Source organism: Juglans microcarpa x Juglans regia, chromosome 7D (assembly GCF_004785595.1).
Source record: "Juglans microcarpa x Juglans regia isolate MS1-56 chromosome 7D, Jm3101_v1.0, whole genome shotgun sequence".
Lineage (NCBI taxonomy): Eukaryota > Viridiplantae > Streptophyta > Magnoliopsida > Fagales > Juglandaceae > Juglans > Juglans microcarpa x Juglans regia.
In genome coordinates, this window is record NC_054606.1 from 4,610,189 (window position 1) to 4,676,466 (window position 66,278).

The window sequence follows — 66,278 nt, forward strand, 5'->3', positions numbered from 1 at the left end:
TTATTATTTTTTATTTTATCTGCACTGTTAACTTTGATCTTGGACTGTCAATTTTCTTGAAGATTTTATCAAAATTCATGCGATAAAAGGACAGAGGATTTTTTTTTTCTTGCTGATGAAAAAAACAGATAAAAAAACAACCTCTCCTTTTCATAAAAATAAAGATCTCTCAATATCAACTCAAGTGGTAGTGAGAGATTTGACACCCATTCGAAAACGTGTTTTGGAAGTTGACAGTTCTCGCGTCCCAAAAATAGCGAAATTAATTCTAGGCCAACCATGACCTGACTATCTTCAGACGTTTCGAAATTGGAAAGAAAGAGCTCTGCCGCCGAGTAGCCCGCTCGGTGTTACCGATAATTGTAAAATTATTTTTTTTTTTTCACATTTTTTAGTATATTTAAATATTTTTAAAAAATAAAAAAATATATTAATACATTTAAAATTATTTTCTTCATCATTCCGTAAAAAAAAAACCCTCACGATTAAACCGAGCGATAAGATTTGGAAGGCATAGTAAAAAAATGGTATATTTTTTAGATGAGTAATGATATATACATAATATATTATATAACACATTACATAACAATATTATAAAATAAAAATATTTTTATAAAATGACGCTATTTTTATAAAATATTTTACAAAAATATCTATCATTTAAAACATAATTAGATAAAATATTGTAAAAACTATTATGCGTAAATCATTTTCTTTTTTAAATTATTAAATTTGAAGACTCCATTTTTTGCATATCATGAATTTCCAGAAATTTGACCTGACTATTTTGTGATCATTTAAATAATAGAACCAAATATTTTGATATTGGTATATTCCGATGTATCATTTTAAAATTAATTATATATTATATGTAAATATTTATATGTATATATAAACTAACAATTAATAGAATAAATACATATGTATATTATATGAGAAAATGATAGTTGCAATTGCAGTTACATAAGTAACGTGCAATCATTTAAAAAAAATGAATAAATATGGGATTCATATAAAAAAATTAATTTTTTAATAGTGAACTCTATTCTTTTTCAATGCGACTGTACGACGCTTATGTATTTTACGACTATATATAGAATTATTTAAAAATAAATTTTTTTTATATGATCGGAGTTGGAGATTTTGAATCCAAAATTTTCATTTAGAAAACTTGGTTGTTCAAGCCATCAGGTTTTGGGGGTAGAAATTGGCTTGTACCATGGTCGAGATAGAATTGGAGCAGCACCATACTCACCCAAAAAAATATTGGTATGGAGAAAAATAAAAATAAAAAAATAAAAAAATTGAATAATATTAAATACAATTCTACAATATATGTGTAAGTTTTACACATTTTTTTTTAAATATAGTTATTATTAAAAATAATAATTTATATGTAAATCAGCTACGTTTGGATATTGAACTGAGTTGAGTTCAAATGATAAAATATTGTTAGAATATTATTTTTTAATATTATTATTATTTTAAGATTTGAAAAAATTGAATTGTTTATTATATTTTGTATTGAAATTTGAAAAAATTGTAATGATGAGTTGAGATGAGTTGATATAGATTTGAGATCCAAACATACCTTAGAACTCTCAATGGCTCTTGTAAAATACAATTTTCTTTAAAATATAAAGAAAGATGATCAAAAGTCTCTTCTATTGGATCATCTATTCTATTTTTATATTACATTTAACTATAGTAAATCATTTACATGTAGAGATTACTGTTCATTCCTCTAGATAATTTTTTATTAATTCTCTCTCATTTCATCCTCTTTATTTATTTTTTATCTTATTTTCATTTTAACCCTTTATCAATTTTGCACAGACCTCACTCTTTTATCTCTTATCTACTCTCTAGCACTCCGTTTATAATTCATTTAACTTTTATGTATACAAAAGTTTTGATGTTGTTAATAATAAAGGTATGTATTTTTTTATCGTTTTACTCTTTTTTTTAAGTAATTTAAAAATTACATTATACATAAAGAAATATTATAAATATTAAAATATATGATATATAAAGAAATATTTGAAATATATGATGTGTAGAGAATATAATATTTGAAATAAATAAAAAAATTAAAAAGTATAATATTTAAATGATATAAAAAAATAGATAAATTGATATATGTGTAATATATAAAATAGAAAAAATATATTTTGATAATATATTTTAAAGATATGATAAAGAAGTAATTGTGCATGCTTTAATATTTATTTTTTTAATTTTTAAAGAAGATGCGTGTAACTTCGGCAGATATAATTCAATGTTTCTTGATCATTGGGCACGTTCCCATCGCAGTACAGCAACCAGGGCTCCCGTCCAAGATTGAAAAGCCTGGGCTGACTCTGACTTTAAAGCCTCCACACGAGCAATTCTGTTCAGTCTGCACTCTGCAGCGCAGCGGCCACGTACCCATCACGTAAAATTGACATCATCCTGACCTCATACTATTTGCATGGTAATTACCAATCACCCTTTAATTCGAATTAAATCTATAGTTTAAACCAAAAACAAATTTAGGTAGGTTTTGACAAAGAGACTATATTGGCTATCAATTTAAGGATTCAATCTGAAATTTTTGAATAAATTGATTTAGGGGATTACCCCTAAATTAAAATATTAAATCAATTTATTTATGAGTTTTGAACTGAACCTCTAAATCAATTTAGGGATTCAATCTGTGTTGACTTTGCACTTTGTCTTTTTCTTCATGTGTGGTGTATTATTATAATTTTTTTATGTTTTGTGTTGATTGATTTTATAATTTTTTACTGTATTGTGGAATCAGGAATATCTTGTTAAAGAGATTTCAGTGATAACTCTCCTACTCATACCAGTACCCCTACCTTAGAACATAACCCTACTCCAACCCCTACGAGTGAGAGTACACCTTGCCTCCGCCCCTAAGCCCACACAAGGTAAAAAATATGTTTTTGTAGTTTGGTCTCACTTTATCAAACTAGAGGGTGGTGACACCAATAACCTTGAAACTAAATGTAATTATTGTGAGAAAATATATGGATGTCACTATAGGAAACATGATACATCCCAATTAAAGGTCCATTTAGAGGAACAATATAAGAGGAGTCCAATATTAAGATCTTTACTGAGAAGAATTAATCTAGATTAGATATTGGACTAAAAAAATGGTGGATGAGAGTAGTGAGGGTCCAACGTTGAAAGGGTATATGAAATATAATGTTAATGAGTGTAGAAGAAAGTTAGCTTGTATGATTATCATATACAAGCTACTTTTTCAGTTTGTGGAAGGGAGAAGGTTCCAAGAATTTGTCTAAAAATTGAAACCTAGATTTACGTTTCCTTCTCACCACACTGTGGTAAAAGATATTAAAAAGATGTACATGAAATATAAAGATGTTTTGAGGGACCAATTGGCGAGTTTAGTAGTTTGCCTCACTATTGATACTTGGGCTTTTATCAAAAATTCCAATTATATGTCTTTGATTTTTCATTTTATTGATTCTGATTAGATTCTTCATAAAAAAAATTATTAAGTTTTGTCAAATAACTGATCACAAGGGTGAGACGATTGGGAAGTCCTCGGAGGCCTCAATAAAGGAGTGGGAGTTGGGACGGATTCTGACAGTTTCAGTTGATAATGTCTTGTCTAATGATGTCGCCTTGAGATATCTGAAGATTTATCTTAGAGAGACAAATAAGACATTTTTGGTTGGTGAATATTTGCATGTTAGATGTTCTACACATATCTTGAATATAATTGTGACTGAGGGGTTGAAAGATGTTGATGACTCAGTTGCACGAGTTAGAATGGCTGTGAAATTTGTGAGGTCTTCTCCTTCTAGATTGGAGAAATTCAAAATTGTTGCGAACATTGTGGGCATAACATCGAAGAAGAGTATTTGTACTGATGTTCCTACCAGATGGAACTTAACCTTCTTGATGTTGGAGGCAGCCCAAGAATATAAGACAACCTTTCAATTATTGAGTGATGAAGATATTCAATATGCCAAATACTTTGATGAGCACGGAGAGTAAGAAAGCCTAATAATGATGATTGGGAGGTAGTTTCTACTTTTGTTGATTTTCTTGGGCTTTTTTGCAATGTCACATTGAAGTTATCTGGTTCTTTGTACCTTACATCCCATGAATTTTGTCAACAAATATGTAGGGTGAAAAAAGAATTAAACGACATGTGTATATGTTCCAATCTAAAGATAAGGGGATGACATTGACCATGAGGGTAAGATATGACAAGTACTAGGGAGATTTGAGTAGACTAAATATTTTGTTATATGTGATTGTTATTCTTGATCCCCGTATGAAAATTTCAGGCATGTTATATGGTTTGAGATTTGTGCACGATCAGACATGGATTAATCTTATTGGTGAGATGGCCCGAGATACCCTAGCTAAATTATATGATGAATTTAATGCAATTAAGGGTGGTACTGCACATACTACACCTACACCTACACCTACTCCAACACCTCATCCTGACACCGAGCCAACAAAGAAGTATAGATTGGCATGGACTAAGGCCCTCGCACATAATCCCACACTAGTTCGTCAATATACGGAGGTGGTTTTAGAGTTAGACAACTATTTGTTAGGAAATCTTATTCAAGATGATGATGGTTTTGACATATTAGAATGGTGGAAGGCGGCAGTAAAGAAATATTCATTTCTTTCTGAGATGGTCCGCTTTATTTTGGTCATTCTTATTAGCACCGTTGCCTCGGAGTCGGCCTTTAGTACCGGAGAGCGCATATTAGATCATTTCCGTAATTCATTGTCTCCTACAACTATGGAGGAATTGATATGCACATAGAGTTGGACGATGAGAAATGATATTTATGTTTCGGATGTTTTAGATTTTAATGAGACCGACGAAGAGGGTGGTGATCAGTCTGGATCTAGACCATCTGATAATTATTATTTTTATTTTATTGTTTTGATTTATTTATATTCATTTCGATTTCATCGGTATTAATTTTAGTATTCATTGTTATAGCAACACATAAGACGACTCAGACAACGTCTACCTCCACTGCAATATGAATATGAGCTCAAACCTCAAAAGACTACCCATTTGGGCCGCCCCAAACGTCACAGTCAAAGACTCAAACGGCTCTATGCCTCCATCTTTAGATTCTTAATTTCTTAGAATATTGAAATTTGAATCATCTGTACGTATTATATATTTGATTTGTAATGTTGATACAATATCTCTTGGATATTTTTATGTTTGTAATTTTGTAATTGTTTAGACTTTCAATTTATTTTTGTAATAGCTTAGTTATTATTATTATTTATTAGTTTATTAGGTAGTAGACTTGTAATCTGTAGTAATATTTCATTAGTCTAAATTAATAAATTTGTATCATGTATATATTATTTTTATTCATGTAATTTTTTTTAATCAGATTTTTTAACTCTTTTTTTTTTACTTCTAATTTTATGGGCCCAAAAATGACCCATTGCAGCGATTTCTGGGCCATTTTTGGCCCAATAAGGGGGTAGACGGATTGACCCCCCACCCGCACCCTGTTATCTGGGACGGGGTGCTCCACCCTCTCACGCCGGTGGCAGGGGATGGGAAGAAAAACTATGACCCCACCCATGCGCTGGCGGGGGGTGGATTGCACCCTTAATTTCAATGGCACATTCATCGTGACATCGAATACGAGCTATGAATGCATCACAAGTCGTGTCTATGTTTCTTTAGATCTCATTTGCCAACTCCGTGTAGTTGTAAAGATACCTTTGAATGAAATTTTGTATTTGAATTTAGAATTTAATAACATGTCAGAAAACTTGAGATGGAAATAGCTAGGATTGGGGCATCCTGCCAACTTGCTTGGTTTGATAGAGTTGCAAATTTGAGTGTATCTTGCTGTCTAGTCTGTCTACAACCAGATGAGCTATAGATTATTTAAAGCTGAAATTATTCTACTGCTGGAAATATTAGCAGGCTTACTATATTGAATAATATATTGTCCAAAATAATTGTAATTCGTAGTTCTGTATTAGTAGAAATGATAAAGCTATACGAGATTCAAGGTCAATACTCTTTATCTAATCATGATTATTTCAAGAGAAATTATTTGTATAAGTTTCAAATAGATAAATTTTGCATATTCTCTTTATAAAATAGTGGATTATGTTGGATTATAGAGACGATTGGTTTTGTGAGCTGGAATAGTGCATACAGATTGTTCGCTCGACTATCGCTTGACCTGGTGCTTCAACGAAGCTCAAGTAATGAGTTTACTTGAGGTGCGCTTGACACTTGGCTCAAGTGAAACTTAGACATAAAGCTCGCTCGAGACTCACTCGACATTCTGCTCAAGCTAATGTTGGATTTTTTGTTCGCTCGCAGAGTGTTTGACACCTACTAGAGTGAAGAACTATATTTTTCCAAATTAGTGAAGAACTAGATTGAAGAACATTGATAGGCAAATGGTGTAAACCACTTTTGCAAGAGAAAAAAATGCCTGAAAAGAGAGTTAAGATTATGTGAGTAGAGGGAAACTCTTGTTATTCATTGTGTGTGATTATAATCTCCTTTAGAATAAAATCCCTTCTAGCTCTGTGGACGTAAGCATATTGCCAAACCACATTAAATATTGTGTGCCTTGTATGTGCTTAATTCATGTATTTTTACATTTATTTCATTGTTTGTTTTGTTATCAATGTGTGTCTGGTGTTTTATACAATAGATCTCACATTGAAAAGGTATAAAAAAAACATATTAAATAGAATCTACTTTGCAAAACTTGTCATTACTCTTATTTATAGTACTGTTCATTCGGATTTCGGCCTAGAAATCGAGGTATATCTGGATTGGAACCCGAATTTCAAATCCAGGTCGGAATCCCGATGAAACTAATTTTAATTGACGACAATTTTGGTTAATTGACGGCATGCAAAACAATTAAAAAAATGTCAAATTGGGCTATGTGTTAGGAGCCGAAAGAACACAAATGGCCCTAAATTATTAGTCCCTTACATCATTTGGTTCAAAACAAAGACAATCATCACTCATAAGTCATAAATCATAATGGTTATGGCACCACTCTCCTTGCCAACTCCATGCCAACTTTTAACATCAGATGGAGCTTTTTGATTGCTTAAAACACAGATGGTGAGGTTTTTGATGTTGCTAAGAATTAATTTATATGTTGAGAAGAAGCTAATGAATATGTGGGAAATTGAACCTAAAGTTGCATGTCCTTTTGGTCAAGTACTCCATGACACACTGGCACTGTCATTATCAGTTTGGTGTTTGTAGTACTAGACCTTCTCGTGCAACTTTTAAAATAAAGTTCAGCCATCAATAATATTGGTTTTGATGAGTTGTAATGCTAAACCCACGGGTATACTGCATTAAACAAAAAACAAAGGTTATTGTTGATGGAATATTGGTTTGAGTTTCTATCCATTTAATTGCTAAAAAAAAAATTCATTTAGTTGCTGAAAAAAAAGGATAACAAATGTACTCGAATTTTTCTATGGGAGTCCCGATCCGAATTTGTTCCGGACCCAAAAAAATACTGACAGATGAACAGGCCTAACTTATTTCAATCCTCTTTTGAGTAGTGTGGAGTTCCTATAAAATTCAGTGTACATAAGCCTGAGGAGTGAGGAGAGCTCGAAAAATAAGGTTGATTACATTACAAAAAATCACGAGCCATCTTTCAAAACCCGCTTATAAAGTCATTAGGCAAAAACGATGGTTTTGAAACTTGAGCCATACTTCTAACTTCAAATAAAAATAAAGAAAAAATTTTACTTTTCATAAGCTACACACTATTTTTTATTTTATTTTTATTTATTTAATACGTGATATATAAATGGTGAATAGAAAAATTTAATTAATTTAGCATAAATAAAATTAAGAAAAAAGGTATACTATGTGGTGTGTAGGATAATTAGTAGTAAAGTTAAAAAAATAATATAGTATCAAGCCACTAGGCAAGTCTAATGGGCATATATTCATCCGAGAAATGTTACAATTATATAAAAAAAAAATTACAAAAATAAACTTATAAATTAATATGATTTTATGTAATATATTAGTTAAATCAATTTTACAATAAAAAATAATTTTATAATATGATGTACGATATCAAATTACTTCAATTTATGAGTTCAGTTTTATAAAAAAGTTTGTGACTAAAACATTTATCTATTGTCTCTTCATATATAGATGTTCACAAAAAGACTTTCGTCTATTGATTCATTAATCTACTATGTGAATAAGATGTGTTCCAAACGCAAGGATGAGACATCTTAACTCAGCATAATCAAACTCATTATATTTGGCAATCAGGACACGACAAAGCCTAAAAATTTGTAATAAGATGACACATAATAACCATAATGAAAAATGTTAAATGTACTTTGCTTAGGAAATCAACATTGACATTATATATAAACTTTCCTCAATTTCCGTAGTATTCTATTTTAAACATGTTTCAAGTTTCTGCATATTTTTCTCTGATAATCAAACATGTGATCTAAAATATTACGTCATTACCATAAAATACGCAGGAAAAAATATATATATATATATCACATAACATTAACAACTGTTATTGGCATAATAATTATGGAAATAAATTCTTAATAATGTATTTTTGGAAAATTCGTAAATACAGCCGAAAACGAGTTGAGATCTTGGCAGTTATGGACCATCATAGTCGCGAGAAAAAAGCTAAGACACGTGTCGCTCAATAATTTGTTAAGGAAAAATAAATCTGCAAATTCTGCGCAATAGAGCCTCTCCCTTATAATTATCAATAATTCTATCACCTTGGGCTCTCACTTTACTCTCTCCTCTCTCACGCGCAAAAGCATCAATGGCGTCTCCTCCATCCTCTGCTTCGGATTTTCTCGTTCTTACTCTCTGGGCTCTGCTAGTAATCTCTCCTGTTCACTCTCTTACTTGTAATTCCCAGACTTTCACCAACAATGGACTCTACAAGCAGTGCTTGGACCTCCCCACACTTTCTTCCTACCTCCACTGGACCTACAACCAGTCCAACTCCACTCTCTCCATAGCCTTCATCGCCCCTCCTTCCAAATCTGACGGATGGATCGCTTGGGCCATCAACCCAACTGGGACGGGCATGAAGGGCTCACAGACCCTCCTTGCTTTCAAATCCGACAACGGCGCCATGACCGTCAAGACCTACAACATAAGCGAGATCGGACCCGTCACGGAGTCCAAGATCTCCTTTGATGTTTGGGACCGGAGTGCCGAGTCCTCCGGCAGCGTCATGAGGCTCTTCGCCAAAGTGAAGGTTCCCAGTAACCCCCAGACCATTAACCAGGTCTGGCAGGTGGGGTCATCTGTCACCGGTGGTCTTCCGGACCCGCATGGCATGCTGCCAGCGAACTTGAACGCCAAGTCCACCCTTAGTTTGGTGGGGGAACAGACTGCCACTCCCTCCGGAACAGACTCTAGGACCAAGAAGAAAAATGTGGGTTTGTTTTTCCTCTGGTTTATTTTCTCTGCTAGTTTTAATAATTTTGGTCGTTATGGAAACCGATTTTTGTTCGTTTGGAAACTGTGAATTCTGTGTGAGTGGGTTCTGGGTGCGAAAAGCTGCAAAATTATCAGGATAGGTTGTCGGAGTAGATTTTTTCGGAAGTCCAAAAGCTGTTATTTTCTCTTTTTTTTTGGTCCTTTAAGGACAAACCTTAAGGATAACAGTAAAGTATCTTTAATTTGCAGAAATTCTTTCTATAGAGAAAATTCAGGTTCAAGTATTCTTTTTTTTTATCAGATCATAAAATCTTGGGGAAGTCTTACCATAACATTTGCTGTATTTCGGTTCCTACAAAACTCTTGTTTTGGTCTCGTATAATTTTCTACGGGAAATCTGAGCAAATTAGCTTACCATAACATTTGCTGTATTTCGGTTAATATATTCTGTGGGTTTTTGACAAATTGTTGAATTTGATTTGTATTTTCTTGGGTGTCAGATTCATGGAGTACTGAATGTCGTGAGTTGGGGCATTCTGTTTCCAACTGGAGCTATCATTGCGAGGTACCTGAGGACTTTTGAGTCTGCGGAACCCGCATGGTTTTATCTTCATGTTTCCTGCCAAATATCTGCTTATGCAATTGGGGTGGCTGGCTGGGGGACCGGTCTTAAGCTTGGAAGTGAGTCGCAGGGGATCCAACACTCCCGTCACCGCAATATCGGAATCGCCGTCTTTTGCCTCGCGACGGTGCAGGTATGTCATTTCACAACAAGTGCAAACGTGGTATCTTTTGCATTCTGTTAATAGCTGATTTTGATCAAACAACGTTGCGCGCATCGATTTTTGTTTCTTTATGTATTAAACTGAAGCTCTTATTTGAGAGATTAGCACAAAAGGTCTCAGTTGAGCTTTCGGATACTGAAGATTCGAAATGCTCAAATTAACGCTGAGAAATTAGGTAAACTCCATAGCATGGAACTTAAACTCATGGCCATTCCCCACTTATTCTCTGTTTCAGCTCAAAGAGTTATCATCGAATATGGTTGTTTTTTGTTTGGTACAAATATATTTGTAATTGAATGGAAGTTTGGAATGTTAGTACTCGATGTTTGGAATTTTGTCGTGCACTGAGCAGGGTTGTTTAATTTTGTCTTTGTTTGTTTATTCATCTTGCGGGCTTCAAATAGTGGAATTGTATAATTTGGCAACCTGCTCTGATAACTAGTTTTCTTCTGATGGAACCTCCTTGTTGGGCCTTCTACAGATTTTTGCTCTATTTTTAAGGCCGAAGAAGGACCACAAGTACCGGTTATATTGGAATATCTACCACCATGGTATTGGATACGCTATACTCATCCTTGGCATCATCAATATTTTCAAAGGTTATGACATCTTGCAACCTGCAAAGAAATGGAAATCAGCTTACATAATTGTGATCATTGTATTGGGCGCGATTGCCTTGTTGTTGGAAGCAATTACTTGGATTGTAGTTTTGAGGAGGAAGTCCAGTAAGTCCACCAAGCCCTATGACGGATTCAACAATGGACAAGGCAGACAATAGTTGCTTGACTTTTAGGGTCAAAATGCATCTGGTGCCGATCTCTCGTGCCAGATACTGATTTTGTAATATCCTTGTCTTCTTGCTCAAGACATCACGAGGTTTATCTATGTCATCCCTTCTATTTCTCTTCCAAACTTTTGTTTGGCTTGTGTATAATGGCTTGTTCGGTAGGATGATTATCTATTATTACACACACAGATTGTTCAATCTTTCGCAATTATATATGTCCGCTGTGTTTCAGTGGTTAGGTTGATGAAACTTTCTAGGATGTGTGCCTATTGACAAAAAAATATTTGAAGAGAATCATTAGTTCACGATTTTCTATTTAAATATTTTTTGTTCAGTTCTCTAGAATTTCTACATCGAACGTATCTTTATCAGGTTACTGAAAAAGGGTTTTGCTTGCTGTCTTTTACAATAAGAACCAATCCCTGGTCGTGTTGTATAATCAACATAACTTCGGTTGGCAAGTGATGATTTCAGGCAACCATATGTACTGTTTCTTAAGCTCATATGGCAGATGATGTAGTTTCTGGTCAATTTCATCCAGAGTTATTCATCTGTAACCACACCACAAAACCTGTAATTAAGATTTGGTTCTCTGTCCTAGTCCTTACCGCCTGCTTCTCCACTCCCGATAGAATGACTGGTCGTTTTTGCTCCTAAAAGCACTGGCATATTTTTTCAGCTAAAGCTCTACAAGTAATTGACAACTATATCATAAGGAGCTTTCACCCATTTTTGTTTGCCGGACTATTGATGGTCCTCTTCACTCCTAATGCGTTGTGTCAAAAACAGTAGAGCTAGACATCTTATTGTGATAAAGACTTCCACAATGAGACATCTCATGTTGATTTACATGTCTAATCACTCATTTTACATATTCTACCTACTTTATTATATAAACCATGATGAGGACAGCCTACAGGAGCAGATACTTGGACAACATGTCAACTTGTTGGTGGGAAATTTCTTGAGTCTTGTCCGAGCCAATGAAGCGTCCAAAGGGGATTGGCTAGAGGAGCTTTGTCTAGGAATCCTTGAGAAAAAAGCAAAAAGGCTATTCATTTTTATTTTATTGTGGTGTCCTAAACAGAGGTCTCCTCCGGGCCCTCCCTGTGCATTGTTCTTTGTCCCCCACAGTCCTTGCTTTCACTTTTATTATTCTACATACTTCTGTTGTTTTCTATAGCCCATTGCTTTCTTTATGGGATTCCGGGAGTTGAGATACACAGGCTTCTCCCCCAATACTGGGAAGGAGATGCCCTCCCCCCTTTGAAGAATACTTGTTAGCTTGTCTTCCCACAAACAAAACGTTACTATGATTAGGGGTGAAGAAATGGTAGATATTTTATTTTATTTTCGAATGTTTAAATAGAATGGTAAAAATGATAAATCATATATTGGTGTACGACGTAAGAGATGATAAGTAGCATTTCTTGTTACTTTTTATCAGTAGGTTAATGGTACTCGTAACTCTATGGGAATCAATCAAAAAACCTTCATCAATGCTCTAAGAGGAGTTTCAAACTCCCACCCTCAAATTGCTGCATTTTAGAAACTCTATTGAAGAGCTTATTATTACACGTTCTTGGCCAGAACTTTCTTCAAAGAAGAAAAATCAAATAAGTTAGAACCACAAAAAGAAGTCAAGTTTAGTCTGCAGAATGGTGTTATTGTTATGTGACTGACACTGGACAGGTGAAAAGTTGGTGGGATTCCTTAAGTTGGTGTGGCATAACCAACTATGTGGAAGATTAGATTTTTTTTTTTCTTCTTTTGAAAAATAGAAAAAGATTAAGAGAGAGAGAGAGATTACTTAAAAGCAATTCGATTTTGCTTTTGTTAAAGGGATATTTTGATGATGACTTCTGACCCAACACGTAGCCCACGGGACACGGCCCCTTGCCTCTGCAATGAGTGCATTTTAAAAAGATCAGCATGTGACCTCATTCCTATTTGCTATTTGGAAAGAAAGTTCAGAATAGGCAACAACTTCACTAGGTTGGCACAAAGCATTAGTCAAAAGACTGGGGACTAGACTCGTAATTTTATTTTATTTTTATAAATTAAATTTTATTATATCACCAATTTATATAATATTTCCTTCTTGAAAATATAATTTTTTTTGTCACTTGAAATTGATAGGGTATAATAGATATAAATTTATTATATGTTATCATATGTTTTGGTCCATACCCATTTCCATAAAAGCAAAACAAATGCTTTTTTGGTCGACGCTGACCTCTGCATTCGAAAGCTAATAAACATGGAAAATTGAAAGGTGGGGTCTATTATGGACCATGTCACCGTGATGCTGTGATGATTACATAAAACTGGACCCCATGAGAAACGGTTCGATCCTCAGCTCTGGTTGAGCTCTTTTTGGTATTTTTTTCCCCAATACCTTCGTCGAAGGGTGATGATTCAAGTAGTTCAAATTCAAATGGAAGCATCAACAGCTCGGGTTTTTTTCAAGTACAAAATACAAATCATTTGGTAAACTCAGAAGCCTTAGGTTTAACCCTAATCCGGATAGATTGGAAAGAGTAGTACAATCATTAGAGAAAAAATATATATATAAGAAAATTTTTTAGAAAAAGTGATGACATTGTGAACACAAGTCTTGTATTTATTTTTTCCTAGAAAGAGTGGGAGGGGTAGTTAGTGTAGCTTCCCCTGCTGGCATGACAATAAGGGCCCCACTCACTGCAGCATATTCGGTTTGAGCCATGGCTACCCCCGGATGGAACAGCCCATCACCGCAACCCCACCAAGATGCCAGCATGCAATGACCTCCAATACTTTTATTCATAAGTTTTATTAAGGCAAGTCTTTTCCAACCTATGACGTTGGGCAAGGGAGGGAAGAACAATCCCCTAGCCTTGCAACTGGGCTACCACCTTGGTGGTACACCAAGTCTTTTATTTGTTTTCGGATGATAACACTTGTAGCCCTTTTCAATTACCTTATATACAGTTTGTGAAAAGTGGAGTCATGTATTGAAGATTCGCTCTCCAGAAAATAGATCCAAATGATGTACCAGGATGAGGTTCCACACCATTAAAAAAAATACAAATATTTTCTTTGCAAATTTTCATTATCTCAGGTTCTCAACACTCTAGGAGTGGTTTGGATTTAGAGATGAGTTGATATAGTTTATGAATAGTAAAATAAAAGTTGAATTGTTTATTATATTTTGTGTGAAAATTTAAAAAAGTTATTTTGAAATTTGAAAAAGTTGAATTGTTTATATTTTGTATGAAAATTTGATAAAGTTGTAACGATGAGATGAGATAAGATGAATTGAGATGAGTTAAGATGAATTTTGAATTCAAACGAGACCATTCTCCTCGCGTCTGGCTTTATGTTAGATGTTGATTAATTGTTTGTGTGAAACCACCTTAGCATTTCAAAATCTTAGATTATAAATATCTTATATTCTACCACCTTTGCATTTCAAAACCTGAGCCCTTTAATTTTTTTTTTTAAAAAAAAAGGGTTAGATTTTGAAATATTCTAATTAACTCTGGAGATACAAATCCTTGAATATTTCTTTGATCAGCTTTCCTTGATAAAGATGCCGTGTGCAGTAATAAAAACAAGTGCAGAATTAGGACCACAAGAATTATTTAATTTAATTGCTACTTGCTCTTCTGAAATTATTTATGGCGCCACAGTGTTAAAAGGAAAGTCTGCAGTTTCTTTAACAAATACTGGGTCTGGGCTTGCTTTTACTTGGAAATGAAACCCCTTGCACTAAAAATGCATCAACCACTCATGAACTCAGTGATCAACTAAAAGTTCGAGACAGTTATGGTATGGCCTTTGATAGATCTCAAAATAAAAGAACTTTGTCTCTATATGCAGATGGATCTTTTTAGCTGCAATCATTTAGATTTGTAATGTCATCTTCACCATTTAAACCATGTATATTGTACTAAGAGAAATGATGCTACTTATTCCGAATTTATCATACTCGATTACACCGACAAATGTGATTTTCTAGTTAAATGGTTGATATAAGAGGTTACTTTCAATTGATAACACTAGGCTGACAAATCCAGGATGGAAAAAAAAAACTCCCTGCAAGAGATCATGGAAGTCTACTTCAAAGGCCCTTCATTACCACCGAAAGTGGTTCCAAGACAAGCATGACTCCTCAAAACAGAGGGTAGATGGGGGGAAAAAGCTGAAGCATATGGTTACTTGACCACACTAAAAGCCCATGCCTTCTTTTCCTTCAATGAACATGAAACCCTGATAATGAAGCTATATAAAATAGCTTTGCTTTTTCAAATGCTATATGATATAGGTAATGCGTGAATGAACAGGATAAGAAAAAATAAAAAAGGCAAACCTCAGTGACACAAAGTATGTGTACGGATATGTGTGTACACACGCACACAAAGATCTGAGCATTCAGCTTAACATAGTAATATTCTTCACACCAGAGACAATATCAGCTACAAACCTCATCATCTGCAACTAACACATCACCTTTCATCATTGGTTCCCCAAAGTAAAGGTGATTGTGATTCAGCTCTTGGCTTGCCTTGCTCCACTAGAAAAAGAGTTTCAGCTCCTTCCAACAATTCATTCTCAGAACTGAGTGAACGGAACATAATGTCAGCAAAAAATAAGTTTGAAACGAAAGCAATTTAACATTCTAGCTATCAATGGATTCAAAAATTTCTATGAGAAACTGCTCAAAGGCTATGAATTCCAGCCACAGCACTACTTGTTTTAGCTAGTTATCTTCTTCTTCTCTTTTTTCCTTTTTTTTTTTATAGTCTCTCTTTCACTGCATAATATACCACCAGAATGCCACCAAAACTGTTTGCTTCATCAACATCAGTCATAGTGGGGGAATATACTGCAAGATGATGCAGTGAGGTCAAGTTTCTTTCATTTCAATTCTTTACCCTGATAATAAATCATTGTAACAATAGAACATAAGGAAAAGCATTATAGAAATTGTTTTACATCATACAGCTTTCTTTGGGTTTAGTTATATTATTATTTTTAACTGGCACCAGGTGTTCAGGCCAGTCCCAACTAACCTCCGGGGTGCACAGGCCCTCGACAAAGAGTTTCCCACAAGTGCACCTCGGATTTATTTATATTATTGGAGCTTTGCATGTAGTTTTTAGTAGTTTGAAGCTTAGTCAGCTGGCCACACTTTCTAAATTTCAACCATTTCTTAAGTGAGAGTCCTAGTCCTTGTAGAATCACAATAACTTATGCAAGCTAAGCCATGTGATGCCTAATGCCAGCTTCTTCGCTTCTTGTTAAATTTAAATGGACTCATAGAAGCCCCAGTTACTCTATTTATCGGATTTCAACCCCAGTTTCTTACAGGTAGTGGGAGAAGTCTGGATGGAAGAATCTGCACTATATCATTTCCATAACTTTATCGCTCTTCTGCTACAGTACTTAGTCCAATCTATAATGACATCTCTCTGAAAACATGGAAGATGCTAAGAGACTCCCAAACAAACCAATAGGTTGGAACTAAATGAAATTTGAATGACAAGTGGTTAGAAGATTCCTCACTAGTCTTGCTGAACAAACAGTAATTGGGAAAGGCCCAGCTTGTATGTATGAGATGCTAAGACCATGTATAATGAAGGCCGCACATGATAAAGAAACCAAAACAAGATCAATCCTGTCCCTCCACCAACTACAAGTTTACATCAACAACTCCAAGTAAAATATGAAAAAATTTGACCAAAAGCCCAATACTGCTAAAATTCCTAGCCTCCCTTGCAGTATTCCCACTTTGCATCAGTACCCAAATTTGAAGATTTCAGTGAATTTTCGGAGAACAAATCATTCATTGAATCAGAAAAAACTTTGTCACTCCATGTATTACACTTCATGAGTTATAGTTACCAAACCAAACACATGAAAAAGATAGCTAAACAAGAAAAGCTCAATGAAGCCAATCAAGAAAAGGTCATACGACATATAACTTGCAATTTAAGCATATGGAAGATTTATTTTTTTAAAAAGGTCTAAACATGGATAATATAACAGAATGACAAATTGTTTTGCTGTTTAATCATCACAATTCAACAATCTCACAGAAAAAGAATTTCCAACAGCATAGCAAGTTGAATCCTCTTTTGGGAAATAGATTCAAAGCATTCCATGAACTAACTAACAGCAAAAGTTTATCACACATCAATTATATGACATTAATCCAAGGCACTGGCAGCATGCTCAAGCAACAGTATTAAAATAAAATCAGAGTTATCACAGAAAAGCTATTCGAATCCCAAACCCTTAAAAGTCTATGGTTGTACCAAACTAAGTGCATAGCAGTGATAGAACGATCCAAGAAAATAATATTTTTGTTAACTTAGATTTAAACCCAAACTTGTAGTACCTCGTTTTTATGTTTTCCACATTCAGATTATCTCCAACAACGGCATCCATAAGTGGGAGGAAACTTGGTACGTGAATAAGTGCTTCAAACACTGACAGAACCCCATGAATCCTTAGATATCTAAAACATCTTTCCACAGGATTATATAATACCAATTCCCTCTTATCCCATATCATCAATATATCTTCATTCTCCAGGACCTTCAACGGCCGGTGGAGGTGACCAGAGTGTGTCTGTATAACATACTCTTTAGTCCAAGACGTTGGGTCGCCATACTCTTTCATCACCCATATATCAAAATGATCCACAAAAGTGACATCACATGCAGAAAGACAACCTCCTAACACTCCCATATTCATATGGTGCAAATTTTCTCTTACTTTGTGTGTCTCTCCGAAGTGAGGAGGCAACGGAACCACACTGAATTGTTCCACCTCAAAGTCAAAAGCCACGATAAAAACCGGACCCTTCTCATCATCACTTACCCAATGAATGACACCATTCAGATACGTCGCAAACAAAGATACACCAAGATCAAATGGAGCATATCCGATGCTCCTCCAGGACGCTGTTCCAACCGTATACACCTCAGCCATACTCTGAAACATATTCTCAAGCCGAAATCCCAATCTCACAACCTTGTACTTGTTACTTCGCGGACAATAACCAAAACCCGGAACAACAGGACCCCAAAACCTGTCATCCCCTTGAGAATTGGGAATACTTACATACTCACCCGTGAACGGATTGCATATAATATGAGGATTGTTATATATGGATTTGCTCAAACAGAGCAACCCATTACAAGAATTAACAATACCATAATCACGGTCCAAGAAACTATTACTGCTGCTACTATCATTTTGATCAACACCCCTGCTCTCAATGCTATATTCGGGAATCGGGAGCAACATTTTGGTATTAAGCCTCGTCTCCTGCCTCTCGTTTAGATCAAGAGGTGGAGCGGTTTTGACAATGCAATCAACATCGACCAAGTGAAGGGCTGTGGAAACACAGCCGAGGCCATTGGCGCGGAGCAAGAGCTCGAGGGGTTGAACTCTTGCGATGTGCAGGGAAGTGAAAAGAGGGTCTGAGACTAAAGTGCTCCAAGCTGTACATACGCACCTGGAGGACAAGACTGAGCCGAGAGGTAGCCTTGAGAGTATGTCGATGAGGATGTGGCCTGGAAGGTCCAATATGGTCGTGCATGCCCCTGCTGCCGCAGATGATGACGATTTTTTTGTGACTTGTGAGATGGGAGGGATAGATCTTCTTCTTCTTTTCCTTGAGAGCAGATTGATGGTGAGGTATTGGAAGAAAAAAGTCATATTGTGGAACAGAGATTCGGGGTTTTGGGGAGAGTCGCAAAGTTGGGTTTCTGAGAAATTATTGAAGGTTAAAGATTAGAAAATGTAACCAGCAGTTCATCGACCAGGTGACTATCAGAGCTTTTTCTCGTTTAAGTGAAAACAAACAGAGAGCATCGATTCCTGGTCATGGGACGCCCAGAAGGAGGAGGAGGAAATGAAATGGCGAACACAAAAAAAAGGACAAAAAACAAAAACATTTTAGGCGTCGTTTGGTTAGAATATGAGGTGCGGTGAAAATTGAAATTGAAATAAAATATTATTATGATATAATTTTTTAATATAATTTTTATTTTTAAATTTAAAAAATTAAATTATTTATTTTATTTTATATAAAAATTTAAGAAAGTTGTAAATATTAGATGAAATGAGATAGTTTTATATAAATAACCAAATCAGGCCATAGTTTTACAAAGAAACGATCTATTAATATAAAAATTTTATGTATAATTATTTTTACATATTTCTTACGAATTTTATTAATATAATTGATTGTGTTATTTTTTTAATATGAAATAATTATTCTAATTAATTACATCAATAGAATGCACAAATAATACATAAAAATTACTACTGAATTCCTACTAATATAGTGCTTTCATCGCAAGAAGACATGTCAATAGTCTTTCAACCTATTTTCTATCAATTTTCATTCTACTATATAAAATAAAATATAATTCTTTATTATTATTAGATAATATTTTATTTTTAAATAATGTTATATACAGTTATGAGTTGTATAAGAGTAGCATATTCATTTTAAAAATAGTGAAATTTACTATTAAAAATTAACTTTTTCATATGAGTATTATATTTATTAACTTTTTTTTTCAAAATGAGTATGTGATTCTTATGCATTCTATGACTGCAGATATTATTTTTCTTTAATAATTAATTTTATGTGTATTAAATCACTCAACTGTGTGAATTATGTAAATATTTAATGTTAAGTATATCTATCTTATTAAACCTATAATATTGGTGTAGAGAATTAGATACGTTTGCGTGATGAGATAATATGATAAATTCTCAAAATTTTGTGTAATTTTCTTTCTAAACATTATTCAAATACAAGACATTATTTAATTTCAAATTTCTCATTTAATTATTACAACTATTACAAATTTAAAAATAAAATATAAAATTTTAAAAATCAATACAACGTTTTCAAACTTAAAAACAAAAATAATATCCAAACAATTTTTTTAACTTTATAATATTTTTATTTAACTTTATATTCTCTCATTTCTCAAAAACTAATAAAATATTTTAATTCAAATTATTTCACTATTATTTATAAATTGTCTTATTATTATTTATAAAATTTTGAAGTACCAAAAATGTCCCAACCAGCCCTAAAAAGTATCAATTAACTAGGCAGTTCACTTTTATCTGTTCTTAGTCAAAATAAATGCGTGGGTATTTATTTAATTCTCTTAATTTTTCTTTTGTTTTAAAAAAGCTCTTAACAGTGTCTTTTACACTTTGCAAACTTATATAAGTGTTTAGGGTTACGCGTACTCGTACTCGGCCCGCATTTTGGAGGCGAGGCCCCTGTGTAACATCCCGCATTTTAGTGTATTTTTACTAAAAGATTATTTTTATTTATTTAAATTTTATTCTCGTATTTTAAAATTGGTTGGATTTTTAATGAGTTTATTTCTATGATTTTAATTTGGTGAAAATTATTTTTATGTGCTTTCTTAATATTTATTTATTGTTATGCATTTAAATTGCTTTTAATATTTATTTAATTACTGTGGGATTTAATTATTTCAATTTGACTTTACCATTACGTTTAAATTATTTTATTTAACTTGAGGTTTTGAAATCGTTTCCGTTGGATCATTTTTGTGACCCAAGTTATGAGGATTGGACCTCATTTCTTTTCCCTCTATTTTTCTTTTCCTTTTCTTTTTATTTTCTTCTTTTCTTTTCTTTTTTTTCTTCCTGGTTTTCTCCCCGGTGCGCGACCCTCTCTCTCTCTCTCTCTCTCTCTCTCTCGCCGTGCATTCCTCTCTCCCCCAGCCCGCCGCCATGCGCCGGCGGTGGTCAACACCGCCCGGCTCCTCCGCTCCCCCTGCCGCCGGTGATCACCCCCCTCCATTTCCAGCTCCTCCATCGCCGGCGTTAACCACCACGAACCCATTGAAGCCGCGGCGTTCCATGCACCACTGCGCTGCCGTCGCGCCACCTCCGGCCACCATCTTTCTACCACTTCATCCCCGACCTCTTGGCAACCCATTGGACCCAACCCCAGCTCCGATCCGTCACCGGTGAAGCCCCACCAAGCCCATTTCCGATTTGTGCATTTTTTGCCTAAAACCACCCCTTGCGCCGCCACCCACGGCAAACCACCACCACCACTAGCTTCACCGACCTCTCTAGGCCCTACCCTACCATTTTTGGGTCTTCGTTTGTCCTCGTTGAAAAGTGGGTATCTGTGACCCACGGCCACAGTGTATTTTACACTGTGGTGTTGCTCAAACGTCGCATTTTTCAACTTCGTGATCCTCGAAAAATTATTATATTGCACTGTAAGTATTTCTCCAAAGAACTTTCGTAATTTAAATGTATTTTTGCACTAACCCATTTCACTGTATATTTGGCATGCCGGATTGAGTCCGAGGAGTTCGGGGGTCGGATGGATTTGTGATTGGAGTTGTTTGGTTGGATTTGATTGGATTGGTCATTGTTGGTTTGGATATTGTTGTTGGTACATGTGCATTTCATTATTTCATGCATGATCATGTTTGTAAAAGAAAACTGGATTTTCGTGTATTGCATTCATGTTCATGTGATTTGAAAAGCTATGATTTTATGTGATAATATTTTTGGTGCGTGTGTACCATGACCCCAAGCCGAGATGGGGTATTGACTCGGTGGAGCTCCTCTGGTTACTCGGGAGCGGAATATACTGAGTAACGTCCCCTGGATTGTCGCCGGGCGACAATGGGATCGAACGAGATGGTCTCGTGCCGACTCCGTGGTCCTTCTGCTGGCGGGGACTAGAGGATGTCTGGCCACGTACGCGCTGGACGCGGAACTGGGCATCGCTCGTTGCGTAGTGTTGGTGCTTGGCCATGTACGTGCTGGGCGCGGAACTGAGCACCGCTGCGAAGCCAGGACGTGCGGATGGTCCATAGGGGAGGCCATGGTGCATATGGAAATAATGCATGGTGCATTTGAAATTAATGCACTATTTTCTGGGAAAATAGTGCGAGTTGAATTTTGGGTAAATCATTTTCTGGGAAAATGTTTTACGGATAATTTGGGCCAAAATGGGATTTTGGTGTGTGTTGAAAAATTATCATTTTCGGGGAAAATGATGTTTTGTGGAAAATGCATATTTTTCATGTACATGCATGTTAGTTGCATTTAATGGATTTTATATTACGTTGTTGTTTGGATTATACTTACCTGCGATACCATTTTGTGGTAACGCAGATTTTGATGCTGAGGAGGTGGAGGGCGAGCCTGAGGAGACGGCTCTGCCTGAGGAGTGATCTGGGATCACTCGTTTGTATATCTGGAACTATTGTAAATTATTTTATGGATGACTGTATAACTGCTATTTAAACATTTACTGATGTTTGATTGTAAATAAATTCTGGTACTTAGTTGACTATCCGCTGCGTTATTTTATTTGTACACTGTTGCATGTACACACACACACTGGCACTTCGTTGGGATGTGTGACCGTGTTGTCACCATCCTGGTGTCTCAATCCCTGTGTATTTATATAAGGGGGATTGGGGGCGCCACACCCTGCCCATGTGATGGGGTGCGGGAACTCTTGTCCGTCTGCCCCCCTTCAGCGGCCACTCATGATTGTCATAAACAGAAAATAAAATTAAAGAAAAGAGAAAATTCACATAATAATACACAAATTCACAACAAAAATCACAAGAAATCTACAATAAAATATAAATACACAGCATAATATACAACAAATCGAAAAAAATTATAAACTAGTAAAAACGATTTTGCAAACCCATAACAACTACAAGAGGGAAATAGGATTAGAGAAGAATAGGAGGAACCAAACAAGAGGATGAATAGAAAAAGAAGATGTGGGCTACGCCGCCGTGGTGATTATAAGAGGGAGAGAGGTCTTGAGAGAGCAACACAACAAAATGAAAAGAAAGAGAGTGGGAAAAGAGAGACTTGGGGGTTAGGTTTAACTTAACCCCAAAACATATATATCTAGGTTGGGCTTAAATCCAGCCCGAGGGTGTGGGGTGCCGAGGGGGGCACCATCTTCGGCCTTGGCCCCATTGGTTGTTTTGTCTTGTCTAGCCTATTATGTTATTCAAAATGTACCGCATTGGTAGGTATAATTCAAAATACTTAGGTACTGTTTGGATGGTAAATTGAGATGAAAGTTGAATAAAATATTGTTAGAATATTATTATTATTTTAGGAATTGAAAATATTGAATTGTTTATTATATTTTATGTAAAAAATTGAAAAAATTGTAATGATTAGACGAGATGAGATAAAATACTTTCATTATCCAAACGAGACCTTAAATTACTGATGAAAAGTATCAATACTCAATGAGCAATGTTACATCCAACGAGGATGTAGCACGAGACCCATCTCGATATGAACAAAAATATATATTTTTTTTCCATTCATTTTTTGATATTCTTAATTATTAAATAAAAAAAATCACAATATCGTTAAAAAATACTTTTTTAATCACTAAGTAAAAAAAAAAATTGTCGGGACCCAACATTCGGTGGCTCTAGCATTTTTTATACTCAATTAGTATTAATAACAATGATTTGATATGAAGTTTTTTAAGTTGAAAACATGTTTATACGAAAATTAAGAAAATTAAAATATCCTGGTTTCTAATATGTTGTAATCCTTTTAAATTCGTCTTGAATACAAAATCTCCGATAACTATCTATTTTTTAGCATCTCTACATGATAAATGATATTTGTAATCCTGTAATAAATTTTGTACAATCTTTTTAAAAAAAAAGATAAATATAGAATTTAATCATTTATATAAAAAAATTAATTTTTTAACAATAAATTTAACTATTTTTTAAATAAAACATTCAAAATTTATACATCTTAAAATTATACCTACTATTACTCTGTTTATAATATTATAACCACTGTCCTGTTATCTTGTCCGTTGAAGACCATGGGCATCCATATTTTTGGCAGTTCATTAATTGGCTCGATTATCGCTTTTGGCATTGTATTAAATAGTCATTAAGTTTGTGAGGTGAAAACCACCTCTTACCATTTCATAAGGAAATTGTGGAAATAAATGCTAAGTTTCTATACACGATCCGATTTTTCATTACTTAGGGATGTGTTGAGAATGGTTTTCATCCTCAAATGAAAAGCTGCCTATTTTTCGTAGTTAACTAGCATAAGCAAAATCTCTCTATTTGTTTTTTTAATCAACTCTCTCATTTAAAAAGCACAAAAGTAAAAAATTGAAGGCAATTAGGAATAAACTTATCCGATTTAGGCTCCATTTAGATACAACAACATTCTCAATTCATTTTATCTCATCATTACAATCTTTTCAAATTCACATACAAAATATAATATACAATTCAAATTTTTTAAATCTCAAAATAATAATAATTAAAAATAATATTCTAACAATATTTTATTAAACTCATATAAAATCACATATCATTTTATCTCACTATCCAAACGAGCCCTTGTATTTCACCCGTTAGTCCCTTTCTCTCTCTTTTATGTTTACTGTAATGCCCTATTCTCGGAGGTTCGGAGAATTAGCTTATGTTACCTAAAATCATCTCCAATTACACAATTATATATACTCCAGAGACTCCATAAAAATATTAGAAAAATGCTTATTTGTTCACTTCATTCGCCCCCTCATTTTGACACCTTATGTATTTTAAGAAAGTGACTATTAAGTATATTGATATTTTTTTTTATATTTTTTAAAAATGTTATAAAATGATTAAAAAAATATGAATACAAAAATTGAAGAAAAATAAAAAGGAAATTTTGAACTAGCAGTAAGATCGAGCGGTACACTGTGAGCGCCAGAGTAGCACCGCTCAAAATATTAACTTATTTATTCAACACAAATATCCATATTCCTCTACATGGACACCGAAGAAATACCTCAATAAAATTAATTAAAATCTCCGTAAAAACTCATGAATATCCATGACTCAAAATACCACAATAATATTAAATAATAAATCTACTAAATAAGACTCTTCAATAAATATATGTACCTTTTGGCACTTATTCCTCTACTATCATCAAACTTTACTAACACTTCATACTCTTGACTTCTAGCTGAAGTATCAAAATTATCTTAAAAATATTGTGGAAATAAGGGGTGAATTATCAACAACTCAGTAAACAAAGAACATATACTAGTATGTAAACAAGAACATTTACAGAGTTCAGAATGCAGAATAAAATATTTACTTTCAGAATACGTAATCAAAACATGTTATAAAAAATGTCAGAGTGAAACTTTCGTATTCAAAAATAAAATCATTTGGCATATCACAATCTGAGACATCATATTTATATCATATCAGAGTATCATATTGGGACAGATACCATGTTTAACCTATGTGGTAGAGTTATAAATCACTATTATACCTATGACGGGGCCATATACCATTATAATCACCCGTGGAATGATCATATACCACTATTATCACCCTTGGCAGTGTCGTATACCACTACTATCACTCGTGGTGGGGCCTTAACTAAACAAAACCAAAAACAGAATTAGAAAGTTATGTCAAAGGTTTTCAGATGCCACATCATATTACAATAGAGTGCAAAAACAGATTCAGATCATTTCACATATTCAAAAATAGATTCAGAACATCTTCGCATCACATGCTCAAATTTTAATAAATTTCATATTCGCTCTTTTGCATAGTTCAGAAACAAAATGCAAAAAATAAACTCATATCTATACCAATCATAACGAAAATACTTGTTTCTTTCATACAGATTTCATGTGTAATGTCGAACAAATAACTGAGCTCATTTCAAATTTCTTTTCACATGCATATTTTTCATAAAATAAACCCCAGTTTATTTCTTTTATGCAAAGTCTAGTATAAGAACCCCGTTTACCTGGACTTCTTAATTTTTCAGAAATTTTTCTCAATAATACCGAAAAATTAACTGTCACCGTGAAAGAAAGAATCACGATGGAGTTGGGTGAGTGGAAGGTGGCTGACTCGACGACAGAACACGAGAGGGAGAGCGGTGGCTTGGGGGTGGAGTGAGGTGCCCAGCAACACTTTTTGTGCAGGTGGTGACGTCGGGGTGGGGGCTAGCTATGTATCTCACGGTGGGGCTGTTTCAGCGTGTAAAAACAGAGCCCTTCACGTCCAAAGCTTATCGATGGCTAGGCATGGAGGTGCAGGGCAACATTGTGGCAGTTTTTGACTTTGCACGGTGGCTTTATGGCTGAGGAAAGAGGCGACCCCAGTTATGCACCTGCGCTAGTTGGACTTGGAGAGAACTTGGAGCCACTAGTTGTGAAATCGTGCTTCTCCTTGCCATGGCCTGTAGCAGTAGTGGAACTGTCCCACAGTGGTGCTGCGACTTAGCTGTAGAGGAGCTGTCGTGCATGGTGGTTCAAGGGGTTGGCAACGTGAAAGGCGGGTTCTTTGCAACTGTGTGACCATGGAGGCCAGAGCGTTGGCTAGGTCGATGGTGGATTTGATGTGATTGTAGCTGCGTGAAGCTTGTTGTGGTGTCTGGTTGCAGTGAGTACGTGTGGCAATAATGACTTACGGTGGCTCTACTGTGGGTTAAGGTTGGGCTACAATGTTGACACAATGAATAGCTAGGGAGTGGTGATTTACAGTTGAGTAAATAAAGGGGGCTTACGAGTTGTGATCAGCTATGCGTGGATGGACTGATTTGTAGTGCTTGGCCTGGATGTGGGACTGGTTGAGTTTCTGTGCATGAGATTCCATGGAGGCTGCGGCTTGCTAAAGTTAAAGCAAGGGCTGCTGTAACCCTAGGGCTTGAAGGAGGCGACGAGTACATGAAGGAGAGACGTACAAATCTATATATACCTATTTATATCTATAAAACTGGAAACCCTAAAGAAAGAGGAGATGCACATGCATGGGAGTGCTAGAGTCGTGCGTGGTGGGGGGTAAAAAAAAAGACTGAACATTGGTTGGTTCTCACGGGATTGGATTTCATGGCGTACAAGGTTTGAGCTTTTTTCCCAATCTCTAAAAATATAATCCAACTTGTCTAAAAGATTTCTTGGCCCATGAAAAGATTTTTAACCTAATTATCAAACTCAAAGAAAAATCAAATTCCACCAAAACAAAGATTTTAGGTCCGTAGTCTATTTCAAAAAATAAAAAACAGACTCGAACACTCAATTTAGCTTTTCATACGCATAAGCCCAACAATATTTAAAAAACAGACTCGGGTTGGGCCTGGGTGTTACAGTTTAAGTACTGTAAATTATTTTTAGTAAAAGTACGTAAATCTGAGACCTATATGAAAAAATCATTTCCTTTTAGAGAAATAATATTTGTAGTCTTAGGATGTGTAAGTCACACACACTCTCTTTAAAAAAGTAGATAAATTCGAGACCCATATAAAAAAAATATTTTATTATGGTAGGCCCTATTTTTTCAAGAGAGTACGCAAGACTTGAACACCCAATAAGTATATCTTGCATTACTTTTTTTTTTTTAATGGCGAATTATATTTCTTTTGAAAAGAATACATAGAACGTACACACTCTATGATTATATTTAGTATTACTTTAAAATAAAAATCACCGATAAAAAACATACAAGTAAAGCTACATTTTGCACCTCTCAGATTATCCAATATTTTTATTTTTTATATTCTTAATTATTGAAACCAACACATTTTTTTTTTAAACAAACAAACGTATCCCTTTGTATTCATTGATGAAAGTTGTTGTCAATACATCTCCTATCATATAAAAAAAATATTTTATTAATGGTAGGCCCTATTTTTTCAAGGGAGTACGCAAGACTTGAATACCCAATAAGTATATCTTGCATTACTTTTTTTTTTTTAATGGCGAATTATATTTCTTTTGAAAAGAATGCGTAGAACGTACACACTCTATGATTATATCTAGTATTACTTTAAAATAAAAATGACCGATAAAAAACACACAAGTAAAGCTACATTTTGCACCTCTCAGATTATCCAATATTTTTATTTTTTATATTCTTAATTATTGAAACTAACACATTTTTTTTTTGAAACAAACAAACGTATCCCTTTGTATTCATTGATGAAAGTTGTTGTCAATACATCTCCTATATCTTTCTAAGACTTGAGCAATACAATTAGGAAATTCTTCTATCCATATCTGTTCACTATCTAACTTTAAAGCATTTTTTGCCAGTATGTGTGCTACCTCATTTGTGCTTCTATGTGTATACTGAACTTTCCAGTCTTTTATTAGCTTGATTAACTTCTTTGCATCTACTATCACCATCCCATAGTCTAGAAAATCTTCATTGTCTTCATTAATACCCTTGATGACCACCTGAGCATCCCCTTCAAATACTACCCTGCGTAAATTAAGATCATTACAGATCTCCATAGCTCTCCAAAGGGCTAGAATCTCTGCTGTTGTCGCTTGATGTACATGGTGCCTTTGACCACACATAGCTGCTAAAACTTCTCCATGCTCATCCCTTATAACTATTCCAACCCCCATCTTCCCTTCCTTTTGATCCAAGGCTGCATCCCAATTAGCTTTCATATAATGTTCATTTGGATTCTTCCAACCCCCGGTCTCATATCTACTGCATTCGGTAGTGTCCTGTTTGTTAGCCTTTGGACTCTTTGAAACTCTTCCACCTCTTCCCTTGCCATGCTTACAATAAGCCCAGGTTTTTTGAAACTGTTCTCGAAAATAAATTGATTTCTTCTTGTCTATAGGCCCCTCATCACAGTTGCTGTTTCTTCTAGTTCAGCCTTTGACATTTTGAGCATCAGTTTTCCCCAAAGGTTCAGAAAATCATTCTCATCCGTACACCCCTTTTGAGTTTTGATCAATGACTCATACCATACATCATTTGCAGCACTACACTTCCATAGAACATGCATAATATCTTCATTTTCCTGTTGGCAGATTGGATCTGTTATCATCTTCATTATTGCTGGATGTTTCTCCTCGAATAACATTTTTTCTCTCTACATCCAGGTAGTATGCACTTTTAACAGAAAAAAGACCTTTCTTTGAAGGTCCCCACACCATTTTATCTTCTACATACATTTTGCTAAGGCGTATGCTTAAAACTTGCTCAGCCTCTCTTGTGCTAAACAATCTTTTGACTAGGGCCTCATTCCACTCCCCTCACTTTGCTGCAACAACACCTCAACTTTTGCATCCCCATCCACAATCGCCACGGGAGACTGTACACAATAAGAAACAGGTGAGCAAGTTTTATATCAACACCTCAACTAACACATTAAACTATAAAATAATAATAATATATATCAATTACGACCCTGAACAAAATTATATATGGTCCTTATTTTTCATCTATCTAAATAACGATAATGATAATTGTAATACAATATTATTTATTAATTTAAATTGCGCTACATGGGTTGAAGGAATTAAACATAGTTAAATTTAAGATTGACAAGTTTCTAACACGATCTATGAATTGGATGAAATAACAAACCAAGATTAAAAATGTAAATAATTTAGGTGAGGTTTGGATAGTGAGATGAGATGAGATAATTTTAGATGAAAGTTGAATAAAATATTGTTAGAATATTATTTTTTAATATTATTATTATTTTGAGATTTAAAAAAGTTGATATGTTTATTATATTTTGTGTAGAAATTTGATAAAATTGTAATGATCAAATGAGAGGAGATGAATAAAACCTATCTAAAGGAGCCTTGATTAAAGCCTCGTTTGTTTTTAGGTAACTTTTCAACTCATTTTATGTCATCTAATCTAATCATTATAATTTTTCTAAATTCTTATACAAAATAAAATAAACAATTATTTTTTTTAAATTTCAAAATAAAAATAGTATTAAAAAAATATATTCTAATAATATTTTATTCAACTTTTAACTTTTATTTCAACTTATCTCATCTCATTTGTAAAAACAAACGAGGCCTATGTGAGCTAGGTAGATTCAAATTGGAATGAACACAAAACTTTGACATTAGAATTTATATTGTTTTCAAAAATCATAAATCCTACGTGAAATAATATGGAATTAATTTATTAAAATTAAAATATCAACTCGTTTAAATAAATTATAAATGCATCAATCCAAATTTGGCACACAGGCTTTGTTTTTGCTTAAATATTTTTGTTTTATTCAATCAAAAGATGAAGAAACAAAACAGTAAGATGAACGGAGGAGACTCTCTGGGGCATATGCTTTTCTAATAAGACTGAGATTCCCATTGCCTATCACTGGTATATTGGAACACAATACACTCTCCATTGCCTCCCCCTTCCTTCTTCAATCCCCAAATCAAATCTCCTGTTTTAGGACACCAATGGAGTCCATACATAGCCGGGTGGAGTCCTGGATCAGAGATCAGCGGGCCAAGATTCTCAAGGTCTCGTGGGGCCCCTTGCAATGGCGGTTGCGGTGGCCGTGGAACAACGACGACAGGGAGCAGAGGAAGAAGATCCAAGAAGAGTACGAGCGCCGAAAGAAGCAGCTCCATGATCTTTGTCTCGCCCTCAAGGCCGAGTCCGTTTTGGACTTACAGGACATTCTCTGCTGCATGGTTCTCTCCGAGTGCGTTTACAAGGTATGGGCATTTTGTGGCAACCTGAAATTTCTTTAATTTTTTTGATTGGTGGTTAAGAAATTCCAGGAATAAGGGAATAGAATGTTTTTCCTTTTTTTTTTTTTTTTTTTTTTAAATAAGGAGAATTCAGTTTAGGGGATAGTGGTTTTGATTTTTGAGACCAAACCAGTAAGAATTGGTCGTTGGGTATGCGAGTGAGGTGAAGGAATGGGAAGGAAAACGAACAACTGGAGAAGATTGTGTTTTTGTGTTATTTCTTAAGCGACAAGTATTGGTTTTTTTCTTGACATTTGTATAGCTCTGAGAAGTCCAAAGGAGTGGAAGGAGAAATGAAATTTTCTGTGTACATGCTTTATCTAGAGTGTATGAGTCCCAGTAAACATGCATGTGGGATATTACGGATTGTAATTAGGGGCCGCCATGAGAAGTAGTTTTTTAATTGCATGTGGCGATTGCTGATGATTTTGAGTGCTTGCTCTGGAGGTTGATGAATCAGGTGGGTGTTTTCTGTTTTCGTTTTTTTTTTTTTTAAATGTCACTTAAAATGATTGCTTTTTGAGAATACCAAAAAAAGTGTTATTTCTTGAAACTGTTTTCTGTTTTTCAGAGTAGAGAAACAAAACGGTTTTTCAGAGACCTGTTTTTGGCAGTGGAATGGTTATTAACGATGTTAGTTAGGCATTAAAATGAGTTTTCTTTGGCTTATGGTACCTATTCTTCCTTACATGAAGAGACCTGCTGCTGAGTTGGTTCGAGCTGTAAATAAATTTAAGGCTGATTTTGGAGGACAACTTGTTTCTTTGGAGCGTGTGCAACCTTCTTCAGATCATGTTCCACACAGGTATGGTCTGCTCTATATCTCTCTCGCGCGTGTGTGTGTGTGTTTCTTTTTTGTAAAATTATTTCTATTCTACCAATGTATTGGTACTACTTTTCTGTTAAGTAATGATCACTGGGATGCAAGAAGTTTCGAAAGATCGTGAGTGGTCAATGGATGAGTTTAGAATGTTCTTTTTTAACCCGTTATTCCATTGGTCGATTGTAATTGACTTCAATTTTTTTTTATAAGTAATAAGAGATTTTATTCCCAATAGGCATAAGCCCAAGTACACAAGACGTATACAAAGGAAATACCTACTACTTACTAAAAGCAAAAGGAAATCTAAAACAAATTCTGGAAATCATCTTCCATTACAAAAGTTTTAGCCCACAAACTCAAAGTACTAAAGAAAAAATCCCTAAGGTCTCCCAATGAACGTGCTTTGTCTTTGAAGCATCTCCAATTCCTTTCAAGCCATAGACACCACATGAGACAAGAAGGAATCATCTTCCAAATATCAACAGCATTCTTGCTACCCTTCAATGCCTTCCACCCTACCAATAAATCCACCACTTCCTTGGGCATTACCCAAAGTAGACCGGTCCGATTCAAAACCTCATTCCACAAGAGCCTGGCCACTTCACAATGAAGAAAGAGGTGGTTAACAGATTCCCCATCCTTCTTGCACATGACACACCAATCATCAATGTACATACCTCTCCTAAGATTTTCAGTTGTCAACACTTTGCCCAAGGATACCACCCAACAGATAAAAGCAACCTTGGAAGGAATTTTCACTTTCCATATGTTTTTCCAGGGGAATTCACAACTCCTGTGACTGGTTAATATGCTGTAAAAATAGGAAACTGAGAACTTAGAATTTCATGCAGGAACCCACAGCATGCTGTCCTCCCTACCTAGCATCAACTTTGAACTGTAAAGTCTTCCCAGAAAAGCCTCAACATTCATGACTTTCTTTTATCACGAGATAATCATACTTAGGTGACACTTTTGTATATGTCCCATGTACTTGGGATATGCTTATTATTATTTTCTATAAAGTATTGTTTTCCGATAAAAAAAGGCAATGATTGCTGGGTTCTTTAATATCTTCTGTTGGTCTAACTCCAAGTTACACAGTTCACTCCTACTGTCTGAAAGTACATTTTTTGTTAAATTCCCTGCTTTTTTGGCTAAGGATGTTAAATTCACTCCGACCATTTCCTCTTTTTCCTTTTGGAATGGCAGTTATTAGGTTATGTGGAAAAATTTTGGATAATCAAGTTTTTCGGCAAGAAGAGGCTGCATCTATACATAAGTAGACCCAAATGTATTACCTTGTTTTTCCCAAGATTTTAGTTTTTATCAAGCCATCTACACAAGCATAAATTAGTCACCTTAATTGTACCACATTTCAAATGTACCCTACTTCTATGTTGTAATGTGTACAATAACAATTTCTATGTGCTCTTTTTCATATTAAGAATGTTTTTTATTTTTTTGTTACAAATGGTTAGGTATATCACACTTCGTTTTCTTACTCCCTCTTTTTATTAAATAGTAAACTTATATTTCTGCATATATATTTTTTTTGATAAGTAAGAAATTTTATTAATCACGTAATTAGGCATAGCCCAGGTACATAGGAAGTATACAAGTGATGAACCTAATTACAAGCTAAGTGCTGTGAAATCAACATAAAAGTCATTAAGGCACTTATAAAAAAAAAAAAAAAGAGTCATTAAGGCTAGTCCCATTCAATACAATGGCTGAAGCCCAAAGTAACAATGTATGATAGAAAAAGTCCCTAAACCCTTCCATCGACCGTTCCCTGTTGTCAAAGCAGTGACCATTCCTTTCGTTCCAAGTACACCACATTAAACAAAGAGGCACCATCTTCCAAACAGCCGCTATTTGACGATTCCCTCGAATTCCTCTCCAACATAACAATAAATCAACCACCTTCCTAGGCATGACCCAGGCAATGCCAAGCCCAGAGAAAATATCATCCCATAAAGCCTTGACCGCTTCACAATGTAAAAAAGATGATCCACTGTTTTTCCATTGCTTTTACACATAAAAGCACCAATCCATTATTAAGAATCCTCGCTTTCTTAGCTTATCAATAGTCAATATTTTCCCATGGGAGGCCGGCCAGCTAAAAAAAGCAACCTTAAGTGGAACATTACTCCTCCAAATACTCTTCTAAGGGAAAACAATAGAAGAATGCGGCGACAAAACCTTATAGAAGGATCTGACCGAGAAGTTGTTGTTCCCGGTATTCTACCAAAGCAACCTGTCTTCCCCTTCAGCTTTTAGGTTCAGTTCACAAAGTGCCCTGTAAAGTTTTCTAATGTCTCCCACTTCCCAATCCTGGACAGCTCTAGTAAACCTCACCAACCATTGGAGGGAACCAGCGGAAGTGACCATGTTATCAGCCACTGACATCATCCCACCATGTTTCTGCATATATATTTGTGTTTTTTGAGATGATTTGTCTGTTTTGGTTTTTCATCTTTTCAATAATGTTTTCAAATTTTTTGTTTATCATATAGCTTCTTTGCATCTTGCTTTTGCAGGTATTTATTGGCAGAAGCAGGTGACACATTATTTGCTTCATTCGTTGGAACAAAGCAGTACAAGTATGCATCATAGAATTTATTGATCAGCTTGTCTTAGTCTGTATAATTTTCTAATTTTTGTCTTCATTTTATTTTGTACGAATCAAGGGATGTCATGGCTGATGCCAATATACTACAAGGTGCTATCTTTCATGAGGATGCCATAGAAGATGCTGAGGAAATTGAAGCTTCTAAATCTGAACAACGTGAAAGTCGAAAGGGAAAGTCAGAGAACTTGTGGAATCCCCTTGATACAAAATCTAAGCAAATAAAAGATAAATCTAAACCTGCTGTTCATCGGGTAAGATAGCGACCACTATTTTCATGGTCCATTTGATCATTTCTCGTTAGGACATCTCAAATATCTTGGCAATTACACTTGCTTTCCTACATTTCCTAAGCAGCTCTTTTCCTCTCTCTGTTAGCCATTCTGATTTCTTGATCCTCCATCCTACAGATCTATATGATAACGTGTTGGTTTCTTGTTCCTCCAACATAGAGGATCTTTATCATACTTTCTATATGGTGTTCTAATGTTCTAATCTTTCCAATTATCTTTAGGGTTTTTTGGCTCGTGCTAAAGGGATACCTGCTTTGGAGTTATACAGGCTTGCTCAAAAGAAGAAGCGGAAGCTTGTATTATGCGGTCATTCACTTGGTGGAGCAGTGAGTCTGATTATCCTGCTTTACTCTAGTTTTTCCCACCTTTTGTTATCATTAACTTGGTGTGGTATACTTGGGCTATGCTTGGCCTCTTATCTTTCTCTTGTTAGATGTATTTGAATTATACGCCCTGTACCTCAATAATGCTGTTGTTTCCTTTCTGCTGATCATAAATAAAAGTTTATCTTACTTATAAAAAAATATATGCATCATTTACTCCTATTTTGCCTTTGTAGGTAGCAGCATTAGCTACCCTCGCCATTTTGAGGGTAATAGCTGTTTCATCATCGTCAAAGGAAGGTGAAAAGGTGTTAGTTAAATGCATAACATTCTCGCAGCCCCCAGTTGGAAATGCTGCTTTAAGAGAGTAGGTTTCTGATATCCTTCTTAGCAACTATGATATTACTGAACAACAAGAGTTCTAGATATCATTCCTCTTTTCTTTTCTTTTTTTTGATAACACATCCAAGTTTTATTTATTTATTTTTTATTTTATGGTATTTTCTTTCAGTTATGTTAATAGTAAAGGCTGGCATCATTATTTCAAGACTTACTGCATTCCAGAAGATCTGGTGCCTCGTATCCTGTCTCCAGCATATTTCCATCATTATAATGCACAGGCTCAAACGATTCCTGCTGAAGCTGAACCTACTAATTTATCACCATTAAAACATAAGGAGGGGATAGAGAAGCTAAAAGAGAATCATGGGGAGCAGTTGGTTTTGGGGTTGGGTCCTGTACAGCGTTCATTTTGGAGACTCTCAAGGCTTGTTCCTTTGGAGAGTGTGAGGAGAAAGTTCAACAAATACGGAGGAAATCAAGTTGGCTCCGTAGAGATGTCTTCCTCGGCTGATTCTGTTGCAACAGCTTTGGTTGAAGATGATGTAGTTGAACCACAGTCTCTTGAAATCCAAGAGGGCTCAGACGGCATTTCCCTAAAGCCATTTTCTGACACTATTAAAGGGCCACCAGATGTAGCAACAAGTGGAAAGTTAGCAGAACAAGAGAGTAGTAAAGGTGGGGATGGTAGGAGCTGGCGCAGAGTGCCTTATTTACCTTTTTATGTACCATTTGGGCAGGTATATATAATGAACCCATGCCTCATTTATTTGTTTGTTTGGTATTAGAATGGTTTGACATCACAGCGCAGGAGGGATGGAAAAACTGCTGAAATTTTAGAAGTTTCAATATTGATTTTGTTGCTACTTACTTGCTTTTCTGGTTTCTTTGCTGGCATATATTAGTTACTTTGTTTACTTATAAAAAAAAATTATATTAGTTGTTTTGTTTTCATTAGTGCATTTTTGTAGTCTATTAATTCTTGTAGTGGTCCCCTGGCCACTCATTTATCGTGTATGTGACATCATCTAAATATTAGTCTTTCTTGATAAGTCTATTCTTTATATTAGTGATTTCATTGGAAGCTATTTATTCATACAGCTGTATCTCTTGGGGAATTCATCAGTGGAATCACTGTCAGGTGCAGAATATTCAAAGTTGACATCGGTATGTGCTATCTTTTGTTTAGCCATCTTTTTCTTAGGGTTTCTGCATGGGAGGGTGAGATTTCTTTTTCTTAGGGTTTCTGCATGGGAGGGCGAGATTTGTAATATTCCTGTGGCATGAATCTTATGATTTTGACAGCCTTTCAGTATTATGTGCGGTATCTGGTTGTAGTATCTCTTGGGATCTCTCATTTTATTTACTTTCTTCTGGAAAAGACATTTTCAGGTCAGATCTGTTATTGCGGAATTAAGGGAACGATTTCAATCACATTCTATGAAGTCATATAGGTCTCGATTTCAGAGGTGTGAATTATTGTATAAACAAAACTTAACATATTGTGTATGTCAATTTACAATTCAGTTATTTTATCATATACTGCACCCCCCCCCCCCCCCCCCCCCCCCCCCCCCCCCCCACACACACACACACACATACTTATAAAAAAAAATCGTATACTGCCCCTATGCTTAAATTGATAGTCAATTGTTACCTATTGAAAAAAAAATGATGGTCACTTGTTACATTGGCTAGCAGTTTTCCTGTATCTATTCTATTTTCTTTTTCTATGTATAAGTATAGATCTGAACAGTGTTATTTTATCTGCAATTTGTCGTATAAATCCTTTTTAAAATTATCAAAATCAAATCATGTTTGAACCTATGGATCCTGATATTGGACCACGGAAGTTTCTTGGGCTGGTTAAAACTTTTAACTGTAATTTAAAATAATCAATTAGCTTCTATGATTTCCGTTTTATTATATTTTCTTCATGCGTCATCTATAAATTTTACAACGTAGATCCTCTAATTGTGATAATTTCTTCCAGTCTCCACTTGAGAAGACTTTCTCAGAGCTTTGAATTTTAAAATGATCTACACTCTCCCCAGATGGGTCATAACCAAAAAAATCCAAATTTTGCTGAAAATTACTATTGATAGGTTCTTGATAGCTCTAAAAGTTGAAAGTCTATATCTAATGTCTCTATCAATAACCGTGTTTTTTTGACATGCCAGAATGAAAATTCAGGAATTGTAAGTCTCATTCTTGGTTTGAATTTGTCTTTTGTGCAGAATATATGACCTGTGTATGAGTGATAATCCTACATCTTTCCTAGGAATTGAGCAACTGCCGCAGTTTCCACATCTACAGCAGTGGCTTGGTCTTTCAGTTGCAGGGGCTGTTGAGCTTGGCCATATTGTAGAGTCTCCAGTTATTCGCACCGCTACTTCAATTACTCCTCTTGGATGGAATGGACTACCTGGTGAGAAGAATGGAGAACCTTTAAAAGTTGATATCACCGGATTTAGGTTGCATCTCTGTACACTGGTTCACGCTCAAGTCAACGGCAACTGGTATTGTCCTTTGCAATCCTTATAACCCTCCTCCATCCTCTCGCTTTTGTATTTTGTTTTTTAAATTAATTTTCCAATCCTTTAACAGCCCTGATTGTTAAAAAATACGAAAGATATTGATATTTTGCCATCATTCTCATCATAATCTTTTCATGATTGATGTCTTCTCTGGATCACCTACATTGATCTTTCAGTCCTAATATTGATTAGTTGTGGGCCTGTGGCTATTGTCATGTTTTTCCTTTTTCTTGTTTTTCCCCCCTTTTTAATGCTTGCTTTTGCTACTCCTGTTTGAGCTGATATGATCAAGATGCTCTTCATTTGTATACTGGTTCCTTTTGAGTGACATAGAAAACCAAAAGGCACACCTGACTGTCCAACCATCCAGGTGTTCCACTAGAGTGGAATCCTTTCCCTCAGTTCCAACTTATTCTTCAAATCATGGAGTGGAGCCAGAATTGCAAAAGATGCGAGTTCTAGTTGGAGCACCATTGAGACGGCCGCCAAAGCATCAGATCGTGGCAGATACATTGGTGCCCATGTTTCCTTCTGTTGATTCAGATGGCGCCAATCTCAATCATGAAAATACTTCGGGATCTTTTCACGACGACAAATTTATCTGTCCTGAAGGTCTGAGTGATTTTTCCATATTCTGTACCAGTGATTTTGCTACTGTCTCTAAGGAGGTTCATGTCAGAACTCGTAGGGTCCGGTTACTTGGCCTTGAGGTACTGATTACACATGCATGCGTACCCACACACACACACGCATGCACGTGAATGTATGTATGTAGGTAATGACAAAATATGTTTAATTTTTTTGGTAAATTATAGAGACTTAAATTGACTTATTTGCTGTGTAGGGTGCTGGTAAAACTTCTCTTCTAAAGGCAATACTTGGTGAAAGCAAGGTCCACACTGTCACCAATATTGAGAATATGCTTGCTGAGACCGATGTTCAAGAGGGGATTGCTGGTGGTTTATTCTACTGCGATTCAGCAGGGATAAATTTGCAGGTATTTTTTTTTCCTTTTGTAAATGATGTTCCTTGTTTATGGGGCACATTTCATTCAACATTGCAAATGCAATTTGTTATAATTTGTACAAACAGTACCACACCAGAGCATATTTGTTTCCTATTATAGGCTAGTCACTTGTGTCACCGCTTTATTAGTATCATCTGAATTCTGTATGCTATCATTGCCTCATTATGCATTTCATTTCTGATGGTCAGCTGATGATGGTTGAATCTTAGGGATATATAAGTTCAGAGAATCTCAGTTTTCCAGCTATGAGTGACTTGGTATCCCCTCTAACCTCGTTGCAAAAATAAAGGGGAAAGTAATTTGGTATTCTATGGTGTATTGTACAACTTGCATACATGCTGTTAGTTAAAGGTTTATGCATAAATTCTTTCAATAAGGAGAAAATAAAGTAGGAAGAATGCCACAAAAAAATTCCTTAATGTTGAATCGTATCATTTTTGTTGGATACATTAGCAGGAAATTTGGAGGCCAGGATGCCTGATTTAATAGGACTGGGATTGGGCAAATTAATGTCTAGATTTTAGTGCAAGCCTTGGTCGACTCTCTTGTCATTTATATTCTTTAGTTAAACCACTATATGAACAAGTCAATTTGATAAGCTGATCATCATGTGCACATGTCTTGAACATGAGTCTCTCAGTCTGGAGGAAATAATTCTTGTTCAAGATTCTCTATTTGTTTCTTGGTTCTTTTTTGTTTTGGTTTTTGGTCCAACATTATTTTTTGGCTGTGGACATGGTTGTGTTGACCTGTTTGAAGGAGATAAACAAGCTTTGAGTTCTTGCTGGTATATTTAGGATTTCCACTTACAATGAGCAATTGACAGTCACATTTCTCGGGCTTCTGCAATTTATATGGTTTATTTTTATTTTTTTATGTACTACCGCATTTTATTGCGATTTCTTTTCTCAGTTGTTGTAAGCTTAGCATATTGTAGCTATTGTTGCTGTTTCCGGCCCTATAGCTGATCTGTGTTCTGCAGTAACTCATACAATTTTGCCTTTTTGGGGAGGCAGAATGTGCAATGCCATTACTGTTTCTTTGTGTGTTTTCAATATCTCTGTTTATGGTATCAATATGTTCTGACTCACAAGGCAATGTAGATGTAGATGAGGCCCAATGGGATAGATGGGGCTTGAATAGAGTATACATACAACTCCATCTATCATTGAACTGGTTAGGTTCAGAAGGAACTCTTATTGGTTCAGTTTTGCTGCTGCTATTCTCCCCCATTTTATTGTTGTACTTCTGGACTGTGTCCTTACTTTCATTTTTTTTTTTAATTTCTTGTACTGCAGGATCTGAACAGGGAGGTTTCTCGTTTCAGGGATGAACTGTGGATGGGAATTCGTGACCTAAGTAGGAAGACAGATTTGATTGTTCTTGTGCACAACCTGTCCCATAAAATACCTCAATACAATCACTCAGATATATCACAACAAAAGCCGGTACTTTCACTTCTGTTAGATGAGGCCAAATCTCTAGGAATCCCTTGGGTCCTTGCCATAACAAATAAATTTTCTGTCAGTGCACATCAACAAAGAGCAGTAGTTGATGCTGTTGTGCAGGCATACCAAGCATCTTTAAGCACAACTGGAGTTATCAATTCGTGTCCATATGTTATGCCTGGTGCTGCAAGTGCTTCTTTGTCTTGGGGTGCAGCTGGTGGAGTTTCTGATGGGAGGATGGGTACTCAAACGCTTCTTTTTGCCCCAATGAATCTTGTTCGGAGGTCTTTCCAGAAGAAAGATGTTGTTCTTCCAGTGGAGGGTGTCACCTTTCTCCGTCAGCTAGTCCACCGCGCGCTTCGGAGCCATGAGGAGGCATCTTTCCAGGTAAAACCATTTGACTTTCTTTATATTGCACCAAAAGACGGGGAAATGGTGTTAATTTTCTCTGTTTTACTTTTTGGGTTGGGAGTGGATATGATTGAACTCCTTTTCCACATGTTTCGCAAAATAATGACGATGGGCAGAATTTTGGCAAGATATTGTTTTCAACTAAAGTGGTCATTATGTGAGAGAATTATAGAGTTAAGTACCTGAAGAAGTATGTCATGACTGATAAAAGTTTAAAGTATAGATCCAGTGTAGCCTTTTGCACTTTTTAATGAAGTTCTTATTACTTACAAAACACAACAGAAAAAATTTTATTCTGTGTTTTTGTTTTGCTGTTAATTTCTATTTCTTCTTTCAAATTAAAGGAACTATCTAGAGATAGACTTTTGTTGGAATTGGCAAGAGAACGTGCAATTATAGCAGATGCGAGCGCAGATTCCCAAGCCAAGGCGTCCTCCTTAACATCTGCAGCGGTGGGTGCTTCCCTTGGTGCTGGTCTCGGCCTTGTCTTGGCTATTGTGATGGGTGCAGCATCTGCCTTGAGGAAGCCCTGAGAATCTCTCTCTCTCTCTCTCTCTCTCTCATGTTTTCAGGATTGATAGATGGTAGAATATTTCCTTTAGTGTCCATTTTTCAGTAGAGTTAATCTCCTAGGTTCGACTAGCAAACGACCAGCCATTTGTGCATTCTATTCCCGGATAATATTTGTAGGCAAGGAAGGAGCTCAGGCGTCTATATATCGGAAGTTTAAATGTTTATCTAAATCTATGACTTCTGTCCTGGATGTACAAATTGTGTATTCTGGTAGCAGTCCATAACAATGTCATCGATGATTTCAAGAAATTGCCCTTCCCCAAGAGCATATTTGCGCATGCACAATGTAAATACCTTAACATAGAATTAAGCATATTGATTATGAACCCCATGTGCTTGAGAGCTTCCACACAATTCTCAATATAGATTATCATCCGATCGAGGGTATCTATCAGAATAACAAAATATATACATGTAAGTATGTATTTATGTATGTATGCATCATCATGCATATATATATATATATATATATAAGTCATATGTGTGTAATCTTTTAGCTGAAAATGTTGTTTGTCAACAATCAGTGCCTTCATGAACTTTGATCTACAATTTTTTATTTCTTCTGCGGATGAAACTTATTTCCTCGACATTTGTATTTAGCAGCAGCAGCAGCAGCAGCAGCATTACCTTATTAGTTAACATAAATAACAGCGTTACCTTATTAGTTAACAAATTAAATGTGATTCATCAGATTATAAAGTTATTTTTATTACAAAATAGATCTAACGGATTAGATGAAATCACGTTAATTTGTGAGATGATTTTTGTGTAATTCCTTTGTAGATGTGCAATACTCTATTTATATTCTTGAAATATGGTTTTTCTTTTTTCCTTTGTCTGGGAATTAAAAATATCACATTAAAAAAAAAAACTTTTCACATTCAACCTAACAACCTTACAAATCAAAACAAATTTTAATATAAAAAATAATTTTCGTTTAATTATTTGCAACGGATATTGTGATTAAAAGAATAAAAATTAATGAGTTTTCACCAAAAAAAAAAAAAAAAAGCTCTATTTCTTTATTCGAATTTCATTTTAATGGATCCCATCACTTTCTCAAGCTTCCCGTAATAACAAATCTAAAGAAATTTCTATATTCAAACACATTTACGAACTCTACCACTTTCACAAAACCTTGCAAAATGAATAATTTTACGTACAATCTTAAATTGCATAAACGTCACGTAATTGTTTTAAAAAAGAGTGAGGTCAACTATTAAAAAATTAATTTTTTTCATGTGGATATCATGTTTTATTAACTTTTTTTCAAAGTAATTACGCAGCGGTTGTACAATTCACTATTACAAATATTTTTTCTCCTAAACTAATTATCGTGTGTTCAGTGAAATTTCGTACAAAAATATGAACATAATATAGCCATTTGTAAAAAATCAGAACTTAAAATATTTGTTAGTGGAATAAAATATTAGTGGTGAAAAGGGCTTTCTGTGTGGGATTGAGGAAAGCTCCGGCATGTAGGAAAAAGTGGTTAACCGAACTCTTTCTTTCGAATATTTCTCTTATTGCGATAAAATACCCTTGTCATTGATATGGGGCTTCCTTATTTTGTGCGGTAATAAAGTGGAATAAAATATCTGTTATGGCTATAAACAGTACCCAACCAAAAATGGAGAATGTTTTGCATTTACTGTAGCTCATCTCATATGTAGAGTTTTATTGGTTTGGCTAATCCAACGAAGGTTTTAATGATATAAAGCCAAAATATGAGGATGCACTGCCATTTGGCCAGTGCTCTCGAAGAGAATTCCAAGTCCAATCTCATCTAATACAGATCAATTAATGAAAAGCACCAGAACCAATAAAATAAACTGGTCACTCGAGAGACCGTATTGAGAGGTAACTATCAAACAGGAAGAAAGAGAAAAGAGTACAAAGAGGTATATAAGAGGTACCCTAATTAAGTTTAATGTGAAACTGAAAGAACAAAAGATCAATTAGCACAACAAGAGAAAGATCGCTTGGATGAGCCAGAACCATTGGCCAGGCTTACTCGATTCATCGACAATTCAGCCTTATAAGACTCAGAATTCAGAACCTTTCTGCTGATATTGTTGTAAATCTCCCGGATAACAATCTCAAATGCAGTTTGCACATTAGTAGCATCAAGTGCAGATGTCTCCATAAAGAACAATCCTTCTGCTTCTGCTAGGCTTTTGCCCTCCTCCACACTTACCTCTCTTATATTCTCCAAATCACACTTGTTCCCAACCAACATTCTCCCCATTGTGGTATCACAATGAGCTGCATAAAATCGAATTAAAAGTTCACTTAGTTGGCCTTACTAAACATACAAGAGGAAACTGACCTCCATATAACAAATCAAGGGTCGCATGCGGAAGAAAGAAACAAATGATAAACATAAAAGATTGCAAAAGAGTGGCATTGCAGAGAGAGATTGAAAGAGAGAGTCAGCACAAATACAAAAAGGGAACTATTGAAACGATGAAGACTTTTATTTGAAGGAAAAAGTACAAGTCCTATGCTAATTTTGTTGTGAACTGTTTTTAAATTCAACCAACCCTCACAATAAAATGATTTTTTTTTTTCTAATGTCGGGAAACCTCTCCAAGGCAGGGCCCTTCGGATCCACCCCTATAGAGTAAACCCCGGTCCCATGCACCGCACCCTCGGAAGTTTCCAATACAATAAAATGAATATTGTGCCTAAATGCCATTTAAATACATAATGCAGCGAATCAGCCCCATTAGATTGGACATTCTGTGCCAAAATGTAATGAAACTTTTCAGGGAAGGCCATTGCTCACAGATAAGCGGGTCAAGTAGAGCCATTATTTGAGGATGAAGCACCTAGCCTACACAACACAGTCTGTTAGCATATGTTAGCCATATTCCTACTGCCCTGCACAAGACGCCTAACAGAATGACTCTTGCATATATGAATGTGGTAACACACAGAGAGAGGGAATCAAAATGTGAGTATGTCTTTCTGTGCCTAAACATCTATCCACAAGGGATGAAGTTCAAATCTAAATACTTACCATTTCATATTCTGAACTTGATTTTTTAAATGATACAAAAATACACACAATTGACCGATTGCGGTTTCCTCTATGGTTAAGAAGAATCAGGTTAATGGTTTATGGAGAGAGAAACCGCCCTTGCAGTCACTTGAAAGAACGATGAAAACAAAACTAACGATCAATTTGTTTTTCTTTTATTTGTAAGTAAACTGGCCAGCAATGAAGCAAATGAAATTCCAAATAATGTGTTTCTATTGCTTAAATTCCGAAAAGGAACCCTCAACTTAGCATAGAAAATCAAGTAGCCATTGGTCAGTAATTTCTGTTTCCTTCGTCATGAAACTCAAGTGTAAACCTCTTCTTCCCTTTCTTTTTTCCTTTTAGCAAGGATGCAGAAAACAGTTGTACGAGAAAATCAATCAAGTACCCACTAAACTATTTGGTTCAACCGAGCTCCACCTTTAATTTGTAGAATCAAAAGAAAAAAAAATCCCCATAACTTTTGATTCTTATTCTTCTTTCGCAATTTTTCATCATACCAACAAACTCATTAACTTGTAAAACAAAAGCAAGCATACCCACAATCAGTTGATGACTAATCATCAAGCACTATAGGAATTGCAGACTCAAAACTTTTGACATCCAATAGTATTCCCCACATTTTCTCCACAACCAAAATTAATCAATCACACACATAAATATAAGAACTTACTGCTGAGTTCATCGAGCCAGCGCTTGACACTGTCAAAGGTAGTCCTCCGACTAATATCGTAAACAATGAGGGCACCCACAGCGCCTCTGTAGTAAGCAGAGGTGACAGCCCTGAAACGTTCTTGGCCAGCAGTGTCCCAGATCTGGGCCTTGACTTCTTTGCCATCAATCTCCACCACCTGGGTCTGGAACTCCACGCCAATTGTGGCCTTGGAGTTGGTATCGAACTCGTTGCGAGCAAAGCGTGACAAGAGGTTGGACTTGCCTACCGCAGAGTCACCAACCAGCACTATCTTGAACAAATATTCCTCCCCCACCTCTTCCTCATGCCCCCCCATATTTGCAATCTCTCTCTCTTTCTCTCTGCCCGTCTCGGTGCGTTGTGGGCTCGTGTATTTGTGGGTGTGTACGAGTTTTATGACGTGGTGAGTGGGGAGGCACGCATGTGAAGCGAGGTTGATAACTTTGTCGTGGAGGGAACTGGGAAGGTTCTTGATCGGAGAGCGAAATGGAGACAGGCTGCGTAATTGGCGGGTTTTTCTTCACAACCTTCTTGTATGAATGGTTTTATTTTTGTTGTTTAAAATGGGTTTTTGGCTTGCTTTAAGCATGCCGGCTGTGTTAGTGGCCCCTTAGTTGCATCCATACGGGGGTTTATCTCTCTCTCTATATATATATATGAATAAATATAGGTAGAAGTTACTATTGGAAGCATCCATTTTGCACACATAATGTTGTATCATTTAGATTACACATCTTCCCAAGTGAATATTGGAAATAATCAACTAGAAGCATCAATGCAGTGTGTGCAAAGTATGCACTGCTACAATGGTTTCTTTCTAACATTACTCTAAGTATAATAAATGATAAATAATATTAAATTATTTAATATGATTAGAGGATGGTAGGAGGATGATCACGAAAAAGACCATGTATTTTTTCCTCTCTCTCTCCATAATAGTTTTTATGAAGTATATTACTATGTTAGGATAGGTAGCTATGTTTGAAATTGATATAATGATTCCTTAATCCTTTTTTTTTTCGTCGCTATTTTAAAATGTATGAATTTTATAATATCTATTAAACAGTAAATATTTTAAAGGTTAAATTTATGTTTTCTTCAATTGGTATAAGAATTCTATAGGATCTCAAAGCCCTTAAAATTTGCATTAATTTCCCATTGACACTTAATATTTTGGATGAATGACTCTTGTTGCCCTCTCCATATACACGTAAGATTTGTAGAGGAATTTGGTTTTGGAGAAAACCACAAGGTCCTCTTTCGTAAATTTCTGTTTGTAAAGTTGTCTCTTCATAATTAAAAAATAATAATTGCATTTTGGTTCGTTGGGTGATAACATTCGGCAGGCAGGAGAGTTGCTGTAGTCACGTACGATGAAATGGTTAGAACGACAGCGTTTACGTCCTGTTTGTGACATTGGGGTGGGGATCGGATGAGCAGGCGCAGCTGGCTGCGTGTCTCTCAGCAGCTGAACCGTACTTCAGTCTTCAGATACTAACCTGATGATTCGTTGGAGGAGAATGCGAAACCCGAGTTTCGCTGTACACGGACTACTCAGAAATATACAGGGACCTTGTCACGGGCCCATGCTTACTCGCATATCTAACAATGGGTCTGTCCCTTCCTGTTCTTTTACCACAGGTTTGAGACCTAAGAGTTCTTATCGGGACACTGACTTATATTCATTAAACAAAAAGATCTCCCATTTGATCAGGACTGGTCGGATTTTTGAAGCGAGAGCCCTGTTTGATAGTACGAAGAACCGAAATACTGTTACGTGGAATTCAATGATAAGTGGGTATGTTCAACGAAGAGAGATGGGTAAGGCACGTAAGCTGTTTAATGAATTGCCTGAAAGAGATATTGTATCGTGGAATTTGATGATTTCAGGTTATATTTCATGTCGTGGAAGTGGGTATATTGAGGAGGGGAGGAAATTGTTTGATAACATGCCAGAGAGAGATTGCGTTTCGTGGAACACTATGATCAGTGGTTATGCAAAGAATGGCAAGATGGATGAGGCGTTACAGCTTTTTACTAGTATGCCTAAGCGTAATGTCATTTCTTGGAATGCTATGATTACTGGGTTTTTACGTAATGGTAATGTGGTGCGTGCTATTGAGTTTTTTGAGAGAATGCCAGAACGGGATGCAGCTTCCCTCAGTGCACTCATATCGGGTCTTATTCAGAATGATGAGTTGGATAAAGCTGCAAGAGTTCTTTTTGAGTTTGGTAATAAGGATGAAGCCAAAGAAGACTTAGTGCATGCATATAATACTTTGATTGCAGGCTATGGTCAGGTAGGAAGGGTTGAAGAAGCACGACACCTTTTTGATCATATTCCATTTTATCATGATCAAAGTAAAGAGGGTAATGTGACATTCAAGAGAAATTTGGTATCATGGAATTCTATGATTATGTGCTATGTGAAAGTGGGAGATATTGCTTCTGCCAGGGAACTTTTTGACCTAATGGCAGAAAGGGATACTTTTTCCTGGAATACAATGATCTGTGGCTATGTCCATTCGTCTAATATGGAAGAGGCTTCAAATCTCTTTGGTAAAATGCCAAATCCTGATACCCTTTCATGGAATACAATGATATCGGGGTTCATGGAAATTGGCAGTTTAACCCTTGCTAATGACTTCTTCGAAAGGATGCCCCAGAGGAACCTGGTATCCTGGAACTCCATGATTGCAGGATATGAGAAAAATGAGGACTACAATGAAGCAGCTAAACTCTTCACTCAGATGCTACTTGAAGGGGAGAAACCTGATAGACACACTTTATCTTCAGTTCTCAGCGTGTGTACTGGGCTAGTGGATCTTCACCTAGGTATGCAGATCCATCAGCTGGTCACAAAGACAGTTATTCCAGATGTGCCAATATATAACTCTCTCATTACCATGTATTCAAGATGTGGGGCAATAAATCAGGCACGGACCATTTTTGGCAAGATGAAACTGCAGAAAGATGTAATCTCTTGGAATGCAATGATTGGTGGTTACGCATCTCATGGTTTTTCCAAAGAGGCTCTTGAGCTCTTTGAAGTGATGAGGAGGCTTAAAGTGCAGCCTACATATATTACCTTTATCTCAGTTTTGCATGCATGTGCTCATGCAGGATTAGTTGAAGAAGGCCGGAAACAATTCAAATCCATGACTTGTGAATTTGATATTGAACCACGGGTTGAACATTTTGCTGCGCTTGTGGATATTGTGGGTCGGCATGGGCAGCTTGAGGAGGCCATGGATTTGATCAATAGTATGCCATGTGAACCAGATAAGGCTGTATGGGGTGCATTATTAAGTGCTTGTAGGGTGCATCAGAATGTAGAGTTGGCCCGAGTTGCTGCTGAAGCATTGATGAGACTTGAACCCAAAAGTTCAGCCCCATATGTGTTGCTATATAATATGTATGCTGATGTTGGACAGTGGGATGATGCAGCAGAAATTAGAATGTTGATGGAAAAGAATAATATCATAAAGCAACCAGGGTATAGTTGGGTAGATTCTTCGAACTGATGATAATATCAGTGATCAAATGACCTGATTAATTGGATTCAGTGGGGTATTTTCCTTGCAATGTATTTCAGTTCCCTCTTATCGAGAGAATACAAAATCAGCCTACAGGATTCAGTAAAATGGTTGTTTGTATAACCTGGACTTGCAAGAGAGAAAATTTAAATGAAAAGGTAGAGCAAGATCAACTTGAGTGTTTCATCTGATGTTGGTCAGATTTAAACGTCTGTTCTGGCAGTTTTGTTTTGATGAATATTCACATATGAGCTGGGGCAGAGCAGTTGTAGCAGTTTGGATGGGGCAAACCCTGTGAATATGGAGTATACATGTTGCAGCTGCTGATCTTTTATAGCTTTCAGGCTTGCAACTGCTCTGCATCACCAATGTGTCACCTCTATTGGATCCCCCAAAAGGAAAGGTATGTTATTATTGTAATCTCTGGTTAGCCCTAGTCTTTATGCTTTAAACTGCCACCAAAACGATAATAACTACTTTATGAAATGAAGCTTCACGTGAGGTACAATATAGAAGTATGAATTTGATATACAAAGTCCTTCTCTTGCTAGTCTATGCATTTGCAATGCAGAATCTGCAGATCCTTTAGGGGAATTTTGCTACAGAGACACTAATATTAGGAGAAATAGCCAACATCAGCAAATATAGATTGGTTGTTAGCTGAATTCGTTTCTGAAACAGCCTCTGCCGGTTTTATTGCCCCTTCCTTTGGTAAGGGGAAAGACAAAGTTTTTGGCCTGGCTCAATGCACAGAGGGGATGTGAGCCACACAGACTGCTCGAGTTGGATCCATGATGCAGCAAACCAGATATGGAAAAGCTGTCCAAATTGTTGCAAGAATAAGAGCTTAATTGGGGAAGTTGATACATCTTGGGTGTTTTCTACTACAATATTATAGATGCTGTAACAGATCCTGAAAACTTCCACAGAGAACTTGGAGCTCTGATAGATGAAATTAGAGCATGAGTTGTTGAGCCTAAGAATGAAGGGTTTGAGAGAGGTGACACCAAGTTGTCTCCGTTTGTGACTCTTTATGCATTGGCACAGTGCACAAGCCACCATTTTGGATATATTGTGCTCAGTGTTTGGCCATCACTGCTGGCAGTTTTGAAGAACATTGCAATGATCGGAAGGGGTGCCAAGTTATGTATAGAAGTTGTTATGTCCGATACAAGCTCTATCCTTTGTTCTTTCCACTTGTTTCAAACAATACTGGGGTTGATACTCTGATGGCTATAGTTTATCCAAGAATATTTTAAGCCTATCTATCTATGTGATCCTGCACGACCCTTGGGGGCTCTAATTAAGTAGTTCAATATGTTTTTTTTTTTTTTTGGGTGATAAAATTCTGTTGTCTTGATTTCCCGTCTTTCTTGGTTTATTTTTCTATAATGTGGTCATTAGATGCTAATTAAAAGGAATATGGGTATTTCCTATTGTAGAGCAAATAAGTTTATGCTTCTAGAAAGTTTATAGGACTAACTATTGGTCTGAAAGTTTTAGAACAGTTGAATATTAATTTTTTTATAGTCTTAAACCCTATACTCTTAGGATCCTTATACCATACAACGTTTTTGAATTCAATGTCCGTGACGATTACTTAATTTATCAGCACTGAAGAGCATCTATCTCCAAGATGCAATCATGCTGTCTCGGTTACGAAATGCTTCTTCAGAATTTGGAACAACACGTATCAAATATCAACAGCAGTGTTGCAGTAAGCAATCAAAAACAGGAAAAAACAATGTCAAACCAATGTACAGATTTTGTGGCAAATATAGTACATACAGACCAATCCTACAGGAATCTTACGTGACGAATCATAAGAATAAATGTTTAATCAAATCATTATGGAAATGATATTTACAGTCTTAGGGTTCTTAGGGCATGTAACAATCTCTTTGAAAAAGTTGATGAATTTGGGGTCTACATGGAAAAAAAATATTTTTTAATGGTGAACTTTATTATTTTTCAAAATGAGTGTACAAGCTTTGCATACCCTAAGAATGTATCTAAAATTACTCAATGAGAAGATGGGTTCGGAAAATATATGTTTTCACAAAAAGCGTTGTTTTCACAAAAAGCGTTGAATTATAAACGGAAAAAGACACATTTTCAAATAAGGATAAATATATTTATCATCATTTTTATCATCATCATTCTCAATGTCTCTTGATGTGACATTAAATTAAGCCTGTAAGTAAAACATAATAAATAGTTTTCAATCATTTAATAGTATATCATGAGATGATGAGAGAATGATGATAAAAGGGATGATGATTTGTATTACTCTTCTTCAAGCAATCAGTTGATAGATATATTTTTGAAATCGAAAGCGTGAATTTAACGATGTGTCTGCCTAGAAGCTGTGCTCCTCGAAGAGAAGAAAGCCAAGGATGGTAAACTTCTGCTCGAGTTTGCCGATGAAGAAGAGCACACTCCATGAAACTCTGATACTTCAGCTGCGACGAAGTCGTTCGTCTAATTCATACACAGAATATTGACAAATTCATTCAAGTTGGGCATCTGGTCAAAGTCATGCAAGGCCAGTCTCTACACCTATAGCTGTCGGCAACACCATAAGTACTTCAAAGACAGACAGCGCAAAGGAAGAAGACTGGAGATGAATTTGGATAGTCAAATGTCTTTGGTAGTTTTCTTTTGTTTCTTTTGACCCTTAGCACAGAAGAATACAAGAGAGCAGTCACCAACCCTTAAAATGTCTTTGTGGGTTGACACTAGATTGGCCTTCTTAAGTAAATACTGATTGTTTATGCATTGGTATTATTAGGTAACGACATATTTTTGAATTTCAATGTCCAGATAGCTGATAAATCCTGTGGATGTTTTACTATAGAAATAATGCCATTTTCCAGCTCCTCTGGCACTTTGATGTCACATATTCCCTTGACAGAAAACCTTATGGTCCTTGCCTATCCAACAGATAGACCATAGATCAATTCCCTTTTCCATTTGGCAGTATTGAATAATTCCCAAATTCAGAACTTCATCTAAGATGGTAGTGGTCAAACTAGTCAAGAATGTCTGCTGGGGAGTCCCCACATCCAGCCTAATAAGAAGAACCTCATGAACTGAAGCTTCACGAGCTACAAAGGAGAAAAATGAATTTGATATACAAAGTTCTTCTCTTACTAGCTCTATGCATTTGCAATGCAGAATCTGCAGATCCTTCAGGGGAATTCTGCAACAGAGACACTAACATTAGCAGAAATAGCCAAATGTCGGCAAATATAGATCGCTTGTTATCTGAATTGGTTTCCAAAACAGCCTCCAACGGTTTTATTGCCACTTCCTTTGGTAAAGGGAAAGACACAGTTTTCGGCCTGGCTCAATGCAGAGGGGATGTGAGCAGCACAGACTGCTCAACCTGTATCCAAGATGCAGCAAATCAAATACGGAAACGTTGTCCAAACCAAGCCGACGCAAGACTTTGGTATGAGTATTGCTTTTTGCGTTACAACAATAAGAGCTTCATTGGAGAAGTCGATACATATTCTTTTAGTATAGTCTATTTCAATGTAGACAATGTAACAGACCCTGAAAATTTCAACAAAGAACTCGGAGTTCTAATGGATGAAATTAGAGCACGAGCTGTCGAGCCTAAGAATGAGGGGCTTGGGAAAGGTGACACCAAATTGTCACCGTTTGTGACACTTTATGCGTTGGTTCAGTGCACAAGGGACCTTTCTCAGATAGGCTGTGCTCAGTGTTTGGCCATTGCTGTTGCCAATTTCGAAACCTTTTGCGAAAACCGGAAGGGATGCCGAGTTCTATATAGTAGTTGTTATGTCCGATATGAGCTCTACCCATTTTTCTTTCCACTTGGTTCAAACAATACCATGGCTGATACTCTAATGGCCATAGTTCATCCATAAATAGTCTTAGCCTCTCTCTGTGATCCTGAGGGTTCTATTTTAGAGATTCTAAATGACAAGAATTCTGAATTTATGGTCTTCATTTCGGGTCTTTTCTAGTTTATTGTTCTGTTTCATGCTTGATTTTATTGGCTGCAGTTCTATCATGTAGTGGACTTTCATGTACAATTTTCTCCATCTAAGTAGTCACTAGATGACAGAAGGACTATGGATATTAGCTACTCCGTACTCGCAAGCTAATGTTGTATGTGGAGCACACAGGCTTATACTTGCAGCTGCAGAACGATTCAAGTCCCCAAAAGGGTCATCATGAAGTACAAAGAGGTGGTAGAAAGCATATATCTCATAAAATACAAACATCATGTTGTATTCGTAACGAAATACTTTTCAGAATTCGGAACAATACGGATATTCTTGAACGCTTATTGAAAGTGTAAGGCGTGAGAAAACAAATGAAGAACTGAGACACAAAAGGGAGAATATAATTCTTGATTTTTAGGACTACTAGGCATTTGTCATGCCGCGGCTATGATAACTTGCACAAACACAATGCTTTCTATGCAAGAATGTATTTGAGAATCCATTTCAAGCAACTTTAAGGCAAAACAGAAAAGTGTAAACTGGAGGGATATTCCCTTTTTATTATAAATTTTTCCCGTACACATTTATGCATTTGATGAGATGATATGAGAATTCAATGGCACAAAGATGAACTATAGTTTAGATTTTTTTTTCACTGAATTAAATGATAGGGCAGTTTGACGTTGAGCATCTTCACTTCTGAAGTGAAGTTTCCACCTAGAACCGATTAGTTGTCGGCTTGGGCATAGCTTCTGGGAAAAGGGATAACATCTCTAGCATCACTCAACCCAGTGGTGAAGAGAATCATTTGGTCCAACCCAAGACTGAATCCAGAATGCTCGACTGTTCCATGCCTGCGAAGATCTAAGTACCACTCGTACTGCTCTCTTGGCAACCCCAATTCCTTTATTCTGTAAGCAGATACAGCAAAAAAAGAAGTTAATGTTAGCAGTTTGATGAGAAAACAGGTACAAGTTTGAGGCCATAAGACTGCATCGCCATAAATATTAGCCACAAATTGAACCAAGGCAACACAAGTGTCCACAAAAAGGATTCGTCTACTTTTGTTTTCAGTTCAGTGATACTTTCACTTCAGTTGTTTATTGATGTCATTTTGCAAAATAAACGTGACTTATATAACAAGCAACAAAACCATCCAAGTGCCCCAGAAATTTTCTTATCCTGAATTTCTTGTTAGTTAGTCCATGCTACAAACAAAAGCATTCTCTGTGTATAAAGCACATAAGGAATTTGGATCATGGCAGCTGCCTTTGAAACTGGGGATTTCCAGCATTAAACCTCTTGATTTCAAAATCTATTGAACATGAATCTTGATTACTGTGAAGCCAAATGCAAATCCCATTTGATCAAGGGGAAGGTTCTACAACTTCCATGGTATTAACTACCAAATACCCATAATTGTCCCATTTTAATTTATAGATACACATACAAGGGCCTCCAGCACAATAGCCAGGGATCGGGGCAAATTGAAGGTAAGTGTGCTCTTTAATTAGTGTTCTCAATATGAATAATTCTACTTAGTATCCCACACCCTGCACACCACACCTCTTTTAATTTTTTTCCTTTTTCCCATGACAAATATGTGGTGTATGGCTGATAAATAGAACAACTCAATTAGTTTAGTAGGAATAAAATAAAATTAAAAAAATTAAAATATGTATGGTGCATGGTGTGGGATGATGAGTAGCATAATGCCCAAAAAAATGGATAGGGATAAAAATTTCGTTACCTTGAACTTAACATATCCAAGCGCTCCTCATTTTGGCTACCTGAAATTAACGTTCTTGCCTGCAAAAAGGAAAATCATCCAGCTTTATGAGGAAACCTTACTGAAATACATTTCACCGTATAAAAAATATAAAAAAGCTTGACTAATACTGAGCCCACCTTTGGTACAACCAGATCAAATGCTGCAACAGTTTTTCCGTCATCATTCAAGCGTGCATAAAATGGCTTAACTTCTTTTGGATAATTGTATATCATTACAGGTTTCTTATGGATCACCTCTACCAAATAACTGTAATAGCATCATAATAAGAAGATAAGCGCTTAAAATAGTCACAGGCTTCAAACCTTTCAGACATGCATATATGATCATTAGAAAAATAGGCAAACCTTAGATGCTCTGCTGTGAGAGCAGACCCCCACTTAAGTTCTATTTCAAACTTCTTATCTTCAACCTGGGAGGAAATGCTCAAAAACATTTATAAGGTGAAAAACGTTCGAGGTGAAAAGGATCATCAAAATTATGTCCAAGGAACTTTAGTACAGTATATACCTTTCCTAAAACATCTACTGCTTCAGCATAGGAGATCTTTTCAACTTTACCGGATATCAATGACTGAAGCCGATCAATGCAGGTTTTGTCAATTCGTTTTGAAACAAGTTTCATATCTTTGGGACAATTATCCAAAACCCATTTGCAGAGGAACTTGAAAAAGTCATCTGCACAGCTCATGGCATCCTGAAAATTCCGGAAATACCAACTGTCAGAAAAAAGTCCATCCATGTATGAGAAAGGAATATAAAACTGATAAAGAAAGGCGCAGTCAATTTTTATTAGAAGATCTAGTGATGATATACCGTAAGTCTGGTAACTTCTTCATGCTCTAATTAAACAATTGATATTATCACAACAAGAGAGGTTTTTGAAAAAGAAAATCACCAAGCTAGAGATTATTCTCTATGATATTGAATTGGAGTATAAACAAGTTTTTGAAAGTTTGTTATCTAGGTGTCATATTTGATAATCTTCAACAAAACTTATCAAATGATCACCAGTTGGAATTTAATTTTCAGGAGTCACAGAGTGTAATATTAAAATTGTTTTTTATGTGAATAACTATTAACAATTCATGCATGCAGCAGTAATAATACAATATGACTGAAAATATTTAATTAAGAAACAAATCACTTTGCTGTGAAACAGTTAGTTGGCCATGAAATGAATAAATCAATATCAATATTGTTGCAAAATGTAAGGATAATTGTGCCAGTAAATTATTATGTTTTCTTCTGCAATTGAAAAGTCAGTTTTTAAAGAGACCAACCAATCTAAATGATTGGCAACAGAAATCAGTGCTTGGTAGTTGGTACTCGAATGATTTGCTTCTGCCCATCATCAAAAGATTACTGTCTCCTACTTTGGATTACATGAACAAATGGATTTTTCTGTAATTCTTCTCTCTTAGGAGATTTGTTTCTACATTTTTATTCTATCATATTTGTTAAAGTTATTTGGAAAACTTAGACTGGTTTGAGACTGCAGATAGGCAAAATACTATTGAAGTGTCAATTTTGCCCAACATCCTCGTATATAAGTTTGAAGTGACTTAAACAGTATACCATCTTCAAGTTCGTCAAGAATAACATCCGAAGAGATGAGCATCCCTTTTATTAGGGGAACCATTGTGATCGACATTTATAAATGAAGGTAGAAAGAATAATTGGAATTTATCATGCTTCTAATTTCAGTTTCACAGATCTAAAGCCATCTGGCAGTAAATCTAAAGGTCCTATGCTTCTATAAAAAGAAAATATATATTTATAGTAAGGATGCACTCAATAACTTTCAATAATGTTGCTTGATGTGATCTGCAAACTAGAATTGATATGAAAACTGACACCATGGTTAAAAGGTATGTCATGTGATAAAGAGGAACTCTTCAAAATGACGGAGAAAATGAGCCATACCTCTAACTGTGAAAATGCCATTTCAATCTCAATCACTGACCTCTCTGCCACATTTCCTGCACAATCTGCCCGAAATCTTGGTCCAACTGAGTAAACATTTCCAAGGGCACATGCATAGCTCTCAAGGTGTAGGCGACCAGAAACAGTCAGATAAGTTTGGCAGGAGAAGAAATCTTCAGAAAAGTTTAATTTAACGGCCTTTAGTGAAGTTTCTGGTTTTGATTTTTCTCTTGCTTCAAACTGTGATGCTAGTTCATTTGTTTTCCTTAAGTCTATAAGTGCGGCAGCCAGCGCTTCCTTATTGCTTCCACTCCTCTGTAGTTCTTCAACTAGCATAGTTTTCTCCTTTGCAGCAGACTTGATAACTTCAAGGCTAACACCTTCAGTTTCCATAACAGTATTTGGCTTCTCTGTTTTATCTACTTTGCCAAGGAGGGTTGTAACCTGGAATTTTTCAGTGAATCCTTCACAATCTGTGGTCGTGATAACAGGAGCATGCATGTGAAGGAACCCTTCTTGTTGGAAGAATATGTGAGTTGCGAGAGTCAGAGCATTACTGATTCTTGTAACAGATGCCACCTATATGATGTGGAACGTAGTCAGAATGTGCCTAAACATCCAATTACTACAATTATAGTAACAAAAAGAGACGTGTTCGAAACTGCTAATAAGGTTAGACTTTGTTATGGTAAAACTAGCAAGCTGTATTTCTGAAAATCTTGCATGATACAAAGTAAGTTGTTTTTCCAATATGTAGCATAGAAATCGTTCTAGAATTCCCTTCAAACATGTAGAACTAGTGGAAACATATATCGGCAATGTATAATACAGCAAACTTATGGCATACTTCCCCCTAAATTATTTGATGTTGCTGTCAGTTGTCTATATTATGGTCCTGATGTCTGTAAGTACCAGGATCCATATGGGTCAGACAATTTGTAAACACAAAATTATTACCCCACATAGTTGAAAGGATGAATAAACAAGTTAAAATTGGACTAGCTCTAAAACTTACCTGGTATTGCAGATGATAGCTTCCAAAAGACAATACCATGAGATATCTAGGAAGGTCTACAATAAATACAATAACATAGCAAAAGAATTTTCAATTTACCGTAGTTGTCCGAGGTCGAAACTGGGAATAATCCCTCAACCTTTCAAATGGTAACCTTTTCATTGATAATGGATACTTGTCATGTTCCACTGTCCCTATGTAAAGAATTTTCTCCGCTTTAAGCTCGATTACATGTTTTCCCTCTACTGATGGCTGCCCCAATAAACCTTCCACCAGTATAGAGGTTCCAATATGCAGGAGCTGGCTGAGGGGAACTATAGAAGAATCTACAACAACCTGAGAGATTTTAATTCCAGTCAGAGTGATTATACTATAATTTCTAAGAGCCGGTACCGTGATTCAAGTCAAGTAAACTAAGCTTAATTCTAAGTAGTTGGAAGCAGCTACATTGATAGTCTGCCACTTTGTCCTCTCTAGTGTAATGAAATAAAAAAATAAATTATTTAGCATGCATTACGATAATCTGCCTTCAGCAAAGGAAAGAATACTCAATCCCACCAAAAACTTAAAAGAAAAAGGAAAGATTGGAACTTAATGCCTCAAAACAGTGGGTTTTAGAGCGTGGACGAGAAGTAAAGGACTTTTTGGTGTTTTCGGCCTGAGAGTCTGAGACCCGGGGTATGACTTTAGCTGAGAGTAATGTCGACACATCTTCTATTTTCCAGAGATGTAATTGTATTGTTCTTAATCTATTACACGTATTGTCTTCAAATCACACCATGGGTTTAGACGCATGAAAAGTTCACAGGATACAGTTCACCATAATAAAAAATTTAATCATTTCATATCGTTGGGTACTTGAAAATTTCTCAGTTTTCTTGGAAAATCTTCAGTTTTCATCTGGGCATCTTCGTTTGATTGTTGAATTGTATTGAGATCAATTCAGTTCAGTCTAATTTTAAGCTAAGTTTAACATCTAAACACCTAACTCTCAAATCACTAAACTCATCTTAACTCAAAATCTCTTTACACGTGAGACCCACAACATTTTTCAATTCAATACCTCTTTACACGTAAGATCCACAACTTTTTTCAAATTCTCATAAATATATCTAAATTCATTTTAATATCCAAACATATTAAACTCATCTTAAGTGGGTCTCACAAAACTTATTCTACCATCTTAACTAACTAATATTCATAAAGAATTCAATTTATCTCAACTTAGCTCAACATCTAATCGCAGCCGTAAGCAGCAAAAAAAAAAAATCTAAAAAATACTTGTCTTTTTAATAGTCTCAATTTTTATAACCAAAAAAAGAAAAACAACTAAAACCATTTTCACAAAACCCCAAATAAAACACGTCTCACAATAATATTGTTTCCAAACATATTTCCAGTGTATCTCACCACTTTCCTATTAACCAAAAGACACATCTCAAAACCCTTTTCTTCTTCCCATACATGTTTTCTACTTTGCACACCAATAAAAACACAACTCTACAATTTTTCTCAATAATTACAGAGTTCTAAAATATAAAAACTCATACTCAAAAAAGCCCTTAAGAGTTCCGCTAGCAAAGAAAAGTAGATACGAACCCCAAATCCAAATATCATATCAAACTAATCATATGCATTCACAGTATCACATCACAGCAAACGGGAAAAAAACTTGTTTATATGTATACACTATGTTAGGAAAAGAGAACCAATTGAGGTTACGTACCTGAAGACTTGCAACACATGAACCATCACTAACTTGCAAGAAAGCAATCAAGGACGAGGAGGACGAGGACGAGGACGGGAGCTGGGGCGGGAGCGGGGGAAAGGGAATGGTGATCAATGGCTTCGAATTTTCGCGAAGTTTGTAATTCCCATGACAACCTAAACCTTTCATAATCGACCGAAAAAAAGGTATCCGAGACTGAAGAATTTCCATACAGCTCGAATCTTTCGGCTCCGTTTCCCCAATCCCATCATCTGTCGTTAGCTGCGGCGTAGACGGAGGAGGTGGCGGCGGCAAAGACTCCTTCGGGACCTCCTTGGAAGCCTTCACCCACCCTCCTATCACAACTCTCACACCAATCAGTTCCAGTCCGCCGTCACTACGTTCCAGTATAGTTTTCAAGACCACCCGGTTCGAGTACTTTGAACGAGTGGCCCCCACCGGCATGGGATTCCCCGGTTGTTCCGTGGTCATTCTGAGGTGTAAAGAGAGAAAAACAAAGAAGCAGAAGAATACGGTCGGTAGGTTTCGGAAGCTGAGGTTTGTGTGTTGGATGAGACATGGTTAATGGTGATATAGAGGAGAGGCTGGATGCTTTGCTTGGGCAGTGATGCCGAGGAGGGAGAGAATTGAGGGAGAAGGAAAGGGATAGTTTCCCAGTTTGGTTTCTGCAACGTAGGAGGAAGAGAGACGAAGAGATTGGTGGAAGGCAAAGATTGGTTTGGTATTCTTCGAATGTTGGGCATTCGCGGCAGTTCCAAGTCCAAAAGTCAAAAGTGTTATGATCAACCAAAATACTTTTCCGGACGTTGCCTAGGCTGCATCGGCCCATTATTTTTATTATTTATTTATTAATTTAACGTGCAATAGAAGATCATATAGTAGCGTACAATGAAGGACGAATGGAATTTATTTTCTTAAAGAATTATAGAGTTCATATTCCTTAGGAAAGACTTGAAGATAGCTTGAATACGTATAATGAAAATATTAATATATATTATATCTGTCAAATTAATCAATATTAAATATTAATTTAACTATTTAGCACGTTAACAATATTGTGGCATATATGGATGTTATTTTAGAATGCTAACTCGAGTATAGTTTTCTAATATATGCATGTGTGTTTATATATATATATATATGAAATGTTTTAGACACGAATAGATTTTATAAAAGTAAACTCATAAATGAACGTGACTTTATGTGGAACTTCAAATTATAAAATTATTTTTATTATAAAGTATATCTAATGCATTATATTAAATTAAGTCTCTTGCAAGTTTATTTTTATAAAATATTTTTATGAAAATAAAATTGGTATATATTAGTGACAAAGTTGAAATGCCATTATCCCAACTTACTTTTGGTAATGCTTAGCCAGGTAGCAAAATGATGGCGGGGATTGGATTTTATTGATTAAATTCTTATATTAGTACGTATAAAAAAAAAAAACACGAGACCATAAGGAAAAAAAAAAATGAGGACAAATTAATCCGACATGCTCCTATTATATAATTTTGCCGACTAAGAGTACTAATAGTGGATTCAACAAAGTTATATTTTGGCCAAAGTTTAATTAAATTGCATAAAAACTCATTGTAGTAGACTCAACAAAACCACAATATTTTTAGTTTTGATCATTTTCACTGGCCAAATCTGTTGAGTCCAAGTTGTTGGCCAAATATTATTTTGGCATAAAAAAAATTCCCTCTCCCACGTGCTATTCATTTGACGTGAACTCACAATTTCAGAAAATTTCTCTTCATTTCAAAAGTACGAAATGCCCAAATCTTAAACTCAACCACAAAAAGCGGACAGTCTCCATCAGTCATCATTTCAATGACATGGTATCATTTTGGTAGAGTGCTTCAAGTTCTAGTTTTACAATATTATGATTAGTTGATGTCAATTTTTTTTCTTTTAAAATCACATATCAATATTAGAAAATTAATGTGTACTTTTTAATAACAAATAAATATTTCAATTACAATTAGAATTAAAATAAATGAAAATGTAGAGATTAATATTTTAATAGAATATTGATAGATTTAGAGAGCTTGTTATTTGGTATTGTTAAAAAGTGGCTAGTAAAATTTATAAAAGTAAATTCTTTAACTAAATTTTGATCAAACTTTATTGAGTACAATACTAAAATGCTCTAACATGAGATACTTATAAAGATCAAATATATATGTAACCCGCACGTCATGCATAGTTTATCCAAACAAAACTGATCAGATACAAAACATGTATCGTGGAAGCTAATTTTCTTTTTTTTCTTTTTGGTAGTTATATATGCATCCTTTTATAATGTTGACACGGATTAATTTAGTTCATACTGAGTTTAGAGTTAAAATGTTATAATTCCTGCGCGCAGGAAAATTCTGGCGAATTTATATAAATATATATATATTATAAAACTACGAGATTTAACCACAATAAATCCCTTTCCAATTGCAGATAAAGCTCAGAAGAATGGATCAGTTGGTAAGAGGGCGCAAAATTCCCATTAATTGAGGATCGATACTTGTTTTAAGCCTCCATATATACCCGCCCACACTAGTTATCAAATGATACCCGAATTATGAAGGTAGGTCGATCTATATTCTAGAATGTGAAATCACTATTGATATTTGGAATTTACCCAGTAGATGAGGGCTGGCTAGGTTGAAATGTTCAATTTCAACTTCGTTTGTTTATACAGATGAGATGAGAGTTGAAAATTGAATAAAATATTATTAAAATATAATTTTTTAGTATAATTTTTGTTTTGAAATTTGAAAAAGATTGAATTATTTATTGTATTTTGTACGAGACTTTGAAAAAATTGTAATAATTAGATGAGATGAGAGGAGATGAAATGAGATAGTTTGTGAAAACAAACTAGAAGTAGTTGCTAAGAAGGTGTAAATAACTAATTGGTTGGTGTTTTATCATTTTTTGATAAATAATCTCCTCTTTTACGGCCTGTACAAAGAAAACTAATTAGGATATATACGTGGGAAAGAAATTAAGTTCAGAAAGCATGCAGAATTTGCCAACTAATTAAGTTAATTGTTGAGAACAGGTTTGTTGGAAATAGTATTAGCATTTTTAAGCCTTGGATTTTTTGAATTTTTCTTCTAATTTATTAACTACTTTCAATATTAGAAATCTTTCATGGAATCATAAGACTATACTAATTAAATTCTTCTACTTCTACTAATTAAAATTATTCTACTTGTAAGCCGGTATGTAAAGTATATCTTTTTATTATTGTTGACATGACAAGATTTAATTTATAAGAATTTTAAATTTTAAATTTTTCTTACAAATAAAATATTATCATGTCGACGGCATGAAATGTGTGCATACAGAGACACAGACAGGGGGGGGAATAGCTCCGCCGCATGCATGCTTTGGGTGGGTACTGAGAATGCATGTGAGATCGATCGATGTGTTTACTACCTATCAAAAGGCTAGATCACGTACATCATGAAAAACTAATGTTTGGAAAAGAAGAGGACATTCTTTTCTTGCCTTGGAAGGAGATGGCTAGCTAGCAACAATATATCAAGCGTTCTGTCGTTTAGGGACCTCTTATTAGGTGTGCTCCTCAACTAGTCACTGCAAGTTTTGCCAGTCTCTCTCTTTATGGTCCTTAAGTGACCACACCTCCTCTATCTCTCTCTCATATTATTATTTACATGACTTCAAATGGACTGAATGAACACCACTTTCAGGAATCTTCACTTCCTTAATTCAAAGTGATCATTCCAGTACGAAGGGGAAAATGGCCAACATTAAACTATGCAGCTTACCGTTGCTACTCTTAACCCTAGCAGCAGCGTATTTTATAAGATCGAGGTCTTAATCAGCTTCATATTAGCTCAATATTTATTGCCTTATTTTCTTGAGTTCTCTCTCGTTTGTTTTTAGATAGATGAGACGAGTTGAGATTAAAGTTAAAAAGTTGAATAAAATATTGTTAGAATATATTTTTTAATATTATTTTTGTTTTAAAATTTTAAAAAGTTAAATTTTTTATTTTATTTTACATGAAAATTTAAATAAATTATAATGATGAAATGAAAAATTTTTAAAATTTTAAATTTTAGTCTCGAAAACAAACCTGTTAATTTCTCCCTTAACAATGTTCTAGATCTCTTGAGCTTTTGCCAAATGCGACAGTTTTAGCATAATTTCTCTGAGCTTCCTCCCTTATCTTAGCTGGGACGTACTAGTAGCACTGCATTGAATGTGTTTTCAAATTAAGATTCCGTTTTCGTTTCTTGCACCGAGTAGCCAGCCATTCATGACGAGATAGGCCTACCTAGAATTTTTATTTTGTTCTGGGTTCCCTAAGATAAGAAATTAATCAATTCTCCTTGGCACCTCCTCCTCCTCCTAAGCCTTCATTGTCGCACTGTTTATTTTATGTTTTTGCCAGATTTGAATATGATATTTTTCTAGTCTTGCAGGATCTGGAAGTCAATCAAGAGCACTACATCGTCTAAGTGTCTTTCTTCCATTAGGACCAACAAAAGCATTACACTTGAAGGTGCATGAGAGATAATTAAAATAGCATTCACAGCTCTAAATTGCTCAACTTTTCATTGAGATTCTGAAGAAATTTTGTCCTTTTTAACTTTTTTGCATCATATATATCTCTTGGAGCCTTTAGGCTGGCAGTGAAAGAATCATGAGGAGGAACTCAAGGAGATTGATGATAGGATCCACGGCGCCAATATGTACTTACAATGAATGCAGAGGGTGCAAGTACAGGTGCAGAGCCGAGCAAGTGCCGGTACAGGGGAATGACCCAATACCACTGCAGATGTGTTTGTTATAGGTAATCTCTCAAAGCCATATATTGAAATCAAGTTTAATGGCGGGTGAGGTTGCATGTACGTACGTACATATATGGACAGTATGTTATAAAGAGCTTCCAGTTTTTCTCTCTGCGTAGGCATTTGTCAGTTCATGGGCGTCAAATGTTAGCTGTTCTTGTGCGCTCTTTTGAGTTTTGAACGATGGCAGGAAAAACAAAATATCATGAATTTGTGAATTTCTTTATTTCCATGCACTCTGTTCTCACCCATATTGATTAAGCTGCCAAATTCTCTTTGGAAACTGCAACTCCATACGACTGAAATCAAAGCATAAGTTCAGGAATATCTGAATCCTATCATACGTTAGAGCTGTTTTTTTTTTTTCCCTTTTAATTTCATTGGGCAATAAAGTAATAATCTATCAGTTTCATGATAAATTAATGCATTGTTTTCTTGTTGTTTCAACCATTTCCATTACAAGATATGATCCTAGAGTACAATTCCATTACTGGAAATATCTTAATTATCTTTGGAATGGTTCCCAAGATCTAGATAAGAAAAAAAAAAAAAAAAACTATCTAAACTCAAGCACATATGCTCTTTAAATTCTTATGTCAACAAGAGTGGCTCCTGGGTGAGCTCGAAAGGCAGAGTTTTGAAGAGTGAAAAAAGAGAGGCAAAAATGAGGGATCATCTGCAGGTGGGAACATGGAGATGGACCCAAAAATTAGACATAAGCGACCAAAATGGCAAAACTGAGTTTATAAACTAAAGCAGAACATACGTACGAAAGCAGTGGGCAAAAGCTACCAGTACTGCAACACTGCATGCTTAAATTTTTTTGTGGCCTTCTCGCTTAAGAGTCTTGCTTTCTTGGGTACGTAGAGAGTAGAAACGAAATTCGTTAAAAGCTGAATGGACTCAGAAACAGTACATAATAACGAGAGTACATCTGTACAATACTGGAAGAAGCATCAATTTGCCCGCCACATAGATAATATATAGATATATCATTTATAAACAATTTTATTTTTTTAAATGAATTTATTTACGTGTGTTCCAAACCATACAAATCACTTTTACCAAGGATAAACAAGCAGAATGAATATAAAAATCTCCAAACTTGTTGTTTAAACGAAGATGCTGCATGAAGTTGACTCACGTTAATTAATATCCCAAAAAATAGAACTGTAATATACATATTTAAGCCTTTTACTAACAAGGTTGTTTTGAGAGTCTATCCCTCTTATCTGGTAAATAACCATCTCCCCACCCCACAAAACAAAGGTCCCCGCGTCAATATTGATATTTTCCTTGTTTCTTGAGCTAGCTTTTATTGTATATATCACTTTAGGTTCGTGAGTTACCTAGATAGGAATGGAGAACTTGGACTTTGCTTTGTGGTGACAGAACTTGACTCGTCCCAACAACAACTCATTATCCCTGATTTTGATAGCTTAAAATTAAAGAACTACAATGGGAAGGGAAGTAATTATGATTGAATTATTGAAGCCTTGCAGATGAAGGGAAGGGAAGGGAAGGTATCAGCAATATCATCACCACACCTGATCAAGGCTCAAATGACAGCTCATCAAAGAATATCTCAGACGTGACAAATCATAATATCCAGAATAATTTCTATTTCATACGTGTCATATTTCTATTGTATTGATGAAATCTATTATAAAGAATATTCCCTCTTTTGATGTATAAATATCATCCCTGTACCGAATACAAAATTAATGATAATCATGCAATTCCTTTTCAATACTACTCTGTTGTGCTTATTCCTTTAGGGTATCCAGAGCTAGATAGGACTCACGTCCAAGGTCTTTCAGTCTAGGCTCACGCCTTCTTTCTCTCATGGCTGAAATTCCAGACTCGACGTTCTCCTCATCCCAACCTTCTAGTCTCCCTCTTCCATCCCTTACTCATTTAATCACTGTCAAATTAAATCATGAAAACTATCTTTTGTGGAAGACACATATCATGCCTAACCTCAGAGGATAGAATTTGTTTGGGTATGTCGATAGGACTACTTTCTCCCCCCCCCCCCCCCCCCCCCCAAAAAAAAAAAATTGCTTGATGAAAGTTCTAAGAAAACCAACTCTGCCTACTTATCTTGGCAACAACAAGATCAAGCCATTATGAGTGTTCTCATTTCCTCTCTATCTGAAAGTTTGATTGCACATGTTCTAGAGACGTCCTCTTCTCGCGAAGTATGTGATATTCTCGAAAAGCTCTTTGCTACAAAATCACAAGCACGCATCATGCAAGTGCAACTTCAACTGACAACTCTCAAGAAGGGTTCAAATTCCATTTCGGAATACTATCAACGAGCTAAACTTCTTCAAGATACCCTTGCTATGGCTGGTAAAACCTTATCTTCTTCTGAGTTTATAACTTTTCTTTTGGCTGGATTGGGCACAAATTATGATTCGGTGGTTACCTCCATCACTACACGCGTGGATCCTCTCAGTCTTTCTCAAGTTTATAGTCATCTTCTTACCCATGAATCTCGGTTATCTCATCAACACACTGGTCTCACTGCCTCACTTGAGTTTTCTACAAACTCCACTTACAAACAATCTGGTAACATTCCTCCCAGAGGTTGTGGTTTTTCTCGTGGCAAACGAAGTTTTAGAGGGCATGGTCGAGGATGACATGGTGGCCGTTTCCTTTCATCTCCCTCTTACTTTTTACCTAACC

The 66,278-nt window shown here is 35.7% G+C and overlaps 9 protein-coding genes, 1 long non-coding RNA gene and 1 pseudogene across 10 annotated transcripts in view; 7 read left to right on the forward strand and 4 right to left on the reverse strand.

Moving 5' to 3' along the window:
• The window catches only part of LOC121239460 (auxin-induced in root cultures protein 12-like), a 6,160-nt gene extending 1,335 nt beyond the window's left edge, over positions 1-4,825 (forward strand). Inside the window, exon 2 of the mRNA XM_041136708.1 lies at positions 4,329-4,825. Coding sequence (XP_040992642.1) covers positions 4,329-4,825 — 497 coding nt within the window. The remainder of the gene's footprint in view (positions 1-4,328) is intronic.
• Positions 4,826-8,803: 3,978 nt separating this feature from the next.
• On the forward strand, positions 8,804-11,364 carry LOC121238264 (cytochrome b561 and DOMON domain-containing protein At3g25290-like). Its single transcript, XM_041135094.1, has 3 exons — positions 8,804-9,482; positions 9,988-10,242; positions 10,754-11,364. Exons 1-3 carry the CDS (start codon positions 8,859-8,861, stop codon positions 11,048-11,050), a joined length of 1,176 nt encoding a protein of 391 aa, XP_040991028.1. The 5' UTR covers positions 8,804-8,858; the 3' UTR covers positions 11,051-11,364.
• A 3,785-nt stretch (positions 11,365-15,149) lies between these two features.
• Positions 15,150-19,001, reverse strand: LOC121238263 (F-box protein At3g07870-like). Its single transcript, XM_041135093.1, has 2 exons — positions 17,442-19,001; positions 15,150-15,658 (listed from the first exon to the last, which is right to left on the reverse strand). The coding sequence occupies exons 1-2, from the start codon at positions 18,767-18,769 to the stop codon at positions 15,547-15,549; spliced, it is 1,440 nt and encodes a 479-aa protein (XP_040991027.1). The 5' UTR covers positions 18,770-19,001; the 3' UTR covers positions 15,150-15,546.
• Positions 19,002-28,094: 9,093 nt separating this feature from the next.
• On the reverse strand, positions 28,095-28,577 carry LOC121239461. The gene has a single exon (XM_041136710.1). It carries the CDS (start codon positions 28,575-28,577, stop codon positions 28,095-28,097), a length of 483 nt encoding a protein of 160 aa, XP_040992644.1.
• Positions 28,578-30,185: 1,608 nt separating this feature from the next.
• LOC121238856 lies at positions 30,186-41,381 on the forward strand. Its single transcript, XM_041135920.1, has 14 exons — positions 30,186-30,611; positions 31,343-31,452; positions 34,011-34,073; positions 34,161-34,353; positions 34,614-34,718; positions 34,952-35,082; positions 35,227-35,794; positions 36,156-36,221; positions 36,447-36,523; positions 37,292-37,573; positions 37,962-38,301; positions 38,436-38,588; positions 39,917-40,453; positions 40,822-41,381. Exons 1-14 carry the CDS (start codon positions 30,351-30,353, stop codon positions 41,008-41,010), a joined length of 3,075 nt encoding a protein of 1,024 aa, XP_040991854.1. The 5' UTR covers positions 30,186-30,350; the 3' UTR covers positions 41,011-41,381.
• Positions 41,382-42,814: 1,433 nt separating this feature from the next.
• LOC121239338 (ras-related protein RABA5b-like) lies at positions 42,815-45,251 on the reverse strand. The gene is made up of 2 exons (XM_041136568.1): positions 44,767-45,251; positions 42,815-43,315 (listed from the first exon to the last, which is right to left on the reverse strand). The coding sequence occupies exons 1-2, from the start codon at positions 45,101-45,103 to the stop codon at positions 43,005-43,007; spliced, it is 648 nt and encodes a 215-aa protein (XP_040992502.1). The 5' UTR covers positions 45,104-45,251; the 3' UTR covers positions 42,815-43,004.
• Positions 45,252-46,138: 887 nt separating this feature from the next.
• LOC121239337 (pentatricopeptide repeat-containing protein At1g62260, mitochondrial) lies at positions 46,139-49,587 on the forward strand. Its single transcript, XM_041136567.1, has 2 exons — positions 46,139-48,726; positions 49,040-49,587. The coding sequence occupies exon 1, from the start codon at positions 46,290-46,292 to the stop codon at positions 48,309-48,311; it is 2,022 nt and encodes a 673-aa protein (XP_040992501.1). The 5' UTR covers positions 46,139-46,289; the 3' UTR covers positions 48,312-48,726; positions 49,040-49,587.
• LOC121239462 lies at positions 48,431-49,587 on the forward strand (annotated as a pseudogene).
• Positions 49,588-51,418: 1,831 nt separating this feature from the next.
• LOC121239936 (cysteine-rich repeat secretory protein 55-like) lies at positions 51,419-52,601 on the forward strand. Its single transcript, XM_041137335.1, has one exon. It carries the CDS (start codon positions 51,446-51,448, stop codon positions 52,217-52,219), a length of 774 nt encoding a protein of 257 aa, XP_040993269.1. The 5' UTR covers positions 51,419-51,445; the 3' UTR covers positions 52,220-52,601.
• An 89-nt stretch (positions 52,602-52,690) lies between these two features.
• LOC121239935 (asparagine--tRNA ligase, cytoplasmic 2-like) lies at positions 52,691-59,561 on the reverse strand. Its single transcript, XM_041137334.1, has 8 exons — positions 58,756-59,561; positions 57,129-57,365; positions 56,015-56,593; positions 54,600-54,785; positions 54,437-54,501; positions 54,209-54,338; positions 54,051-54,109; positions 52,691-53,211 (listed from the first exon to the last, which is right to left on the reverse strand). The coding sequence occupies exons 1-8, from the start codon at positions 59,227-59,229 to the stop codon at positions 53,028-53,030; spliced, it is 1,914 nt and encodes a 637-aa protein (XP_040993268.1). The 5' UTR covers positions 59,230-59,561; the 3' UTR covers positions 52,691-53,027.
• Positions 59,562-63,436: 3,875 nt separating this feature from the next.
• Positions 63,437-63,910, forward strand: LOC121239699. The gene is made up of 2 exons (XR_005935345.1): positions 63,437-63,589; positions 63,707-63,910. It is a non-coding gene; the product is annotated as an uncharacterized LOC121239699 (long non-coding RNA).
• Positions 63,911-66,278: the final 2,368 nt, after the last annotated feature.

Bases quoted from the DNA above. Each gene is read 5' to 3' on its own strand.
- LOC121239461 (XM_041136710.1), bottom strand. From the start codon at position 28,577: ATGAAAGCTAATTGGGATGCAGCCTTGGATCAAAAGGAAGGGAAGATG.
- LOC121239936 (XM_041137335.1), top strand. From the start codon at position 51,446: ATGAATTTGATATACAAAGTTCTTCTCTTACTAGCTCTATGCATTTGC.
- LOC121239935 (XM_041137334.1), bottom strand. From the start codon at position 59,229: ATGACCACGGAACAACCGGGGAATCCCATGCCGGTGGGGGCCACTCGT. The intron at 56,594-57,128 runs GTAAATTGAAAA...CACATCATATAG, and splicing joins TTCGACCTCGGACAACTACG to GTGGCATCTGTTACAAGAAT. The intron at 53,212-54,050 runs GTAACGAAATTT...ATCTGCTTACAG, and splicing joins TTGGATATGTTAAGTTCAAG to AATAAAGGAATTGGGGTTGC.
- LOC121238263 (XM_041135093.1), bottom strand. From the start codon at position 18,769: ATGACTTTTTTCTTCCAATACCTCACCATCAATCTGCTCTCAAGGAAA. The intron at 15,659-17,441 runs GTACTACAAGTT...CCGTTCACTCAG, and splicing joins GTGGAAAACATAAAAACGAG to TTCTGAGAATGAATTGTTGG.
- LOC121238264 (XM_041135094.1), top strand. From the start codon at position 8,859: ATGGCGTCTCCTCCATCCTCTGCTTCGGATTTTCTCGTTCTTACTCTC. The intron at 9,483-9,987 runs GTGGGTTTGTTT...CTTGGGTGTCAG, and splicing joins CTAGGACCAAGAAGAAAAAT to ATTCATGGAGTACTGAATGT. The intron at 10,243-10,753 runs GTATGTCATTTC...GGCCTTCTACAG, and splicing joins TTTGCCTCGCGACGGTGCAG to ATTTTTGCTCTATTTTTAAG.
- LOC121238856 (XM_041135920.1), top strand. From the start codon at position 30,351: ATGGAGTCCATACATAGCCGGGTGGAGTCCTGGATCAGAGATCAGCGG. The intron at 34,354-34,613 runs GTAAGATAGCGA...AATTATCTTTAG, and splicing joins CTAAACCTGCTGTTCATCGG to GGTTTTTTGGCTCGTGCTAA. The intron at 38,589-39,916 runs GTATTTTTTTTT...CTTGTACTGCAG, and splicing joins CAGCAGGGATAAATTTGCAG to GATCTGAACAGGGAGGTTTC.
- LOC121239337 (XM_041136567.1), top strand. From the start codon at position 46,290: ATGATTCGTTGGAGGAGAATGCGAAACCCGAGTTTCGCTGTACACGGA.
- LOC121239338 (XM_041136568.1), bottom strand. From the start codon at position 45,103: ATGGGGGGGCATGAGGAAGAGGTGGGGGAGGAATATTTGTTCAAGATA. The intron at 43,316-44,766 runs GTAAGTTCTTAT...GATTTTATGCAG, and splicing joins CTGGCTCGATGAACTCAGCA to CTCATTGTGATACCACAATG.